Below are 72,089 nucleotides of genomic sequence, written 5' to 3'. Positions count from 1 at the left end.
GAAGTGCACTGGTGGACATTTTGCCCCAGGTGTTTTGTTGCAGCTACCTGGCACTGATAGCAGATCCATAAACTGTTCTCCTAGTTTGCTCACCATTCTTTATCTGAAGCAGCTACCTGGACCACTGGCAGATGTAACACTGACCTTGAATCAGCACTTTGAGGGACACAACCCGGTTTTTGGAAGCCTTTGGTCCATAAGCCGCTCGCAAGCCGTGGAGCTTCGCCAAGCCAATTTTCACAACTACGTCATTTGGTTGTTTAGTTAAAGCGGCCTGTGCACACTTAATGGTTGAGTGGTATTAACGAGTAGGAGGCCCATCCTGATGTATGGTCCATGCAGAGTCCCTGATGTTTCATGATGTCTTTGGCAATCAAATGGCATTGAGAAGACATTCAGAGGTGAACTGAGTCAAAAAGATGATGTGGCATCAAATGTCCCCCAGGTCCCTAAATTGAATGCCTTCTCATTTCTATGTATTACCCTACTTCCCAGCACCCCTGCCTCCCCTCCCCTTCATATAGCCTTACCTTGTCTCGCTTGGCCCCCCGCAGAGGGAAGAAGCAGGAGAAGAGGAACTTGCCCCAGCTGATGACGGCAGCCAGGCACCAGTTGAGGCGAGCCATGCCTGCGTCCGTCCCGTCTCGTCTGCCACCCTCTTATCTCCCCCCACCCCTCTCGGCTCCGGGATAGGATCCTGCACCTCCAAAAAGAATACCAGGAGAAAAGACAGATGACCTCTTGTCCTAGTCCGTTTTCATTTAAAGTGGAGAATAAAACATTCCTTCAAGCAAGATGACCACTGGGAATTTGTTGTCCGTTCCTTGTTTTTGGCAAATTTTGGCTACCTGTCTGGCTGTGTGTCTACGATTCCAATTTGTAAGGGGGGAGGGGGTTTAATTTGAAGCCACTGGCGTCCCACGTACAGACTAGACCCCAGGACCGTCTAGAGGGACCCAGAGCATTAAGAGTCTAGAACTGTCTTGCTGCCTTTCCCTCCATCTGTCTGTCTCTATTCTCTTCTGTCTCCACAGCCCAGTCTGGATGAGTCAGTCCTCAAAGTGTGATGAGCACCGTCGGCTGCATAATGCGAAGAGCCCGTCGCTGAACGACGACACTGTTACACATACACACACGCGCTGGCATGCCCGCACTCACACTCTCACACTTGCACACACACGTACGCCTGCCCGCAAAACGCTGTCTTCGCACATCCATCCACAGGCACATGCACAGCAGAAGAAGAGCCCTCCTCTTCACAAGGCTCCCCTCCGGCTCAGGATCCCCGGTGCTGAGGGCTCACACACTCCGCTTACACACACTCGTCTCTCTCCCTTTCTCTCTCTCCCTCTCTCTCTCTCTCTCTCCCTTTCTCTCTCGCTCTCTGTCTGTCTCTCTCTCTCTCTCTCCACTGCTCTCTCTCCTTACACATACACACATGCACTGATGCTGCAGCACTTACTCAGCCAGCGCGGGAGGAGGGGAATCGGAGAGAGAGTGGAGGGGAAGGAGGGGGTGTGCGACTGGGAATGTTTGGAAGAAAAAGAAAAAAAAAAGGAAAGCATGTATTGAGAGAGATAGATTGAGTGTATTCAGAGGTTGCAGTCGATGTATTTTGTGCAGAAAGTAGGAGAAATGGAGAGAGTGAGAGGACGAGTTAAACCCACCGAGGAGAAGACGGTGAGCAAAAAGTGCGCATCAAGTAGCGATCGGTGGGAAAAGAGAGGAGAAAGAGAATGAATGGACGAGTGTGAGGTAGAAGGATGAGCGATGAAAGGAAAGAGGAGAGAGAGAGAGAGCGAAAGAGAGTGGGAAAAAAAAGGGGATGGCAGTACTGAGTCGCAGGGACAGACCGAGACTGGAGGAGAGGCAGGGGGGAGAGTGTGTTTGGGAATACTGAGCAGAGGCTAATGGTGAATGCCACACACACAAAAACACACGAGCATACGCACAAACACACATGCACGCACGCGCAGCCGTCATGGTGCAAGGCTGATACAAGTCAGGCATGGGGCGAGATGACTATAGTGTGTGTGGAGAATTGGGTCGAGGGAGCGAGAGAGGGAGCAAGTGAAAGAAAGAGAGAGGAAGAGAGAGAGAGAGAGAGAGAGGGAAAGAGAGAGAGAGAGGGGACAGAGGATGAGAGCAGAGCAGAGGAGAGGGGTGTTGAATCATTGTGTCTTGGGTGATTATCTCCCTCTCTTTCCCTCTCTCTCTCTCTCTCACACACACACACACACACACATACAGACACACACACACACACACACACACACACGACTGCAGGTGGTGCACAGGCTCATTCGCTGTGCTGCAGTCTCTCTACGCTTCAGTGGGAGCACATTTCCACTGCAGAACGCTTTTCTCTGCTACACCCCCTCCCTCTCCCGCCAGCACACCACCGCCACACCAACGCAATCACAACACATCAAAGCAATGAGCGAGGGAGATAAAGTGCGAGAGGATACTGTGCTATCAACCAAAGCTAGCTTAGCCCGGGGGGGTGGGGTGGGGGGGCAAATCGAGGAGAAACACAATGCAAATTGTTTGGATACATGTAAACGCTTTTGCAATTTAAAAAAAATAAATAAAACATATATACATATAATGTTTATTTTCTCCTATGTACTGAAATCTATCATTTGGCGTACAGCATGTAGCACTGATGTCATAATTATTAAAGCAACCTTGCATTTCACAGCTTGTATAACATACCCTAAAATACTAAGCATATTTTAACCTGTATTCATGTCTGTTGCGTAATGCGTATATACAATGTAAGAGTAGGCCATATATAAAATTTCAGGGGGAAGAATGAATAAGAAATGTCCCTCTCCTTCCTCAGCGGCAAATTGGAAGCTGCCCTTGAGCAAGGCACCCGCAACTAATAGCAGCTAATAACTAACAGCAGTGAATAAAACAATAAATTACACAGTAATTATAAGCATAAATAATAATAAATGCATGTATTACAAGAAACCACAAAGTTATGGTAAAAATTCACGATCAATAATTTTGTGATGTTCAATACATTGTAGTCATTTCGTGATTGTGAGGTGTTGCAGTGCATCTTTTTGCTAAACCTGCCTTGTCAGCTTCTACTACAGTTTGTGATTTCTGATATTTCCAATAACAAAAAGGACCATAAATGCAAGGAATTTTCCTTTAAGCAACTCTATTGACAAATAACAGCATCCATTGTGATTTTTGCAAAGACATGAGTACATCCAGTTTTTTAAAGCATTTTTTATTTTATTTTTTTTTAAACACGTTGGTATTACAATTAAAACAAAACTTAAAATGTTGCCCAAAAGTGCACATCTTCAGCATAGCTTTCTTGTTTACAAAGTATTCAGTCACATCCATGTTCACTGTAAGAAAGTCAGTTGTGCAAGCTTTACAATGTTATCATTACCATTTCAAATTTTGTTGATAAAGCAAATCTAATTGTCAACACAACAAAAACACAGAATGATTTCAAATTTGAGTCAAAGAGTTCAGATTTGATTCACTGATGATGTGAAGCTATATTGTTGGATAGGTAGCTGCAAGCTGGCAATGGGCATGTATGCAGTCCCGCCTCCCTGGTGCAGATCTATGTGAGAAAATCTGTTTACATACAGTACTGAATGCTACAGTACTGTGTACATCGCAGTGGGTGACTGGGCACGTGTCCCACTCTCTTGGCAATGTACTAACCTTTCTCATTAGGCATAAGCAACTTGCATAATCACTGCTGACTTCTATTGACTGGCATGTCACACTGCCTATCCCTTTGAGTGGCAACCCAGAGAAAAAATGCAGGCTGCCAAAAAATAGAAAGGATTCTTCCTCGATCGATGACTTTCCTCTGTCATTTTCATCAAAATCACAATTGTACACTACAAGAACTAGAACTTTGCTATGTTCACTGCAAATTTATCCTCTATTTTACTAAGGGTTTTCCAAGAATACTATCTAGATGAATACTGATGTTGGCTGTTTTCCCTCTTTTCCTAATTCACTCCCTCCATCTCCTGCTTTGGATTTGTATGTGCATGCAGTAAATCCTATCATTAATGTTGTTTAATGGCTTCCGTGTTTAGCCGAGGACTTGTAATGAGCCCTCCACTGGGTTTCCAGCTCACCTGCAAACTGTCAAACTTGCACTTTCATTTACTCAGTGCTAGGTTATGTGAATTTTTCATTATGCACAAATACACTCCCAGCAAATCTAATTGGACATGGGGTATGCTTTGCACAACAAACATGGCACATTTTTGCATGTTTTACACATCCGGGATGTTCCTATTTTTGCTTTGTGAACCCCTTGTTGATCTTAGACGAGTAGAGCTACAGGGAGCAACAATCAAATTATCACTTGTACGTATGAAACTTGGTACAAATAGTCTCAGTGTGGATTGGGTGACTGATGCCACTGCAAATCCCTGGACTGACTGGGTGAGAACAGTGAATGACTAATGCAGCTGTGGGTGCACTACCAGCTGTGAATGTGTAAAGAGAGATGCTGCTGAAAAAGAGTGTGCGGTCTCAGCAAACCTCCCTTTGATAAATTGAGGTAAGTTTTTATTTCTGTTTACTCATTTAGCTGATGCCTTTATCCAGGACAAGCCAAATGTCCACTGCAAGCGTCATTGGAGCATGGCTGCATGATGACAGGTAATATGTACACCTGCTGCGACTACACAGCTTGTTTACCTTGCAGCGGTTGTGTTCTGTTGACTGACCCCAAGCTCGTTTCAAGCCTATATTGCCTTCTAGCGGGTAGGGCATGGATCAAATCAATCTGCACAGTGGAATTTGGCAGATTGGCCTGCAAAAACTACATTCTCTGATTTATATAGCAGCCTGTTGGCATTTCAACTGCTCTGCCCAGGACGCTGTCATTTGTCAAGGCGATTCCTGTCAGTGTTCATTTCAAGTAGGGCCATTTGTGGTCGCCTAATGAGATTTGTTTCAATATTTACAGCTCTAACCAAAAAAAAAAAAAAACAAAAACAAAAAAAAGCATCCAAACTGGGGACCACTCATTGAGTCACTGGTTTCAGCTAAATAAATAAAGTGCAATCAAGGATGGATTGGGACAAAATAGTAGCACTGACCCTGGAGTTTTGTCCATGCAGATCAGACAAATGGGGGCATTTGTTAGTTGGTGGGCATTTATTAATTGTTTTCAATAGGAAAAAAATCTATATTAGGAAAATCAGACATTGTCTGGTATAAGCCTGTTAAGTTCTACGTGAAGGACACTGGCAGGCCAGTCGTGGTGACAGACAGGCACAGAGGCCAGTAAAGCTGCACCAGAAGAGGCAGTGGAGGTGCAGCATCCAGTTTAGCATGTATCCCATTCAAATTCAGTGCACAAAGCGTGCACTGCACAGAGCAGACAGCAGATTAGGTCCCATCACACACCTCATCATTCACTACCACAGACTCGTCTGCTTTTCTCCTTCCACTGCTCTCTGACTCATCCTCACATAGGCTACCCTCTCTCTCACTTTCTCCTCTTTCCCCCATTTTCATTCTGCTCTATTTTATCTGTCCCCTTCCCTTTTTTCTGCCTCTACAGTACACTTACTCTTCCTGCCTCAGTATTGGCCTGCCTTAATAAAAAAGCCTGTCCACCTCCATTTTGCCATTACTTTGATTTTACCCTCTTTTACTGTTCTTTCTTCTTTCTCTAACTTCTTTGAAAGAAAAAATCTGCAGATGGGGTGATATAATTCCACTTGTTTCCTACGATTTCAGTTGTTTCCAATGCATTTTCAGGTGTTTCAGGAATTCTTGAGACAAGCTTTCTTGAGACATGAGCCAATAAGGTAAATCCTTACATGAATATCAACATAAAGCTGGTTAATTAAAGAAAAAAGTTATTTGTACTGGAAGTGCAATGTTTGCTACCACAATGGCTAATTTCTTACACCACCACTAAACACACACACGCACACACACTCTTAACACACAAAATCCAGAGCTGTCCACCCTGCTCTGCCACTGCAGGCATGCCGGTCCTGACACCTGCACCGCTGGAGAATACTGAAAGTTCCAGGGTGCCATACATAATACATAATAATACATAATAATGACACCACCTCATTGTTTCAGAAATGCCCCTCTTCATCACATCTAATCCAAAGGAAAGCACTGCAGAGAGAAAGGTGACCCCCACAGCCTGTGATCAATGATTCAGTCTATTAAGCTAAGTTGCTTTTAAGTGTCAGCTTTGATCAGGAATTCTCAGTGATGCTCCATGAACACTAGATCCCTTTTTGCCAGTGATCTCCTAACAATTCCAAATAAGTGTGATAATGAAATTAGTAATTAACAAGTTAGAAAGAGAGCCGATGATATGCAAAGAATGTAATTTTGTGGGTCTAAAGTAAAGCATTCTCGCAGTAGCAAGGACTCCATCTCCGTCCCTGCTTGGAAAAGCCTCCCAGTGACAGGTTCATCTTTAGCAGGAGCAAATTATGCGCTGGGACAGGACAGCACTTGGATACGCTTAGAGTGGAGGTCTATGAGCGGTGACACTTCTGCGGCCTGCTGCCAAGGGAAACTGAGTTATCCAACGACATCTAACCTCCCCACCCCCTCACCTCCTAACTTCCCACCCACCTCTAGGGAGATGGAAAGACAGAGGGATGGGGCGGTAATGAAGCCACTGAAGAAATGAATCTACAGCTTCTGAGGATGGCGGTAGCACTGTCCAATAATATTCACGCCCTGTGATAAACTCAATTTCACTAGATTAGAACTGTACTTGTGCAAACATTTTGGGGCAGCAGACACAGAAATGTTCTCAGTGGTTGAATTACACCTCAGTGGGTGGAGCCAAAGAGCTCTTCAGAGCATCACCATGCCATTCATCATATTGGAGAGCCAGGAGGCAAGCTAACCAGCAAGTGTGCACTTGGAAGGTCAGCTAAGCTACCTAGCAAACCTAGAAATGTTGGTATGACTATATTTCATTATTTTCCCTGTAAAGAGTAACAGTGCTAGGCTTAAAAGTAGCTTATATAAAAATTAGCTTATGTATGTCTTAGTAGTGTCTTAGTCTTTGTAAATAGTATAAGTAGTTCATATTTCATGTGATGTAAAGGTTACACATTTGATTCCATGTGTTATCTCTATTTCTATTCCAATCTACTCTGTTCTATTAATCATTTGTGTAGGGTATTTTATATTATTGACATTTGGCATCATCTGCATCCTTACAGATTGCATTTTCATACTTTGACAATGTTATTTTCAAGAATCCCATGTTTTCTATGGTCAGTTTTGCTCCAGCAGTTTGGATCAGAACTGCAGTACAGAAAACTGATCTGAGTTTGGCTGTAGAAGGCAATCAGTGATGTAAATGTCTCTGATAAGCTGCAATCAGGTATCAGCCAGACGACAGCAGCGTAATGCAACTCAACAGCGTTGTTATCGCCACAATCAGCCGCAGTCCGAGGCCAAATTAGAATCGACCCCTGACTCTGCTCCCTTCCTTTAAATCATCCCCACCTTGTGCGCTGTGCGGGTTCACCTTCACAGATCTTAGGCAAGAGGGAGAGGATGATTCTTGTTTGGCTGCCAGTGCTTTTTAGATCTGACAAAAGGTGAAATATAGAGGGCACATTAGGATGATAATTATTATAGAAGGGTACACAGGCTGTAGCTGTCTCTTCTCATATATACGAAATGAAGGATGCCACATGTCAGCTACTGAGATAAATAAAGGCCTGTTTTCTCTGTTTTCCATATTGAACTCAATGCTTTTTCTCTTTGTTTTTGTTAACTATAAAATTACCAGATTACAATGAAAACAAACATTGGTTTAGCTATCATAACCAGGCGCATTTATTTATAAACCACTTAAACCTGGGCCAGTACGGCTTCAAACCATGCTGCATGTGATGGAAATTACCCCTGCACTTACAATTGATTAGCAACAAAGCACACCCCTGTTGCCCATGGTTACCTCACTGCCCCCAAGCAAAGCAAGGAGAGAAGAATTAATTAAATGAGCATAAACATGCAATGAAATGAACAATAAAAAAAACTATTAATGCCATTTTCAATGGCGTTTTGGCACTAGAAGGGTTCTGATATTTAAAAATGCATATAATTAATAAAATCTACATATCATATTGTCCTCTTTCTGGTCATAACAGCATGTGTGCCTGAAACCAAGTGGCAGAGTGGTGGCTATTTTCATTAGATGTGTGCTTGGTAAAAGCCTGAAGGGAGCTATCTGCCCCCCTTATGTCCGAACATCCAGCTCGTAGCTCCCGATCCGCTGCTGACTTGGCTGTTTTCCAGTGAGGTTTGTGAAGTGCGTTTAGCCCCGCTAATGTATCTACCTATGTAGGTTAAAGACCCCCTCGTGGTCAACAAATACGCCAGTGCCAGAAGACACATCTCAAGGTGAATAGAGAGCTGGCGCTCAGACCATACACTTCCCATTCAGCGGTAGGAACAGCAATAAATGGGACTCGAATAACAATGTCAGAGAGCCACAATTCAACTGTGATTGATTTGCTCAGTGAGTACTGCAGACAGGGAAAGACGTGAAATACTAATTCAAACCTTGACCAACGTTTCTCAAGGGGAAATTTCTTATCGTTTCTCCTTCAAAGGACAAAGGGTCACTGTTGCATTTCATTAAACTGCATAACAATAAATAAATTACTGTGGTTGGTCAGGCTCCCTCTACTGACACATTATATACAACAAGGTATGATGGCTGTCATTTCTCCAGGTAAATTTCACTTTGTCATGAGGGTTCACAAACAACCAAGCATTAGGAGGCAAAGTAAGTTTTGCTCTTTGAATGATGGGACCTTCTCTATTTAATCCCCCGGGCCTGTCTGCTGTGCTTAGGCATTTGCGGACACCTTAATTCCCTAAATGGGCAGAGGAATCAATAAGAGGAGGATGGGACCTTACTCAGTCTGATTATACACATTTATCACCAATCACAGCCTTGGATTTGAATACTGCCTGCTGAGAGACTGTTGTGCTGAAAGGGAAAGTGAGAGTCCAGCTCAATTGTGTTCATCTGCAAAGCAAGACTCAGCAATGTGACATCATTGTAATAACTGGGGGCAATCTGCAGCGCTTGAGGATCGAGTGGGAAGCTGATAGAAAGTGGCAGATGAAAGAAATACAAAATAGACAAAAGCAGAAACAGAGACAAGCAAAACTAAGAGAGATTGTCTGTGTTGCGGATAATCAGAGTATACATTTCTGAACAGGGCAGAGCAAGGTGAAATACCGTAATCATAGCAATTACTGAACAGCATCCATAGAGGCGGGGGGATGAAGAGATCAGTCAGGACCAATCTGCAATAAAGTTACTGGGCTAAAAAAAATCAAAATCAGTGTTTTGACTTTACGTCATGGCAATGCAGTGCTGCCTGCAAACTGAACCCACCATGCACTGAATCCTAACAAGCGCAGACTTTGTGTAGCTCACTTCTGATTTACACTAATTCACGCTTGGGTAAGATAATACATGATGCAATCACTGATACAAATGATATACTCTAAAGGTCCTTTCAGACACCATGTGACAATGGCACCACTGCGCTCAGAAGTCCATTGCTTCCAGCGGCTTACATTGCACCACGACTGCTTTTTGCTGCGTTGAGAAAGGCACGGACGCACCGCGCAGCTGGGTGAGCTCACCAGGTTCAGCTAGGTTGAACTGTGCACTGCGACGAATGCCCACGTGGCCAATAGAAACAAGGCAACCAGCCAAGCACAAAGGCAAATATAGAGGAAAAGATAATATTATCTGTCTTCGCTGAATGATACAACACAGGGTTACACTTACATCAAGACCACAGGAGGAAAACCTTGTCTTGTGAGAAGTTTTGAAAAGTCCCGTTATAAGTTGAATGACTCACTTCTCCTTTCTACAGCAGACAAAAATGTAACTAATATCATGGTTCAATTTTGGGCCCAACAAGTATTTTCACATTTTTCCTTGTGAAATACTGAATTTTGATATGTCATCCCATCAACAATTCATCCTGAAAGCGCTGACCACACGATGTTTGCAACGATCTTGAGGTCATTATCACACCACAAACATCCCCCATCTCAACAAGTCATTAGTTTTTAAATCTTGTTTTTCTTCAAACAAGTGAAAAATCTGCCATCAGGAAGAGATAATCCCACTTGATGCAATGCAGTTGAGACAATTTGTCGAGACAAGGCAGAATAAGGCAGATCAGCCCACTAGGATCAAGAAAATGACACTTGATTCAAGAAGATTCTGGAAACAAGTTGATAAGCATTGGAAACAAAAAGGATTATGTCATCTCACTGGCAGGTTTTTTTTTTTTTTTTTTTTTTACCTTGTTTGAAGAAAAACAAGATTTTAATGCTTAATATGAGACTAAATGTCCTGTTAAGAGGGAGATTATATAGAGAAAATATATCATGGCCTTGAATCTCACCAGTCTTCATCTGCAAGAGCAAACGAGAGATGCAAAATATAGACATGAGAGAAAGGGGACACGCAGGACATCACCAGAACTTCATTGTCACAGCGACTGACATTCAGCCTGGACACTGACACCGAAGTCGGCCTGCTTCTTAAGTGAATAAGAACATTTGGAAATGGAAAGAAAAAAAAAACTGAGCTAAGAGAAAAACGCTTCCCACCCGTCGGGCATTGGAGCGCTCCCCCTTCCCTCTAAATCTCCTTATCTCAGTCGAGAGGCAGAGAAAAGAGAGAGTGGGACAAATGGGGAAGGACAGAGAAACAGAAACAGCAACACATGGAGAGGACAGAGCAGTGTGTGTATGTGTGTGTGTGTGTGCACTGGAATTAGAGAAAGAGATGAAAAAGGTGGATGAAGAGAAAGGTGATTGAGAAGAGGTTTTATTCCTCCTGCTTTGTGTTTTTGTTGATTGCTATGAAATAATTTTCATCTGCTATAATGACATCTGGGGAGGACAGTATGTTAATTTGTTTGTGCACCCATCGCATTATACTTCTGACACCTCTGCTTGTATTTTGGGTGAACAATGTGTCTTTCCCCTGTGTTGTGGCATTTCCAAGATTACCCTCCTTGGTCTAAGGAGGGTGCAACAATTACAGAACTAGGAGACGTTTTTGTCGCTGTTCGGTTGCGAGGGGTACTCCATTATTTGTTTTTACTGTAGCTTCTTTTTGCTTCTTGCTCCTTTTTGTCATTACCTTCAGAAAGGATTGAAATGACAGAAAATGAAAGCACTCATGCAACCATCCTTGCAACCTGAACCCTAAAGCTATTTGTGTGCACGTGTTAGTTCATGTGTTAGTGCATGTGTTAGTTCACAAACAAACACACACAATTTTTAAAAAAAAAAGATAGATCAAAAAAAAAAAAAAAGCTTCACTTTCTTTTCTCAATCTAAGGGCCACTTTGGTACATTATCGCCTGCAGCGAATTAACTAATCATCTCCCACTTCCTGTTTGATCCTACTGAACTACAGAGAGGCTATATATAGAGCTTTTTTGCATCAGCCATTTTCACACAGCCACATTCACTTAAGAGGCAGGCCGACTCCAGTGTCAGTGTTCAAAAATACAGGTGTTTCTAATGACATTAATTAAAGGTCTATTCCATTTAAGTCAGGGGCTCTCGACGTTTTCATGACTGAGGGCCAATTTAGGGGCCCAACATTGGTTTGAGGGCTGCCCAGGAAAAAAATGGAGCACAAAATAATTCCAAAACAAATCTTGTCTTGAATTAGTGTCAGGGTTGTGAATCATGTGAGAAATGTATGTTGTGTTTCCTAGAGGAGAAAAAAAAAAAAAAAAACATTTTTCCATAGACAGATGTTTTGAATACAAAGATGCATGTCTACAATTAATGAAGCTAATGCAGATTTGTGAAAACAGACTGTAAGGCAGTTCAGCCTCTTTGAATTTGTTCAGCCTTAGTTGAGTAAGGTGTAAGCCTGCATGAACAATAGCAGGAACCGGCTCTGTTCAACCTTAATGGAATGGTACCTTAATTTAAGTCATTAGTGTACACCTGTGTTTACACTGCAATGTTGTGTCCACATGGCTGCTGGGAAAAAGCCCTCTATTTAGTTTCTCTGTACTTCAGTAGTATCAAAAAGGAAATGGGAGATAATTAGTTAATTTACAGCAGTATTAAACGGGAAGATGACCTCTTACTGGTGAATTTTGCATTTTCACTATCTTCACTGAAGTATGCTGTCAGTTTTTTAATGTGTCATGATTATTTAGTGAATTAGTGCAAAAAAGGAAAAAACATGCCATGATAGGAGGCTCATTGCTAGCTAGGCTAAGCTGCAATCATACACAGCATGATTTAAAGGTGCTTTAAACAAACAAAACCTTAATAGAGAGAATTTGAAGCCTCTACGTGTCTCTACACTGCAGTTTACACTGCATGCCAACTCTGTGCCAGCTTACCTGAATTCAACCAGAGGGTGTATCCTGTCCTGAAATTAATAGACTTTTATTTGTAATTCACCATATTAGTTTATTTGCATGTGAGCTGGAACATTTCTCAGCAGCCAAGCGTACTGTATTCTTGCTGGAATCATGGTTACATACAGCAGCGATGTTTTCTAATCCTAAAAATTGTGCATATATTTGGCAAAGCTCTGTGCAAGCTGGCTGAGGCCAATAAGTGAAAATGCCAAATTCTCCTCTGTCCCCTTAAAAGCTCCAGTGTACTTGGCCTCTTTTATGGCTAGAAAATGTCGGCCAGATATTAAGAGAGACATTTCGAGGAAAACACACACACACACACACAAAGAGGGAGAGAGAGAGAGAGAAAGAGAGAGAGACCTCTACTCTCCTTCAGAGTCACAGCCATGAAAGACATTGAGCAATGTGGTCTCCCTTAAGGGATTTATGAGAAATGAACCCTTCTAAAGGGCTAGTATATCCAACGGGACCAAACCTCAGGCATCAGTGCCAAACTGTCACTGTACTGGCAGGCCACAAATATTCATATACACATACATTCATGCAGACACACACACACACTGTACAACTGCTAGAACAACATACAAGGAGTGCCTGGGTCGCAGATGCTTGCAACAGTTTTTGGCTCCAGCTGGAAACATGAAAGCAGCAATAAGTAAAAATTTACTGTCCCATAGCACAAAATAACCATAATATATCTGACTAAAATGACTCATGGATTATTTTGCCAGGTGCTGAAATTTCTGGCTCTCAAAACTCACTTTCCATTATTGGGATTTGGAAGAAAAGCTTCAGACCCACTGGAATTTCAAAACACATCATAGATTTTACATAGTGCCCCTTTAATTTACGAGCAATTTTCCTTTGTCACCTGAACAAACAACCAAAAATATCGCTGAAAATAAATCACCAGCACCTGCCTTATTAAAACTTACGACTGTCCACAAGCATGAGCATGTACAAAAAAAAAAAAAAAAAACACCACAAGTATGACTGCTAGGTTTCTGTACAGTATTTTAAGATTCTCGTTAAGCTTTTGAATCACTGCAGCCATGAGACAGCCATGAGTCATAACTGTGCACAAAAAAATATTAGGCTGATAGGCCTAATAGGAGTATTAGGCGAGATCAGCTGCAGACAGATACACTCACACATGGACAGAAAAAAGTGTGTTCCCTGACTTTTAGGCAGCACCCAAGTTGATTGAATGGGAAATATGGGGGAAAAAAGTTTTTAATATGCAGCCCTCAAGCTAAAAATCTACCTAATGAAAATGTTTTGCCATTTTTTCAGAGGAGAGAGAGAGAGAGAGAGAGAGAGAGAGAGAGAGAGAGAGTCGTGTGAGCTAGAGTGTGATAGGCCTAGTAATACACAAGATTAGCTGTGACAGACAGACAGACAGATGGACACACACACACACACACACACACAACCAAACACATGATCTCCTGCAGGTGGATACAGCTGATGGCAGTGTACGTACATTATATTTGTGCTCCTTGCTTGTCTGATCCAAACACGTCTGCTGGTCAGTGAACTTCTCATATACAGCACAACCCCTCGCTCTATTATAAGCATCGAAGGATTGCTGTAACATATTTATTGATATACAAATTAGCATATGACATCACCTGGAAATTTCCAGAGCCATCTGGAGCAGCCAGTAGTCATTTTCCTGCGATGAGAGTTTGCAAATTGCACACAGTGATGCTATCGTCAAGATGAACAGTACGAATGAAATGTGTTGTTTCCCCTTAGAGTTTCTTTAAATGAACATGTTATAACAGAATATAATTCCACATTGACATTTTGTGGGAGTGATATTTGCTTTGTAAAACCCCTTTGAGCAATTCCAAAAATGGTGGAAGTAAGTTTGACCTTTGACTGAAGTTCTTTCTTTAGTTTTATCTGTAACTTTATCCTTATTCTTTAAATAATCTTTCCTGTAAAAATCATCTTGGTCCTTAAATGTACTAGGTACTGCCACAAAAAAGCTGAAACTGCATCAGAAATTATCTCACTCCACTGGCTGAATTTTTTATGAAAACAAGATTTTAACACCCCATGGCACATTTAATGACTTGTTAAGACGGACATCTTTTGCATGCCGAGGCAGCACATGGCTGTGCACACCATATCCATCAAAGCCAGCTGACACTCAGCTGACCGGAGCGATGATGACGTTTTCCGGTGACGGCTCACAGCTGCTCTCCCTGCCGTTGCCTGGCGCCCGTTGCACTGTTGCCATGGGAGATGTTTATGTAAGCCATGCCTAATCCTGTTAACTGCGGGTGCTGTGCAGCAAAAGTGATCGGCATTACTGTACTGCAAAAAATGTCCGTCTTAACAAGTTGTTTAATTGACTGCTGAGTCTTAATTTTCTTAAAACGAGTGAGAAACACTGTGTGTGTCCGAGAGAGAGAGAGAGAGGATCAGAGATGGAGCAGAGAGAATGTGAGATCACATTTATAGCCTGAATGGTGCAAAAGCTACAGTAAAATATAATAAAAAACTAAAAATTTTAACAAGTCATTCAGCCAAAATGTGATTAAAATGTGATGCTTCTTCATACAATAAGTTACAGTAAGAAAGCAAGTTTTAACTTAAATTGCACCCAATTTCTAGTAAAGACAGCTATTTTGCTTTCTTACCACTGTTGCGTTTCATTGTCCTGCATGCCTGAATTGTCTCATTTGCCTCATGTAAATGATGAAAGATTTGCTTACATTTGCAGAAATGCTGACAACTACGAATTGAGTGTCAAATACAAATCGCATGCCATATCCATGTGATCCAGACCAGGTGTGAAAAAAAGGGACACTGAGCAGGCTATTGCTGTTCACACTGATTACAACACAGGAGAGGGGGAAAAATCTAAATTATGAGCAATTTTAGCTGCATTATGAATGGAGATAGTAGTATACCTGCATTACCGCAAAGTACTGTCATTGAAAAAAACAAAACAAAAAACAAAACTTAATTCAAGTGAAAATGCATCAGGAAAAAAGGGGAAATATCTCATCCCAACAGAAGATTTTGTTTGCTTTTGAGAAAAACAGAAGATTGAATACAAGATTAGCTGTTCTGATATTGAAGCGTGGCATGTTCACGCAGACTGCAGCCTATAAGGAGCCAAGACATTTCCAGGACTGCAAACTGACCTACAAACCATAAAGGATCATCACCGTGTCAAGGGCAAAAATAAAAACGCGAGGAGACAAGGCAGAGGCCATAAAAATGTGATGCGGCCTCATATCCCCATCATTTCCTTTGTGATCATTCAAATGGATTTTGGTCTGGACAATCTGAAGCATCATGGACCATAAACCCCACCTCACTGCCTTCTCTCTAACTCATCAAAAAATATGTATCTTGTGGGCGATTATCCCCAAATAATAGGAATGTTATTTTGCACACACACTTTATTCCACCATTTTCTATAGGAAAGGGATGGCGAGGGAGACGTCTAAGCCTAATTATCCTGATTAAAAAGCAGAGAGAGTATGAGAGTCATACAAAAGCGGATTATGTGGAGACATGGAAGGAGAGAGAGCGCGTAGGAGAGAGGAAAACAGCAACAAAGAGAGACAGAGAAACGGGAAAGCTTGTGCAAATGCAGATAGGGATGACAAGGCCTTCATATACATACAGCGCAGTGTATGAAAGAGGAACTGGACAGGGAACCTATGCCTCCTCCTCTACTCCCTCGAGTCTCTCAGCTCCCCTCCCTTTTTCTCCATTAGCGTTATTACTGTCTCCTGGCTGAGGAATCAGGCTATCTCACAGCCACTCAGCCATGAAGGTCAACAGTGGATCCACTGCAGCTTTGTCACTGATCTACAATCGGATTTAGGGTTTTCCTCAGCTATTCACTGCAAAGTATCCATCTTAGCAAGTCATTTACACCAGTATTGATTCTTGATTTTTTTTTTTTTCCCCACCAGTGGGCTAATCAAATCAACTCAATTTTTAATCAATTTTTGCCTGGAAATACCTGCTGAAAAAAAGTGAGTGACAAATTAGTAGAAATCCTATATGCATAATGGGTGTCACAATCTACCAATCCAACTAAAACACAGCCTTTTCTCTGAGGTTGCACACTGGATTTGTTATCAGAACAACACTGTGAACTTGAGTCTAATCCAGAGGATGGTGATTTATTGGTAATTTATCATACACAGTCTAAAGTTACACTGAGACACACTTGCAAAAGGTCCCGATTTTCTCGGGAGACTCAGATTATCTCCTGATTTTCATCCATATTTTAAAAATATTTCTCAATCTGTCCATTCGCTATATTACGCAACACAAAAAAGCTCCAGATTTTATTACGACTGTTGCTGCTAATACAATACACTACACCACAATGTCAGTCTCCATGGTTACCTTACTGACATCGTCACTGACAACACCTGTGATTTGGATGATTTAATTAATTATTTGATTTAAACAAATTAATTTTGAAGTCATGCTTACGGTCTTTGTAAGTTAAAGATATCATAATTTTAAAGGCAGGTCTTTAAATTATTGAAAAACATTATTTGTCAATTCTACTCTAATTTGGAATAGGCTTCATATGATAATTTGGTGATTTTCATCAGCTGTAGGCATGCGTGTGAGGAAGTCCTTCCTTTTTGTTGTTATAAAGGACCTACATAGTGAAATGATATGCTGTCTTCTGAATGTATGTGTATGTGTTTTGTTTTGATTTTTTCAAATACAATAAGTCTCTTCAGGAAAGAGGACTGTATTTTATATGCGTAACAAGACACAAGAAGGCAAGAAATAAGGTTGGTGTGAATGGGTGTGCGTACCTGCTTACACCTTACTGATCGAAGAGGATAATTACCCAGGACTGTAGCAACGTTCAGAAGCAGGACCGAAGTGCCAGGTAAGCAGTTTACACTGAGCTCAAGTCTCAGATGGTACTGGGATTTTAGCTCAATTTAAAAGGACATTAGTTGACAAAAAAAATTCAAAATCTCTCTCTCTCTCTCTCTCTCTTGCTTTTTCGCCTCCCTCCCTCCTCCCTCTCTCTCTCTCTCCCTCCCTGTCCTGTGCCAGTGCTGCACAGCAGCCGAGCCTCCAGCCCATTAAGCACAGTTTTGTTCTACTCAGCGCGTCATCATCACTCTGATGCATCTGCTGATCACAGCGTGCAGAGGAACATTAAAAAACAGGCACCGTGGGCCGCCGTGGGACCAAGGCCTCAGCCGAGTCCCTCCTCCCCTCCCATCACTCCTCCTTTCCACACCTCCTATCTGCTTGGACTCTATCTGATGCTGGACCACGGCTGCGGGCCAAAACTGTCCCTCCTTTCCTCTGTCTAATTCCAGATAGATTATGTCTTTGTGGCGACTGTGAATACCTCTGAGCCAATCCACAAAACTCTAACCACAAAAGAGTGAAAAAGAGGGTGGGGTGAAAATCTGCCATGATTTGTTTTTCATCAACAACTGAACAAAAAATAAAGGATGTGGGAAAAAACATGCAATCATGGCTGTACATGTGTGCTTTTCTACACTGCAAAAAATACCTTACCATATCATGTGGTCTCGTACTCAGCAGTGAAATTGTGTTTTTCCTCCAGCAAGGTAAAAAAAAAAAAATCTACCAGTGGGATGAGATAGTCTCATGTTTCCAATGCTAATCAACTTGTTTCCAGAATACTCTTGAATGAAGTGTCATTTTCTTGATCCTAGTGGGCTGATCTGCCTTATTCTGCCTTGTTTCAACATATTTATACTTCCCAGAAAAATTGCTGTAACAAATTAATTTGCACTTGAAACAAGTGGGAATTTATTCAGTTGTTTTACTGTAAGAAAAAATAAGATTTTAACACTGAATATGAGACTAAATGACTTGTTTAAATAGGGATTTTTTAGTGTATACACAGTGTAGGAGAAATAATTGGTAGCATTGCACCAAAGAAAAAAAAGACAGGAAAACAAATGAACAAAAATAGGCAGGCATTCCTGAACTGAGCACTAGAGCAAAAATTACCCTCCATTCTAGATTTGAGCTCAGCTTTCTCCTTCCCTCCCTTTGATCAGGCAGTTCTGTTAGTGATCAGCTTAAGCTTTGTTGCTGGTCATCTCAAAGCAGACCCCTCACTCAGCTTGTGGCCTGAAGGAGATGAGAGAAAATTACAGAGTCGACGCTTTCGCTCTTTCAGTCGTAAGATCACAGGTGAACAGGGCCATCTTCTGTGCCCTGTATGACCTAAAACTCAAAGCACGACTTTGTCTAAAGGCGAGGTGACACGAGACGATCTTACTGCTGATTTTAGCCAGGCCGCACTGTCCTGACCACCAGTGCAAACTGTCCTGCAGTGTGAACTCAATGCTGAGGATGTTGCACTTATGGCCTAATTTTTGTAGCTAGTTGAAGAATTGGGGATCATGCACTTCACAACAAGAGTGGTGGATCACACACTACCAGACTTACAAATAAACCGAACTGAACACACTAAACTCAGATGAAAACTAACAATGAAGTATGAGATGCCCTTAGCAAAATGGTTTTGAGTTTTGAGCTGCTGGAATTCATCTTTAACAGGCTCTTGTATTCCTGCCACAATTAAATTAGCCTTTCTTTCATTTCAGTTGTCCACTTCAACTGGAAACTGCTACCTTCTCTGTTCCTCTTCTCAGTTTTCATTCACTGTCGACAGGATCTGTTCACATTTGTGCAGCTGGATGAGTTTAAGCCATGCAATTACATCCAGATTCCACTCATAAAACGGAATCAAACTGAATTCAGTTTCTATGATGTCAGTGCAGAATTACAAGTTAAGTCAAAGAAGTCCCATATAACTTTTTGGTTAATATTATCCTTGTAAAGTCATTGATTATGCAACTCAAACTCTTCTGGATGAATGTTCTTCCATGGCAAAATTGGGTAGTGTGTGATTCCTCGCCCTTGTGTGTGATGCCCATCTTTGCCCCGCTGCCTGGTGTGGACAGCTGCCCAACATCATGGCAAGCAGCCAAATCATTTAGTCTGAACTGCCTTCAGGACATTTGAGCAGTCTTAAGAATGCAGTGCTTTGACTGATGGAATGAATGTAAATGACATTTGACCCATAAGCTTATATCTCAAGCTTATACTTCACATAAGCTTTCCACATCAACATAACATGCCTACACACACACACACAGCACTAGCTGGAGAACGTTGCATCTGTCTACAGATATTGTGCACTCTTCACAGCCCACCACCATAGAGAGCAAAACTCAGGGCATAACGCATCAAAACGCCTCCAGCTAGCAGAAATACATACACCCAGATTCAGTGCAGTCAGCATTTCTGCATTTGCTGTCCAAATGAAAACATGGATATGGATAAGCATTTTTTTGTGTTTTTGATGAGAACCATTGTGAAATAGGCTGTCGGCTTATCAGGACTCTTACCAGCCAAGGCAGGAGAGCAGCTCAGTCATGTATAACATTTCCAATCCCAGAAGTCCATGTAACATAAGCACTACACCTACTACGCCTAAATTCGTAAAATATCCTTCACCTTCTATTTTGCGGTTGAGTTGTGCAGTAAAGCATGGGGAGATAAACGAACACAACCTTTTCCTTCAGCCTGACGGGTGTGTGTTAAAGGTCCTGTCAGGGGTGACTTATCAGTCTGCAAAAAATATCCAAATATCCTCATTTGACCTCATATTCTTGTTTTAAAATCACGTTTTTCCTGACAAAAGTTTAAAAAAAAAAAAAAAAATCTATCCGTGGAATGAAATAATTCCTCTTGTTGCCAATCCATTTTAGTTGTTTCAAGAATTTTCCTGGGAACAAGAATAAATACGTTGAATACGGTAGATTGTTTTTTAATTGTTTGAAGGAAAACAAGATTTTAACACTGAAGATGAGACTCAAGAGAGTTTTTGCAGTGTAGTGTGTGTGTGTTCGAGGGAGACAGTGCGCATATGTACATGAAGGAGTGTGTGTGTGTGTGGCTACGCTGCATAAACCATTTCCCTCCCTCACTTTCCCTTTTACTCCAATGAAAGGTCAAAGCACATTTGGCTCCTTTTTGGACCAATTTGGACACTGCTCTCTGCCTGTTTCTGGTTGAACATTGACAGACCGGCCATACATCCCCACTGCCAGGAGCCTGGGGCGTGAGACCCGGTTTGAATCGCACACCAGCTCATTAAAGGGGAGAGAAGATAGTAGCAGTCAACCGCCATTTTTGTGCCAGCTCATCAGTAGCAACAGTGGGGCGGCAAAGTTGAGATGGACACCGTGCCATGAGGCAGTAGGCATTTGGATCCCATTCACAGACACACGCTTGGATACAGAGATATGCACAAACAAATATGTGAGTGGACATGCGCCCACTTGCACACACGATGTTTTCGGGACTGTTTGTCAAGATGATCACTGATGCAGTAGCATACTGTTAGGCTTGACTGAATTTTGAAGGCCAATACCAGTATGAAATAAGAGACTCCACACAGATCTTGGCATAATCTTCAGGCCTCCTTTGCATGGGAACAGAAGGGACAGTGTTCAAGCAGTATTTAAAATATCATTATTCAAAATGGCAAAAAATAAATTAAAAAAAGAGAAAGACACAGTTTTGACCATGAAGATTATGCCTCTGTCACGGCATTTTCTTTTTTATTTATAAAAATCAATAATTCAAAGTAAACGATCTTATCTTCTCTCCATTAATCACAATATCTTTAGATTGGAAGAAGCCAATAATCAGTAGCTAGTGTTTGGTGTTTACTCTGACTTTTTAAGCCCGCACGGCATGCACATGCAAAATCCAGGTTTGACCTGTGCAAGGCTGTTTGCTTACATGCACGTTGATCGACTCCCGTAGGTCCAGGCTGAGGTTAGTTTTTCCACACAGGGGAAAGAAAGTCACTGTTACACTGGAAAGTGGGATTTGTCAGAGCTGCGTCGCTTTGTTTTTAATATGACGCACTTCTGTAGTTTTTATCACGTTTGTTGAACATGATCTCTGTTATTTGTCATCTCTGTTTTTGTTCTCATTTGTTGTGAGGTGGCTAATCAAGTTCCCCTCATGGGGCTTGATTAAGCTGTCAATCAATCGATCAATCAATTCAAGATGGCAGGTGATTTTGCCTTTAGTGCCCCTACCTGCATCACATGATACTGCAATAGACCTTTGTGTCACGTTACATATTTTCAGCTGCACATGTGTTGCATTCATTGTGTTGACGATGCAACAGGCCTTGTTCTTGTCAGGGTGGAAAAGCCCCTGCAACAGCATTTAGACTATCAATTCAATTTCAGTTCTATCACCGCACACTAAAATTCTCACACATTCAATTCTTAAGATATTTCACCACAGGATTTAGTCTTACAGCCATGAACTATTGAGGAAAAACATCCTCACCTTCATCATATTGGCAGTGGACAACAATGACTGCTACATCACTGATAAACTGGTCTAACCCTAGTGTACTGGGATATTGTATAGTAACTGGATAATGCAAGTCTTATCCCCATGTGGGAGTCCTGATGTATTTATAGCAGTATGTTTTGGAATGTAATAAAGATATATGCTTTCCTAATGCATAATTGAGAGGAAATAAATATTTATGATATATTCATGGCAGAGGTTTGCCTTTTGCGACTTGAGGAAACCATGTAACTTTCTGACCCACATTCTCTTGGAAAAGCTGCATTGTCAGATGTGTACCTTCTCGCTCTCACCTTGTCTCTCTCTCCCTCCTCACACATGCATGCGCATACAAAAATACGCAAAAACACACGTGCAGGTACACATGCACAAGCAAACACAGGTCCTATCTAAGCATTTTCTCCAGCAGAGATAGCGGCCGCAGCGCCGTGCTTCCCAGCCTGCTGTGGGGTGTGACATTGTATTTGTCTAAGTGTGGCTGATGTGAGGAGTGACCTGAGTGTGTGGAGGGTAAACGGAGTGGCTCCCCAGGGGGGCAGCTTGTTCTCTCTGGCCCTGTTTTGGAGTTCAGACAAGTCCCATGACACAGGGAGATTAATGAAGCTGCGCTGACACAATGATCCCTACAGGACACACACGCTCACACTAACAAGCGTGCACACACACCCTTTCATGTACCTGCACAGGCATGCGCTTTATAAGATGCAGGGATTTAATGCGTCAAATGATACATTGGGCTCATACCAAAACTTTCTTACACACGTGCATGCAAGTGTATCCTTGATGGCAGATTTCCTACTCCATCTCCTAAAAAACTGTAGATTGTAATTTGGGTAAAATATGCTTGAAATATGTTTGATACCATTTTCAACTCTGTACATCCAATGGTTCAGTTCCTATGGGTGCAGATCTTGGCCTTTAAAAAAAAAAGAGAGAGAGAGAGAGAGAGAGTGGTTTTGGGAGAAGTTAATTTGTGCCGGCTCTCCCTATACCTTCAGCGGTGCATGGATTACTGCAATAGACAGAGGGATAAATGTGTTCAGCAGTTCTGCAGGTTCACCATCTAACAGCTCTTGTTTTTCTTTTTTTCTTTTTTTTTTCAAATTCCAAGACATTCCAAGATACACATGCTACACTGTGTAAATGAGACAGCTTCAGTGTTGCTGTAAGGTTTATTTTTTCACTTTAAACGAGCCAGGCTAACGACATCTATAGACTTCAAGTCTTTATGCTAAGCTAACACACAACCGAACCACTGGACGTACAGAGGTGAAAATGATATCCAATGTCTTATGTCAGTCTGCGTAAGTCTGAGGAAGAGTATACTTTGACAGGGCTGTCTCTTCAAAATGACTTTTTGCGTCGTGTATGATCCTTTCTACTTCTCTGAATCTTCAAATGGAATATATCTTTAACAAAAGGCCTTTCTGACATTGGCTGTCTCAGTTTAGCATCATGCCACATATAGCCTTCAGTGGATCCTTGTGGGAAAAGTTGTAATCGTCATCTGAACAGGACAGATGAAAGACATCTGTTGGAGTCTATCTGTATCCCTCTGTCAGGCAATATACAGGGAGGCTGCATCGGTGCTCAGGTGGATTTGGGTGTCGCATTAACACACGTGCTAATCTCACACCTGCAGTCAGGCCAGCTCTCTTTCATATAGCAGCGCTGCCACTCTGTGGTCAAACATGGGTATTGCTATTTCACTGCAACCTGCAAGCTCATGTCTGTCAAATCTGTGAAAGAGGGAGTCCTTTAAGGGTAAATGATCCTGTATGGAAGTATTTAAAGACAGGCATAAAGCCACAACTTAATCCTTTCACTCTGGGTACATCCTGCTAAATGCCTAACTTGTAATTGCTTGATCTTGTAACTGCCACCGTAATCTTACCACCCTGGATGTCAAATGGCACAGTGAGTATGAAGCTGAATTTTGGATTGTCCGCCTCCATTTGAGTTTACTAGACAGTCAAAAGAAAGTGCTCTTAAAGTCTGCTACCAAATGCAGACAGTCAAAACACTTGTCCTATTAGTGTTTACACTTTGCTGCAGGACTGGGACATGCATGCTAATTACTACCATGTGCACAACCACAGTGAGCATAGCTTTATCCAGTTCAGCGCTTGATTAATTAAGACCACTTATGTAGCCACAGTTTTAAAAATGGGCACAAAACTGCATGTACACTGTCTTCCAGGTGAAAGTGGCAGGTCATTAACATTGTGCAGGTGAGAAAGCATACACTGATATAGCTTCTATCTGTGTTCACTTTGGAGCATGCACCATCTGCTGTGGGCATGGCCAGCGGTAAACTGGGCTGTGGCTATAAACGACGATGGAGACAGCTAAGAAACTCAAAGAACATCAGCATTTTTTTTATGTTACAGATTCCTTAGGTTTGCCATCTGCTTCTTCAACACGTGTGGAGGCTTTTCAACTGCAGGTTACCTCAGCCTGAGGCGAGATGTCATTTCAAGGTAGACAGCTCATCAACATGAGTGACAAGTGCTGGGGCGGGAACTTATCCAACTGCTCAAAGGTGAAAAGTTGCATACTGCAGCTTTAGATGCTTACAAAACACGCAAAAATTAGGCACAAATGATGAAGCTTGCCTTTTTCCTGAGCATTATAGAATTATTAATCTCATAAAGTCAGTTTTTTTTTTTTTTTTTAATTCATAGCTAACTGATGCATTATGGGCTTGTATGATCTTCTCTTAATAAATATAATATAATTACAATAATGTAACTGGTTCCTCCAGTCAACAAGTCTCTCTCTGGCCTGGTGGTGCTCGTCGATCTTCATTTAAATAGTTGCTCCCCTGACAAACAGCATTAATCTGACACTAAACCTCCTTCCTGGGAGAGTTCATTTAAAGCTTCATTTAGCCCTGAGACAGCACTAATCCTTGTGCTGGAAATCAGACCAGTTAAATCTTGATTAGGATAAATCTAGTACCATTTCAACCACCCTGAAATGTGTAATCCAACTTGAAAGGGCATTTTAATCTGGGACTAGGTTTACCTACATTTTAGGCTTAGTCTACCTAAAAACAAATAAGAATTTTTACAGGTCTACAAGAGGAGTTGGTGGTGTTTCACAGCAGCTGAACAATGTTTTAACCCAGCACTACCATGGATTTTGTTTTTGTTCTTTTTCTTCTTTATCATCTTCTTATTAGCATCTTATATTGGGAGTGATTAAAAAAAGCTACTGAAAAGAGAAGAATGTCCTCACTTTGAATATTCAAAGCTCCCACAGCATTTATTGCATGACGAGCACTCTGGTCTTTGTCAGACAAACAATCCCCTGACTGGGTCCTGCACCTGCACCCACCTTCAAGATGATAGACTCCAGCCCTGAAGGACCCTGAGCAGAAATAAGTGATAAGATATCTTATCACTTATTTCACTTATAGATATCTTCATTTTATGATGGCCACAATGCCTAATGCCTAACCAGGAAACTACAAGAAAGAAAGAAACTACCAAGAAACTACAAGAAAGCTTTACTAACTACCACCCCTGCCTACCACAAGGGTCTGCACGGCAGCCTATTGTTTGGATGAAACTACTAAGCTTTGACATTCCAAAGTAAAATTACATCAAGAGAATCAATGCAGCTCAAACTGAAGTAGGTGTAGGGTAATTTCAGACATTTTACTGTGTAAAATCACTTGATGGCGATGCTAAAAACATATGATGTGACTAAATCTCTACGGCAGAGGATCCCTGGCCACTCTTTATCAATCTCTCTGGTGTAATAGACAATCAGTATTCATCAAGGTGTGTGTATCACTGTTTTTCTTCAGCGTAAACCTTCTGTGCAGCCTACTCTGCGAGAAAAAAACTGCTCACAATCGGCTCCGGTTCTGAAGTTGGGAGCCATATGTGATAGCAACCTGGCTTCGTGCCAGTGCATAGGGGAGATAAATGTGCAGTGCTCTAAGACTAGACACATCCCATTAAAACAGTGCAGCACCTTATTTCCATTCAGCATGCACGGGCCTGGTGCCTCATCACTTTCTGTCCATGCATTATTATTGGCTGTGGAAGAACAGATTGCCTCATCACCTCCTCTGCCAGTGTGTTATCAATGGCAATTTGGGAATGGATTGCCTCATCAAGGTAGTTTCAACATGGGCTTTTCTGCATGGTCTCAGGAAGAGGCCATACATTATGCATGTATAGTATACAATATATACAGATATTTACTGCACACATGATGGCATCGTGAAGATAGATAGATAGATAGATAGATAGATAGATAGATAGATGACCGATTAACCTGTAAAGCATCACCAAACTTGCATTAAGGATAGAGTAATGTGTAATAAATAAAATTAAGGAAACAAATGCAACAGTAAATAAGTTGATTATGTTGGACTGGATTTTTTGGGGGTATACAAATATTTGTCAGAGGCAAAGGAGCTCGGAGGTTTGAAATAATTGGTCAAGTTAAACAGCAGGATGGCATACTGCCTGCAGCCCATGGCTAGTCTGAACTTGGAAGATCTGCACATACATGCATGCCACTTACCTTGAGTCTAAGAGCGTAACATCACTGCAGAGCTGGTAGGATTTTGAGTAAAGCACCTACTCGGCCAATCCGATGCTGTTTCATGATTGCCGGATCAGGATCTACTTTTCCTCAAGCCGAGGTTGCATCCAGTTTCTGTGGCGAACATGAAAAACAAAAGCAGAGTCTATAAATACTGCTTTAAGAACATTGTCTACTCTGAGGTGGCCTTTTTCAGTAGCAAATGCTCTTTTTGCAGGAGTTACTTGCCTGGATGTTGCACTGTAAATGCTCAGTGAAAGAAGATGCTCCATTAGATGCTCAAATAACAAAAGGCAAACTTGGGAAAGCCTTAATTGCCCATGTGCAAACTTAGCCTTTGTTTTCTGCCAGCACCATGAAAGGACTTAATCTTTTTTTAGTTTTTATTAGTTTTAAGTGTGGATTTGGTAGTTTTGGCTCAATTTTTGCAGTTACAAAGTCATACAAATACATTATAAATGGGAAATGCAGCCTTCATTCCAGGAAACGGTACTGATTTTCTCCACAAGGGAGGCCAACATTATTTCATAAGTTCCTTGTAGTTGCTTTTTCACTTTACAATATTTTTTAATGTCTTGCTTCCGTGAGCTATGAGTTGTTCATAGTTACAGGAGGAAGAGCACAGCCGGGTAGCGGAGACGTTGAAGAAGGTATCATCTCTGGTTCAGCTTGCCTCTCACCCTCAATGAACCACACACATCTTTCCATCTCATGAGCACTTCTGCTCTCTCTCATCATTTCAGTCTCCGAATTAATTTTTGTCTGGCAACATTGCCAACACACAGAGAAGAGTGCTTTCTCGATCTGTGGGTTATGGATGAGGGCGACCGCTGTGTTGATGCTGGTAGGTATGATGATCATCAGTGGCATAACTATTGAGACAACTCTCTTGCAGGGACGTGATGATGCTTTTCTCTTCTCTGTCACTGTAAAGAAGATGCTCAAGAGGACAGGACGCAACTGCAATAGAAATACAAAGAGGTAGAAAGCTCACAGTGCAACTGGCCCCGTATTTGCTGCACCTAAAAGCCATGGTCACCCTGAGTGCTGCACGGTGCATGCACTCTTAACAGTGGCAGATGAATCACTATGATGGAAGGTGGACCAAACTTCTGCAGCTCCTCTTCTTGAGAAAACTCTTGCTTTACAGTAACTGTATTGTGTAAGAACCCAGCAGTTGGCTTGTTGAAGCCATGCTGTCTCCTGCTCAATAAAATCACTCCATGACAGCTTACTGTCACACTGACAAGCCATATGAGTCCAATGCCAAGGTGAACTCTGCCAGCATTGACCACTCTGACACAGTGGATGCCATGACAAATGAATATGCTCGGCTCCACTGTCAGTAAAGTCAGGGTCATCTCGTAGATGAGAAACAAAGAACACATTATTCCTAACTGTGCTATGCACCAGTATCCATACATCTGATTTTGCGTGCTGACCACAGATTTCATCGCAACAACAGCAGTTAAAAAACTTATCCCATTGCCGCAGGCTGATAAGTCCTTCAGCATTATGTTTTGTGGCTGCCATAACAGCTGCTTGTATCTCACTATAAGAAAAAAAGAGATCCACTCGCTACAGATGAAAGAAGGACAAGGCCAAGAAACAAAACAAGACAAACAGTCAGAGAAATTTTCTCTGGAGACAAAAAGTTCAGGGAAAGACAGTCAGATATTGGCACTACATACTGATTCCTGTTGTCTGTGGTTTTCATGTTAACTGTTAATTGTTTAGAGAGAGAGCTGACTGTACCATTCAGATTAGAGAAATTCATTCTTACTGGACCTACTGAGCCGATATACTTTGAACCACTATTCATTTCTGAAGAAAAGGGCCTTTGCCATTAGATAGCGCTAATGTCTCTATGGCAACAATTCAATTCAAACGCTCAAAAATTATGTCACCAGTCAGCAGGTAATGTGCATGTGTCAGATACACAATGACTGTAAAGTTTTAAATTATTTTCGCAAGTCTATGTTTTAGCAGTTTCACTATTTGCTGCCTGATTATTTGAACCTTCATGTGCACAATCTATAAGACCATCCATCATTTCTTGTGGCTCTGCATTAAAATGGTGCTGGAATGAAACACTTTAATGATGCCTGGCAAGCACTGAGGGACACCAAAAAAAAAACACGAAAATGAAAATGCAGGACAGAGGGATAACATAGTAGTTCTGAGGTGTACACTAGAAGCATGTGTCACTCCACCAGTATTAAGATGACACTTTATTCAAGAAAATATTCAATACTGGACTTCATGACTGAAAGGGGAATATTTTTCCCCAGGCATCCTATTTTTTTTTACCATTAGGGGGCAGTATTGATAATAAAATCAAAGACGTTTTGCAAACACAATGGACTTTTTTTTATCTTTTAGAATTTTTTTTTCTTTCAGAGCACAGGCTCAAAAGATTTTTGGCATTTTGTCTGTGTGTGTGTGTGTGTGTGTGTATGCGTGCATGTGTTAGTGTGTGTGTGTTTGAGCTAGTGAGCTACTGATAGACCAACAGACTTCAGCTTGTGGCCTTCATCAGACTCATCCTGAATAATTAATCATATGCCAATGCTGAATCAGTTTTATGCTATGAGGGGACAACAAAAGCACTGGTAATGAATATAAGGTTAGAAAAAACAACATTTACCTGGTTTAATGTGACTTCTGGTATAGGCCGCACTCACTTCCGTTCTTCTGTCCAAATACAGATACAGATAATTATGTTGAGATAATGATGTCTCTGCACTCCCCTACTGTATACTGCGGTGCATAGATGCAATGCCTTATATGTAAGAAACAGATGTTAAACTGGAACCCTAACCTTTACTGGAAACCAGTCTAAGTCTAAATTTCTGTGTAATGTGTATGTTTAGTGCTACGTTAAGGTTGTAGGTTCCAGTGCTGCAACTAACAATTATTTTCATTAGTGACTAATCTGTGTATGATTCTCTTGATTAATCAATTTGTTTTTTGGTGTATAATATTTCAGAAAATGGTGAAAAATGTTGATCGCAATTCTCAAACCTCATGTTTTGTAACAGTCCATAACCAAAAGATATTTGGTTCATTGTCACTGAGGACTAAAGAAATCAAAAATGATTCACATTTGAAATTTTCTTCTCAAAAATGAAACAAAACAATTAATTAGTTATCCAAACAGTTGCCAATTAATTTAACAGTTTATCAGCTAATCAATTATTCAACTACTTGTTGCCGCTTTAGTAGGTTCAGTCTTAGTCAAATGTCCCACTGCAGAGTTTTGAACTGGAGCAATCCAAGGCAAACTGATTCAGTCACATGGACAAGCTGTTATGCAACAGCCTGAACACAATATGTCACAAAGGCATGAATTATCCCTTCAGTGCAAATATACAAGATAAAAAAAGAAGTTACCTCTGCAATATTCCTCAGCTGGGGATTTTTTCTGACAATGACTCCTCAGTTTTTCATTACAACATCAAATGTGTGTGCTTTCCAAAGACATTGGTTGGCCAAATACACAAGCTATGACTTTCTTCTGCCTGCCATCTCTGCCTGCCTGGCCTCTTCTGTCACCCGGTCTGTTCCTCTGTGAGGAAAGCACATGGAGCAGAAATATGTCACCTCTGCAGACACCTCCTCCATGTCCAGGAGTGTGTTCAACAGTGATCCTCACATGGCACTATACTTCTTTGACCTCATTACCTGGTCGCCTGTGCCTCCTCTGCCTCCCTGGTCACCCTGCCTGCTACTGTCTCCTTCTCGGATCAGATGGAAAAGCAAAACATGACAGAAGCACACTCACTATAGATGGACAACATTCAGCTTCAGCATGGTGAGCCTCAAGACGCATCATCTCATGACCTATCAGTCTTTTCAAATGTTTGAAAGACAGATTTCATGTCAACATGTTACAACCATAAATGCAATGTAACTGCATATAGCACGCTTCCACATCAATACTTTAGTGCAGGCAGAAGACAAATGTGCATGGTGCAGAAGTTGAATATGCTGTGAGTCACCTGTGCAGTGTTAAAACAATTGTTCATGTGAACATACTGAATGTCTGTCTGTAACGTGCTGTTTGTCTGCCCCCTTGTGGTGCCTTTGGACTTCACATGGCACTTGGAGTGAGCATCATTCAGAAACACCTGCTTGTCTCCTGAGCGGGTACAGCTGCTGCTTATTCCTGTCACTTATTTAATAGTACATAAAGCTGCACAAGGTGAAGCAACAGGTTCAACTGAAACGGCTTAGTTTGTTAATATATGGAATTAAAGTGCAAGATTACACATCTGTCAAGATTAAATTTAAGCCATATTTGAGTTAAGTAGCTACTTTGCTGTTTTCAGTGAGGACACAGTTGGACTACCTCTGAATGTGTTTTGGACTTTGACTTTTTTTTTTTACTACACCACGCTCAGATTATAAAATTAGATGCTAATTAACTGTTTTTAAGTTGATTAAACTTCATCTTCGAGTGTCTATTATTGTTCCTGACCTTATAACAACAACAAAAAACAAGTTTAGATATATAAATAAATAAAAACACCCACGTTGATGCATTAAATGTTATGATACAACCGTTTGGGTGCCTAAAAGTTGATCTTTTTTTTTTTTTTTTTCATTGAGGCGATGTTCGTTTCCATCTAAAGGAAGGGCTTTTGTGTTTTTCAAAGCATGCTAACATTTCCACCACAAAACACTGACCACAACTTGCTCCAAGACATACCAAAAATCTAAGTAGAGTGGCTATAACTCACCAACTGTGACTTTCTTGGTCGTTTTGAATATTGCCTGTTGCCTACTTCTAAATTTGCATCACACTAAAGCTATAAACACTTGCAATTGTACCACAACCACTTGGCATTGAGTTTTACGCATAGCCTAAATCCCTGTTAGCTAGCTGTCATTTCGCCGAGTGTTTACTAAATAAATGTTTGCTTAATAAATACTAAATACACAAACTAGTCGTGAAGTTGAACTTGGTAATAACTTATTTAAATATACCCACCTTAAGCAGCAGGTGTCACCTAGTAGTTACTTTAAACACTGTAATAATGGACTTGCTGAATTATATAGCGTTAACTGGTAAATCTACATCAGTGCGAGTTTGTTAACTTTGGCTTTTTGTGAACTACCGAGTTTCCCCTCACTGTAAATTAAGTTAGTGTTGCACTGCATGAACATGACACTGAACATTAATGTCTATCCTCACAATACATAGTAATACATACCTCTCAAAAACATAACTTGTTTGCCACCAACAATATTAATTGCTTATTTTAGCCGTCGTGAAGTTGGCGATGTTGTAGTGACTTCCGTGTTTACCTTGTTTATGATTTCCAACAACAGATTTACACAATAAAAGGTCTGAGAAGTGCCACTCATTTAGTTATTAGTTATTTTAAAACCTTAATAGTACTAAGAACTTAATTACTATGGCCTCTACAAAGCTGTTCAAATATCTTAAGTTAATATAAATTCATATAAACTGCATCCTGATCACTCTATAATAAATATTCTATTTGTATTAGAGATCAGTGATCAGGACCTATGTATTGTAATACTTCCACGAGCAAATCAAGAACACTGGTATTGATTTGCTGGTGGCAGATAGAAGGTGAAACTGTAGTCAAAGCTGTGATAGACATTTTTTCAGTATGATTTATGAAGAGTAGGTGCAGCCCTTTCTTCCCTGGTTCCTTCACAGTCTTAGTGGTTCTTAACACAATCATAGGATCACAGCAACTTGTCAGTCATCAAGACTGCATAGCTTTCGCTAACAAAAAAAAAAAAAAAAAAATCCACCACCAAGACTCATTTTCTCATTTATTTAGCCTTTACTTTAAATACAGCGACTGAAATTTATTTGAATTAAATAAAATCTCATACATTTCACAGCTATAAGGGCCTACATAGTAAGCAAAAAGCAAACAGTCTGTTCTTTGTCCATGTGCAGAACTACACCACAGGGTAGTTCAAGATGCTCGGCCATTGTCTTGGTGAGGGAGGGGTACAGCTGGTGGGAAGAGGAGGAGTGATCATGGTGACGTCCCAAAAAGACAGGCTGATGTTTAAAATTAAAAAAAAAAAAAAAAAAATGAGGTCCTCAGTTTGTGTGGCTTCAGTGAGCACCTTCACATGCTGAATTGAAGCGTTTCATTCCAGAATTAGACATCCGACATTTCAAAAATCTGACCGCGACTCTTCAAATCACTGATGGCAAAACATTAAACCAAACTGCTGTTCTTTTTAAAGGATGGCAGGTAGCGGAAGTTGTCTGTTGATGTAATGGACACGCTCAGAGAGTGGATCAACTATATTTTAAGAGATGCTGAATGAGAAACTTCACGTAATGCCATTTTGCAAAGTGGACATTTAACTTTTGGGATAGAACTCTTCAATTACTGCCATGATCTATTCAGTGAAAACGTCTTTTGGGGAAAGCTTCCTGGCTGTGGCAGTCCCGCCAGGAGTTTGGCTCCAAGTCCATCTCTCCTCTCTCTCTTGCCAGATTTACGATGGCTGTCCCGGACTTAAGACAGCACAGCCTGGGAGTGCCTCACACCCACCAGGTTGTCCGCGCTCAGGGACCTCCTCATCGCCGATTTACTCAGGTCCTTGTACTTGTCCTCACACAGCCTGGAGATGGCCTAGAAACAACATCATAAACACAACACCGTTAGTGCCGCTGCTGCTGTTTGAGCCTTTGCAATTATAGGCATGAGAGCATTTAGCACCACATCAACACCGAGCATCACAACGCCTGGGCTGAACATGTCATTTATATCCACATGCTCTCAGGGTGTGATTGTATTTTCTTAATTGTAATGAAATGTGCAAACAGCAAAGCAAAAATGTGTGTGTCGAGGTCAAATGACTCATTTCATTCCCATCAGCAACTCCCATCATTGCAAAAATTAAGACAGCTCTCTGATAAATTACATAAAATCTACTCGTTGCCATGGGTAACAAGTCCAGATGTGAGCATTCAAATCCAAGTTGCATATGGGTTACATCAAACAGGATCCAATTTTACATTGCATATCCATATGGCCCCAGCTCCATCCAGCTTTTTTTTTTTTAGACCGATTACGAAACATGAGAGAAAAATAAAAACAGAAATGGGACATTTTCTTCCCGTCGGCTCACCTCCAGTTTCTGGGCCCGCTTGTTGCTGAGCGGCTCGAGGGGGAAGCTCAGGTTGTTGTCGTCGGCCAGCGAGCGCAGGTCAAAGTAGTACTTGGCATAGACGCTGGCCGGGACGTTGATGTTGAACTGGAGCAGCTCCAGGAAGTGACGCTCCATCTCATTCCTGTTCAAGTGTTAATAATAGGTCTTAACAGTCTATAAATTTAAACAAGATGACAGCAATAAGAGCATAGATCAATGTAAAGAATGAAGAGCTGCACCAAAAAAAATCAACATCAATATTACTTTTTGCTATACTGTTCTGATTCTTTAACCCTTTGTATTGATATGTATCATTCATGTGCTTCATTTTCATGTTACACATCTGCATTTAATAAAAAAAAAAGGGGGAATTTTGAATTGACATGTTTTGAGTCAGTGTGTCATCTGATTTAACATATGTTGTACATTTTATTAATCAAGTATTTTATTAAACGAGTAAGTATGCTTTGTGCCGTTTACTAAAATCCCATTATGTTACATGATTTCTGTGTAATTCATCTCACCTCCATTTGGGTCGGCCAATATGCAAGGCTGCCTGCTTCAGCTTTAAGCATTGGCCACGGTCCAAAACTCAATGTCTCAGGGTTCAGAAGTACACACATTACATGGAGGGCTATGGGACACTCACATGTCCTCCACGGTTATATCTTTGAGGATCTGGCAGTAGTCGACGTTCCACACGGCCTGGTCGTCCCAGACCTTGGAGGCCAGCAGAATGGCACCGAGAACGATGCGCTTCCAGTTACAGGGACAGATGTCCATTTCGGCGTAGGTCAGCAGCCTCTCCAGGTACACCTAACACAACGAACACAGGTTCATGGAATGAACTCAGTCCAAAACAAACTATCATTCAAGTCCAGTTTCATTCTAGGTTTTAACAGATACGTGGATTTCTATAAATTATTCTCAAACAATGTTTATTACATAATTTCATGTTTATCGCTATTTATAGTAAAATTTGTTGGTGGACATGCTGCTTCTCTAATGACACTGACTCCACCTTTAGCATGCCACAAGGAATCTGCCTGTGCTCACCAAAACCGAGATGACAAGCTATCAGCTCGGTTTTGTCATGCTACATCAAACTAACCCTTAAAGGAAAATGCCCACCTATTTTTAAATTTGTGCTAGTTTATTTAGGTTACATCTGCTGCTTACTAATTCTTAGAGTTATAGGCATACTGTCCTCTGTGGTTTTAGTTGTCTGATTGAGTTCTCCTGCCATTGATTTTCATCTGGTATGAAAATGTCTTGAAAAATGCCTGACTAACGTAATCTATTGCGGGAAACATACTGCCTTCATTGTTTTGATGTTTTTTTAAGACTGGCACAGTCCTTTAACGGGTCACAGATTTGATAATCTCACCAGGGTGACGATGGCGCATTCGGCGGTGAGCTGGGCCGAGCTGAAGAGCGTTCGGACGAAGCGGTAGATGAGTTTGTGTTCTGGGTCCACGACCGAGTAATCGTCTGGAACCTTCTCTCTCTGTTGGGGAAGGACGCGCCGCAGGTCAGTCAGGACAGTGAATGCATAATACAGCCAAGTCGAGACAACAGGTAACAGCTTCTTTTAGCTGAAGAACTCTTACCGACAATGGATGCATCTTCTCATCAAATATATCGAGAGAGCGGTTTGAATCTCTGGGGGAGAATAACACAAGTCAATATTAAAGGTGCATTAAGTATAAATTTTACTGGCCTATGACACAAGAAACCTGTTGATGTTGCTGCATTTCCTATGGCTCCCATTAGAGCTCAATAAAAGTGATAGATGCCATCATTAGTTTCCAAACACTATTAAATCAAGGATGTCCAAACAGAAACGCATTACATTACTGATCTCCATTTGCCATTTGTCCAAGGACCAATTTGGGAAGATTGTTTTAAAGATGTTTTTTAATTTATCAACACTTCAGTGCCCATGGTTCATCAACTCCTCCCCTGATGTGAGAACGAGAGCTTCACCAGGAGTGTGCTGCTCCAAAATGATTGGAGTCGACAGAGACCAGAAAACAACACAATTTAAGCAGTTGCAATAAGTTGAAAATTTGTTTTGAGGGATGCACAGCAACACACATTTGTTTTGGTTTCAATTTTGACACTCATTTCAATCTCCTGGTATGCAAAATAGTGGAACTATTTTTACAGCAGCTGAAAAAAAAATTTAAGGAGTTAATGAACCAAACTTGATGGATGTATTATACTTGCATAGGCCAACAAACACCGTATGTGTAAATCATTCAAAAATAAAAGAACACATTAATCATTTATCGAATTGAAAATGTTTTGTGCTACATTTTTCTGTGTTTTAACAACTGGGGACATTTTTGTTTTAACACAATTTGAGGTGATCAGCCAAAAAAATTTGGGGATCTCCTGCCCAAGAAATCTCAAACATTACCTACCTGTTCTTAATGTGATAGTATATGGCCAATGTGACACTGAGAGAGAGAGACAGACAGACAGAAAGACAGACAGACAGACAGTGAAACTCTTCTTGTGATAAAGTCATTCTTCTGTATGGAAGGACTACAATGTTACCCACCCTTTAGTTGTTAATGACTGTAATGTTACCCACTGATAGAAATGCCAAAAATGTTACATGTAAGGGTGAAGGGATCATGCCATTTTGAATTTCATTTGCAAGTGAGCAGAGAACCAGCCAGCAAGCAGTCCCAATAACTTTAAATTAAATTTCTAATATCGTCCAAAAGATATTTTAGCATATCGATCACTTTGTACCACTCAACATGACTGCTGAATTAAAACACACATTGAAATTCAAAATATCCAGCTATTGAGGTTACTTACCATTTGACTGTGCTCTTTAGGTTGGGCTGGCTGACTGTGCTATCATCGATGAATATTGTAGAGCAGGAACTGTACTTTTTTGTCAGCAGGCCCAGGGACATCTAGTGGAGAAGACATTATGGGTTAGAGGTTAAGGTTGAAAAAAATTAAAGTATTATTAAAACTGCAACATGGCCAAGTGCAAAATCCAAATTTTTTTGATAAATAAAATGTGGTGTTCTAAATGAAGTATTGTGGCGCTACAGAGATGATCTGGCCTCCAAATCATATTATCCAAACAGAAACAATCAAATCATCATGATTTCAATAGTTTTTTCCCAAAGAAAATGAAGATTATGATGCAAAAATTACCATCTCCACCAAAATCATAAGTCATTTCGCAATCACAGCGTCTGTCAAAGTGAGGTAGTAAGACATTGCTTCAACAACTTCTGTCAAGGTGCCCTTCAACAAGGCACCTAAAGGACCAATCCCCCTAATCCCCTTTTTAAAATTTTTCTAAGCCTATCAAAAAAAACCCATCTATTACTGGATGTTCCTTGCATTTCTGGGTCTACTTTCTTGCTGGTTGGTGTATTTTTTTTTTAAATTCCTGCAGGTGAACAGCCAAACGCAGACGATGTGACACTGCGTCAGGATGTTTCCGGCACAGCTACAATGCAGTTTGATGGCAGGGAAAAACTTTCATCTATCTAACGCATGAAGTAAGTGTGAGGTGTCGGTGTCAGAATGAAAGAGCAAGGGTTTCTTTCTTGCCTCACTGTTTTGCATTGATGCTCAACAATCACACAGGGACAAATCCATCATAGTAGAGGCAGAGAGACTAATTTCTGCACAGACAGTATAGCCTCAGTAAACCATGTGACTCACTTTCTCTTAACTGTAAAAACTGGCTTTTTTTGCTGTTACTATGCTACACTATGAGTATTGCTCCCTCCACCTACATGAATGAATGTGACATTTTCTGTCCATTTTCTGGCTGGCATTTACGGAGATGCAGGAAATCTCTAAATGAGGCAGGAGTGGATTAGGCTGATTCAAGGAAACTGGGTGCACTGACAATGTAAATTACAACACTTGGTCGTAAAATAAGTCCTCGAACTGCTTCGGTCAAGCTGCTCAGTGGCTTACAGTCGAAGGAAGGAACTAAATAAATCTGTAGCAGCAGAGTGCTGAAAAAGAGCAGTCAACTTACCTTGGATTAATTAAAAAAAAGCAGAATTATGTCACAAATCCCTATCAGTAGAATGTAGACTTGTTACTTACATGATTCAGGTAATTGCTTTTCCTTTTCTCACGGACTAAATTAGAGAAAAAAAGAGATTCACATTAAGATGGGCATAAAAATAAATAGGAAAAGAAAACATTGCAATGATGGGATCTTTACAGAGAAATACAGACCATCTGTCTGGGACTTGTTGAGGAACAGGGTGCTGGCTCTGGGATGGTCAGATGGGTTGGCTTCCTGGGCCAGTTCTGGAGGAGAAAAATAAGAAAGAAATGAGGGCAAGAAATGTTTTTTTTTTTTTTTTTTTTTTTTAAGCACTACAGAGAATTCTAAATGCCACTGTGCTGTGTTTGTTTCACCACCCACCATCGGGGAGCTCCCTGTCGCTGATGTGCTGCAGGTAGGTCCCAGTGTCCTCACTCACGTCCTCGGTGGTGGTGATGGGACATTCCTCCAGCTCCACCTCCCTCCTGTGGATCTTGGGACTCTCTCCGGGAGAGATGCAGCATGACACCGAGCCTCCCATTGCCTACGACCTACAACAGTCCTGCAGCCAGCTACACTGTTTCCCATACAACTGAGGGAGGGATTCACTCTCTGCTCTGACTGACACTCAAACTCTGCTGCAGGGAGTCTGCAGCTTTCACCAAGGCAAACGTAAAGGCTTTTGATTAGCAGTTAGTTTAGGGCAAAACTAAACCTGGAAGGCAAATCAAAGTAGATCTGTCTGATTGTAGTTGGTGTGAGCAGCCTGTTAGACAAAGAACATGATTTTTACACCTCTGATAGTGCATTAGAGACCTCAGCTCTATTAGAATTTAAATTAAATCAAGACCGGTTAAGGCTTTTAGGACCAGCAGTCCTCCTGCGAGTGAAAAATCTGACTTTGGGATGGGATTTGTCTAATGATAGCCAACCAGACTGGATATCTGCGGTACAGTCAGGACAGCTGACATATTGAGGGCGTGTGCGCAGCATAGTATTGGCGCACTTGATTTAGAAAGAAATGATTTTGACAGCCGAGTCTGGACTGAGAATAACGACGATCAGCTCATTTTACGGGGTGGTAACCAGCAACAGAAAGTCACAGGCTTCCCAGTCTTCTTCCATGGCTAGCCGGCTAACGCTAGCTTCCGCAGCCTCGGTCCTTTGGCTTTGGCTCCAGCGGCATGGATCAATCCATAGGCACTGCAGCTGAACTCCCCGCTCCGCTCAAAAGCCTTTCACAACCCGCGTACTGTCATGCAAGCCCCGCTGAATGAAAAACACCTAAAAAGAGTTAAATCAGCACGAATGTAGCGGCGATGTGGTTTTTGGAGAGGATAGCTTTCATCTCATCGCATTTTGCAGAAGACGCGTCCTGGACGTCAAGCAAGCAGGAGCGGTTCAGAGGTGACTTCCGGTTGCGTTGTTTAAAAATTAAATGTCCCATTTGAAATAAAGCTGTACACCTAAAGTAGACCAAAGTTCAACGCTGCAATGGGGTGCAATAAAGGTGAGATGCGCACAACACACCAATTATGAATAAAGCATTGCGGTGCCATAGGGATGCCAACAAATCATATATGTACTCCAGATGTAAGGCAACATGCTTGTTTGGTACAGACCCTAGCAAAAATGATATCATCATCATTTCAATATTTTTTTTTCAGTGATAACCAAGTTTAAAAAAAAAAAATACCATTGCCATTAAAATCGTGACTCATGTTGCAATCTGTCAAAATAATTTCAGTATGATTTTTTGCATATCGCCTTATTCCAGAATATTTTTTGACTGTTTACTCAAATATGTCAGACTTTAGAATCTTGGATTTATGTTTCTTGATAGGATAATGACTTACAAAAAAATGTGTGTGTGTCACAAGTGAGTTATTATTGCTATTATTCGTAGAAGTGCATTTCTGAACTTTTATTTTGAAGCCGAGATCCACACGCCTGAAAGGATATGGCTGTCGCTGCATGTCGACAACTTGACAAGTGGACATTACAACCTATAGCTCTCGTCTGCAGGTTTCGCCCGCCTCCGTTGTGAAGACACCCTTTTCAAGACCCGCCCAACCCAGACCGGACTTTCCCATTGGCCAGTCGTTGCCTATGGGGTTACGTGATTGGTCGAAATCGCTATTTGACACGTGTCATAACAGGGATGTGTATGTTTTATAGTATACGGTAGCCTGAATGAGCTTTAATGAATGAACTCTGCATAGGAAGTGAAAGTGTCGCTCCTCCGTGCTGTTGTGTTGTGGAAAACAAACGCACGCGTTGATTAGCTCCGAGGCGGCTATCTCGTTTGGTGCTACGCGTGACCACCGGGACACACCGTTTAAAATGTGAATGAAAGTTACGGTAGTTTTGTGTCTTTTTTTTAGTTTTTTCTTCTGTTTTACACCATGGCGCTTGTTCCGTATACCAACAACTCCTTACCTGTGCTTGCCAAATTCCACAATTCATCGGCGCAGTTTAATTTTGCCAACCACCAGCTCCGTCTCGCCCAGGACTGGAAAAAGCTCGGGGTAGCAGCAGTTGTGTGGGATGCAGTAAGTGAGCACCGGCTGCATTATAACACCAAACATATTCTTAAGTATTACTGTCCATCATATTTATGCCTGCCGTGTCACAGGCGGTTGTCATGTGCATGTACCTGGAGCTGGGCCAGGTGGAGCTGAAGGGGAAGGTGGCCATTGAACTGGGAGCTGGCACAGGGCTGGTGGGCATCGTGGCAGCCCTGCTAGGTGAGTGTGATAAACAAACCATTCATGTTTATGGGTTTATCCCTGTCATTTTTACCGGATTTGTTAAGACAAAAACCCAGGATTGTCTTGGGAGCACCTAAATATTTAAATTCACGTTTGCCTCAACTTCTTAAGCTCCCTGAAACCTACAATTAACATTTCACATTCCGATTCTATTTTAAATGATTTAAAAACTAAATAAGCAGGGATGGGATGATTAATTGACACTCAATACATTGCAATGCAACAATGTGACAATACTTAGTTGGTGGAAAAATTAAAATTGAAATTAAATAAAATATTTAATTAGCTGCAGTTTATTCTGTTGTTGTAATAACAAGTGAGACTGCACACCCATCACAAATTCAGTCTTTTCATAGCATGTATATTATGTTGTCTTTGTTCATATTACCAAATGAACAATGCTGTTGTTGATTTCCACTGTTCAAAGATTAAAATTATGGGGGAAAGACTGACTCAAATTTTTCAAAATGTAATCCCACGGAAAGCATCAGCTACCGGTGACTTCAGTCTGAAAATATCACTATCAGCACTGGCCTTCAAAAACCTAGGCCACTTTTCCCTGCAGCAGCCACTTGTGTCAAATTCCTAGCCCCGACTTCCCTTTCAGGTGCCACAGTCACCATCACTGACAGAGAGCCAACCCTGCAGCTCCTCTCTGCCAATGTGAAGGCCAACCTGCCTGCAGACCGCCAGGGATCAGTTTTGGTGTCTGAGCTGACCTGGGGTGAAGGTCTTGAACATTACCCGGCGGGGGGATTTGATCTCGTTTTGGGAGCGGACATTGTTTACCTGGAGGACACCTTTGTGCCACTGCTGCGTACTATGGAGCACCTGTGTTCGGACACTACTGTGGTGCTGCTGGCCTGCAAGATCCGCTACGATCGAGACAACAGTTTCTTGAGCATGCTGAAGCAGCGGTTCAGAGTTGAAGAAGTGCACTATGAGAGTCAGAGGGACATTCATATCTATAAAGCTGTCAAACTTCCATCGAGGAGGGACTTGTAAGCATGAGAACCGACTCAAACTTCCAGCCCTAAGTGGATTAAGACAACTTTCCTCTACTGCCTGTGTTTTTCCTGCTACAACAGCTTTTTGTGGTTGTCTGTAACAACAGATATGCATTAAAAAGCAAATACCTCTCGTCACACAGAGATTACCAGAAACACATTTATTAACAGCTGCCAAAAATGTAATATCTGAAGAGATAGCTCTAATATGATTTACTGTTTCATACAAGGTGATGCTGACATGTAGAAATACAATGAATACAAAATTAATGAAAATAGCAATGTCTTTAAAAAAAAAAAAAAAAAAAAAGCATACTATGACATGACTATAATATCTAAATAATACAATATGGCATTCCTGTATCAAATCAAGACTCTGAATTTCCATTTTTGTTCACTGTGCTGTCAGTCTGTCGATTTGAATTGGTAGCACTTTACACTCCTTTTTGGGGGGTATTTGCTAGGTGCAACAGAGCAGCATTGGCAAGATTTGATGCTTCTAGTCACTCCACGGCCATTGGTAACATCAATGTATCAAATGCATAGTGACATAAAGATCATTAGGCGACAAAACCACTTTGACATTTTGTAATTCATCATTACTGGTTTAAATTGTTCTCTTCAAGTAAAATCTTTGAGGCGTTAGACCTTAAGAGGAAAAGTGCAGCCAAGGACTTTTGCATGTTGCCAAGATTAGGTGAAATGAAGGATTTATATATGCAAGGAAAGTGCATGTGTCACTTTGCAATTCTGTAAGCAGATTTTGTAGACAGCCTCAGAAAAATAATGCCTTTACTCACAGCGGCAGAGTTGTTTTCTCTGTTTACCTTTCCCAACAAAAATGCAGGGAAATTAAGTTTTCAAAATCAGCATGAATAAAATGCCACACATGATTGGATATTTAGTCATGATGGTGTGTCTCCAAAATTTGTTTAGAGATCTGCAGCAAAATATAGTTTCTTTCATTGCATATCATGTCGTAAGAAAGTGGGGAAGAGAAGACACATCAGAGACCTCAACATTATTTGAAGAGTTCCTTTTCAAAATGCACTGTGAATGATTTTTAACACTTCCTAAAACAGAGGATTCAGTCTCTCATTCAAGGACATACTATATGTTCTCTACTCTTAGCAATGCCATACAATAGTTTGGTTCTTTTTTTTTTTTTTTTTTGCCATCTATTATCTTGGAGAGTGTGTGTCAGTTTTTGGTGGACACTTCATTTTGGAACAAAGTTCTTCCCTTAATGCCACATGGATCCAAAGCATACAACAGCCATTGAGCCTCCAGTCAAACAGTATAACATAAAAACACAGGCAAGGCAGAGACAGTTCAAAGATACTGAATCTCATGGTGAGCAAATCCCACCATTGTCTTTGTAGTCTCTAGAAACCCACGTTACTAATCGTTTTTAAAGCTACATTTAACATGAAAACCATTTTTACACCCCAACATAATGGTTAGCTTTTTTTTTTTTGTTCACGTCTCATCAAGGCTGGTAAATAAAAAAATAAAAATAAAAAAAGCTGAATGGCATTATCAAAGCAGAAAACCTAACATGATCAACCAAAACAGTTCATAGCATTAGTAACAGGCGTTAATGCAGTAGCGCAGTCACAATTACAAACGTTGCACACGAAGGTGACCCCTCCAAACGATCTACGAGTCTTGGGGAGGTTAAAACTTTAAAAAAGTTCCATACATTGGCGTTACTGGTAGTGGTGGTGACAGCAGTTCCCTGTGGCTGGTGATGTTGCCGAGTGTTTCCAGGCACCAGTGACTGGAAAACGTCACAGCGGTGGGAAAAAAAAATACAAGACAACCCTTGAACGTAGGTCCTGTCACTTCACCACAAGAACCCTGTGTAGCTGACGAACTCTCCTCCGAAAGGAAAATTACTCAGCCGCTCTAAACATCGCTGCACCCTGTCATGACAAACTGAGGGAGACAGAATTAGGCTTTCAAATTACTGAAAGGGGGGCGGGGGCGTTTCTTGTATTCCTGGTTAAGTCATTTTACAGACGTTTTAACGGTTTTTAAAAAGAAAACGATAGAAAAAAGGGGGAGTGGTGTCCAGATGCATGGCTCTGTGCTGAGTCTCTGTACATGGGGACAGGCGGGCTCCTCTCGGGACCCCTGGCAGGCGTTAGGTGACGTTTCTACTCTGATTTGTGGCAGTACAAGTCTTTGAGGGCTTTCAGTTCCTCGATGAGGGTTTTGTTCTGGTTTTCCAGCACGGCCACGCGGTTCTCCAGACACTTGACGTACTCCTTTTTCTTCCTGCGGCACTCTCTGGCTGCCTCCCTGTGTGGCAAACAGGCAAAGGGTGAATGTACTAAGATAAAAAGAAAGAAAGAAGGCATTCATCCACTGGCCACAGTCATTTAAAAAAGTGGAATCCTAAATTTAACACCCACTTTTACTCTCAGACAAGCTCAAATGCTTCTTAGAAAGGGCTTTGTTGGATACCTGACACATTAGCTCTTTGCATGTAACTGCTGCTTATTTCCCCACAGCATCATTACACTGAAAATTACCCTCTTTAGTTATTTAGTCTGTTTTACTCTGTGGGAGAACATAGTAGGAAAACAAATATGAAAAACAAGTAAATGGTTTGTTATATTGGGGTTGAGCATTTATTAAATGTCCCGGCTTTCTCTGTCTAGAATATACGTTTCAAAATCCCATGACGTTTCAGAAACTCCATGTCCTGCGGGAACCCAAGAGCTGTCCAAGTCAAGTGTGGTAACATAAGTAACTTTGCAAAGCATTTCAGTGGCTGTTGTTTTTCTGTGGCTTTACTTTGCAGTTGTATCCAATTGTTAACATGTTAAACTTTGCGTTGTTATCAAAAACAAACTTCAGTTTGGCTCAAAAAACATACCTGTTTTTCATGAGGCGCACCTCCCTTTTGCGTGTGACCTCCTCAGTGCCTCCTGTAGACAGGGCAGGGGAGGATGCCATCACCACCCCGGGAGCGATGGTGCTTGTGGGGGCCGTGCGGATCTGATAAGCCTGGACATCTCCAGAGGCAGCTGACGGATTAAGACACAGTATCTTTCACCAGACTGGCACTGAATTCATGAGAAACAGTGTAGGCTGCTCTCAAGTGCACAAAAAACTGCCATCTGGGCAACAGGCCTGTTTGTTTTTCTGATGCCCACAGGCTTTCCTAAGTGTAAACTTTCCAGTTTTTCACAACTCTATCATTTTTTCACTATGAAAATTTTAGTTCAGAGCTTAAATCCCTTTGGAGTTTAGGGAAGTAATATTTATGTGAGTGAACATCACATTTCACATCACATTTTTAATTCTTTCTCTCTGATTAAGTTTGTAGTGAATCACAATTTTTCTCAAATATTTATTCTGCTGTGGACCCTCAAGAGCAGCCTCAACAAGCCCTGGGGCTTCCTGGACCCAACTCTAAATTATTATTCTACCACAGCTAGATCACAATATGTGAAATGGAAGAGGGCCTACAGAAAATAATTTTACAGTATATGTCTTTTTTCTTATATCACAATGGAATAGTTTGCTCCACATGTGTTGAAAACATTTTGTGATTCCCACATCATTGGTATGATCAAATTCATTCCAGACTTTACAGATTTGGAAAGAATCCCTATGTTCCACACCTCATCATCATTTGCCATCTCTATTTTAGCAGATCATCAAAGTTCTGCTCCCACCTTGTACAACTACTTGGTTGCTGGGCACGAGGATCTGCTGCCCGTCACTGGTCTGGGCATACTGCAGGATGGTGGCACCGGGCTGGGCTGCAGCAGCGTTGGCCATTGTCAATGTCTGCAGACCCTGAACTCCGTCTGTACCGTTATTGGCCAGCTGGATGGCCCCGCCTTGAGTGATAGCAACTGCAGGGGGACAAGATTACAATAGTGTTAAAAAGCAAGGACTGTACTTGAATTCAAATCTCAAATTAAGTCTTGATTAAAAGTTCCCCTAAACAGTGTATCTCATTCAAATCACAGTTAGAAACAGCTTTACTGCCAGGTACAACTGGGATTTTGATTCCACAGATGAGTTTGCAATAAAACTCTGAGGCAGAATATATTCATGTGAACCATGAAAGAATCAATTTGACACTGGGGAATGGGACTGGGTGATTAGTGTGAGCTTGTGGTTTCAGAGTCTGACCTGTAACTATAATGTTACAGGTTTAATCCTTGCAGTTGTTAATGGGTGTTCATCAAATGCTGAAGACACTAAACACCAACCTGCTCTCTCACTGCAAGTCACTGCGCTTGAGAGCATCAGAATAAATCAGTGTTTCTCGCAGATTGCCAGTTTACATCTGTGCAGCCAGGAGGAGGGTTTACTGATGAATTGTCATTGACATTTCATTTAGTAAACCCAGTAACTTATTTTTCAGGCACTAAAGTCAATCTAGTATAAGCAAATGGCATTACAGCATAAGCTGACAATTATATATCTGGTTATAATCGAGGCTATGTTTCACACTGTCTCTTTATTCACTCTGTCAGTACAGACACAACATAGCTCGAAATAAGACGCACTGTGTTATAGCTGCAATACATTATGTTTATTGTTGCTTGCTAACATGCTTGGTGGCACTATATCTTGATCATTGAAAACTGCATCACTAAGAGCTGCTAGCTTCTTGCATCACAACACTAAAACAAAGCTTAATGAAGCTGGGTCACCCTGTATAGATTATTCCCAAATAGTGACACTGACGATCTATGGGAAACACTTAACATGTTAAGTACTTACTGTACTGGCCGCTGCTGGTCTGATAGATGGGTGTGGGCATGGTGACTGTGGTGATGGCGGGAGCTGAGTCATCCTCTGACTTTTCCTCCTCAATACGAGGGACCGCTGGGACATCTGATGATAGGTCGTTCAGGATCTTCCTGCATATGGGCACAACCACAAAAAAAATTAATTTAACTTTTGCTCATCTGGGAAAGGAATGTAGTGTGTGCATGCACCTGCTACACATTTCACTATTTGTAGACAAGAACAGTCAAGAGTTAAGTGTCACGCTCAAAGGCGCCTCAAAATTAGCAGCTGAGCGAGGGAAAAGTGCCACTCATGCTGTCCTTTCTCTAGCCTTAAGGCAACTGTCTTTGTTTCAGCTAATGCTTTTAGTTGCATTGAGTGAAATCTGGAGGTGAAATGAAATGGAGCTGTAGATCTATGAAAATTTCACAATATGCGCACAAGGAATTTCAGTTAGCTGGAGGGCCAGGGTTAAAAATATCACACATACCTGTAAGAAGGTCGTCTGGACAGGATCTCCCTCCTCTTCTGAGAATCTGTCACACTGTCTACAGACTCCTGAGAGTCCTCACTCTCAGCAACAGTTGAGATCTGGAATAGTAAACAAAGACCATTGCCATTCACTGTTTTATGCAATACAGCTAACTCACCAACAAAATATAGTAGAATTTATGTTCCCCAAATATGTAAATATCCTCCAGTAAAAAATAAATAAATAACACAACAAACACTGGCATGTCTGTCTACGATAATGTAACTAGCAGGACAATGGGGCTACATGGTTATAACTAAATTTATATCCATTAAAAAATGTCCTGATTTTGGGAACATTAGTATTGTATTGAGCATTACACATCTTTTATCTCTGACATTTTAAATGAAATCTTTCTGATGATTATTAATTCAGGAAGCTAAAGCTGTAATATACATTTGTATAATACAACAGTGAAAAGTCAGGAAAACATTAGATTTGCATGGATACTGCATGTCATAAAATCCTGGAAACTAAGCGTTGCCCAAGTGTTTCCCGCACCTGGACAGTTTGGACCTGCGGGGACTGGATGACAGAGGGCTGGGCGGCCTGGATCACTCCATGGACTTGGACTGTCTGACCGTTGGGTAACTGCACAAGGGTGACTGTGGGACCACTGGAGGACACCTGACCTGCAGCTATGGATGCCTGCAACCACCACAACACACATTTCTCAGTTTAAGCAACAACCATAACTCTTCTTTGCAACTTTTACTTAGCCAACATGTAAATCCAAGCACCATGGGTGTATACTTTGAGTATGATTATGCAGCTGATATTGTAAAGCATATGTTCAGTTGTAGTTTAGCACGTGTACCTGGGCCAGGGTGGCAATCTGCTGGGCCTCAGACTCGGAGACAGCTGTTTCACCACTTTGCTGTGTTTCTGCACCAGCTTCCATTGTCATTTAAATATCTGGAAAAAGTAAGAAACTGGTAATATGCTGTCCGTGGTTGGTGTTTGGCTATTTGTGTGAAATGGCAATATTTGACAGTGAGAATGATAAAAGGGGACATACACTGATGGTTTTCTGCATTTTCCCTCACTTCTGATTGATAGAGTAGGGGAGGGTGTGGCTTAGCACAGCAGGCTAGCATGTATCTGATTTATGAAACATCTGACTTTTATTATGGGAAATCTGTAATGTTGGTCAAAAGAAAAAAAAAAACGGAAGCTAACAATGTGTGGGGGTGATATCGTTTACATTTTCCTAATCTGCTTATTACAAAGTATGCTGCTACATTTTAGCAAAGGCTAGCAGTGGATATAAACGCAGAGGGCTAACTCTTACCCCTTGATTAGCTAAGGAGCTCTGGGTACAACGCGCTAGCAAGCTAAGCTGGCTAGCATGAGGTACATTCCCACTGCTAGCATGCTAGTCAGCTAAGAGGAATGCATTAGATATTAACCACTACAATTAAATTTTTTCCCCTCAAGCCTACGCTATTTTAACGTCTTGTTTTATAGCATCTCATAGCCTAGACTGGCGCTAGCTTGTGGTCTAACATGAGCCTTAATAGTAATGCACAGTGTGGTAGGCTGGTAGTGGTGAGCCTGTGTGGAGGGAAATGTCTGCATGCACTGCATGCCAGTTTTGTTTGCAACTAGGACATACACTTTCACTGGCTACTAGCTCTGTTTTTCCTAAACACCAACTTTACATGAATTAGCTGTGACTGCTAGTTGCTTCTGTACTGCAAGCTGGATCAAGGAAAAGAGGAAAATCCAAGCCCACTCCCATATTAAACCTAAGTCTCAGTAGAGTTGCAAGCCAGCCAGCCTTGCAGAGACTGACTCATTTTGTGAGCCTCTGCAACACCGCCGCCATGATCTCTTTGTTGGCTTTGTGCTAATATTAGCCTAAATAACTTCTCTGGGCAGCCATCTATCTCTTTAGCAAACATCGGATGCGTATCCTCTTACCAACACAGACTCGCTTCGTCACTCCCGGGTCTACGGAGCTCCACTTTTATTCAGACCGACACGTAAGAGACCGCGTCAGGCTACACCTCCGTCGCGTCACCGAGAACAACAACACGGAGAGGAGGACGAGGGAGACGACGACAGCGAAAATCAGCTATATCGACAGGACTCGATAGTTTACGGAAGGTGCCGGAAAAATACGAAGGCTGCCGAAGGAACGAGGGGCATTCCGGAAATGGCCGATGTGCCTGCGCACCAGTTGAACTGCGCATGCGTCGTGTGTAGTATGGGGCAGAGAAGTGTGGAGACTCCCGCTCCAGGGTTTCAAACGAAGAAGTGGTGGAGAAAGTTTCCAAATCCGTCACCGTAATGGAAAAAAAAAAAAAAACACTGTTATAGGTAAATATAAGTTTAAGTTTTAATAATAAGTTTTAGTTAAGTATAGTAATATTAGCGGTACAAATGTACTTTAATTATCCAAGGTAAAGGTACTCGGTGTGAGCATTGATTCCTTAAGTGTGAAATTATTGATGCATTGACCTGTAAGAAGTATTTTTGTCTCAACTCTGACAGTGCACCACATCTGATGTTTTGCATGCAAAGCCTTATTTTGTAATACTAATAGCGGCTAAATGTTGCAGAGTAAAAAGTAGGCCTACAAAATTTCTTCCTGAAATGCTGCATGGTATAAACGCTCACAAAATAGAAAAACACCAAAACTGTTAGTCACCCAAATTGTTTGCCTATCCAAAAAGGCCCACGGAACACAGGTAAATTTAAATGTACTGTACGTTCCACCTCTGCAAATGGTTAACAATAATTAGAAAGTAGCCCTCCCAAAACCCTATTACAAAAATATTCAGTGAAACATATATTTTAGTCACTTTCTTTTAATTAATAATATTAAAAGTAACATGAAATTCATTTTAAAACCAAATGCAATGTAAAATTACATTTGATACTTGTAAAGTAATTTTATAAAGTCCTAACAAATTGTGATAAGGAACATAACGCTGCTGAGATCGTATAAAAAAAATATTCACAGAGCAAAAAAAAAAAAAATGTTCATGTGTAGCACTTTTCCAGGCACATCACTTAGTAAAATTACAGTAAGGAATTACCCACAAAGGGACACAAGATCAGAGACTATAAAAAAGTATTACAAATAACATAAATCTGCCGAGATGTGCATGCTTACTGCCTGAGCCATTGTGTTTAAATATTAAACACAAATGCACTAAACATAAACAATTAAACACAATTATTTTCTCAGCAAAATAAAAAGCAACCAGACCTTCAATCAAGCAAACATAAAAACGATCGTTTTATGCCATTTGAACTTAGGTTAAGTAATGTATAATTAATAATACTCCTTCTCTGTCGCAGCTGATCTCTGGTAATTGGATCAACGTTTTTTTCCTTTTTGCTTTATGGCATAGCTGCTTTAACTGAACTCCACTTCAATTAAGTTTGAATACAAGGTGTGAGAAAGTTCAGTTTATTAGGCTATGTGAAAAAAGATGGAACTATTAAAAAAAAAAAAAAAAAAAAACATTTGGAGTGACGACAAACAGCCACAGTCAGATGATTTTCAGATTCAGTGGATTAAAAGTGGCTGCATTGCTGTTTCTGCACACAAGGTGGCAGCAGGACACCTTTTTCCAGTCACAACATCACAGCAGCACTGAAAAAGTCCTGTTTTGTCATGTTCACACAAATTCTGCTGGGCTTTTTTTTTGCTGGTTAAATAGTCTGAGCTGCGATATTGGCTTTGTAACACAAAAAGTCTCGTAATTTTATGAGAAACCAGCAGGATACTGTGCCGTGTTATTATGTACTATTTACAACCCTCGGGATACACATTCCATTTGCTTCTCCTTGGAATCACACATCAAGTCGAGCCATAAAACGTACTCATTAACTCAGTCACATGGTGCTCGTGTGTGAGGACTAGTGTTGTGCGGGTGAAATGGATTATAAGCTGTGGCAGCTGGTCAAAATCCTGCGGGGAAAATGAGACTTCAGACCAATTTATGACCATCATCTTTATGTGCGAGGTCATTTCTGAGGCCCCTCAATAACCTCGCACATACACACAACCACACACACACACACACAAAGTACTCATCTTCACCTATTGAGTGATTGACTGTCCCAATAGCACAAACATATCCACTGTTGTCTGATTCAGTCTTGTGGTCTTTACCATAGAAACAAAGGCTGAACAAAAGCTGATGAAACAAATAGCTGGAAGTTTCATATTTTGCTCTTTTACATTCACACTGGAGAAAAAACAACAAATCCCTCAGCACCCACACCTCACCAGGGCATGTACACAGCCATTGGTGTGTCACATTACATATTTATGTTCGCAAATCCATGTAACTGACTTGATTGGACATTGATTTCCCTTTATACCCATCACCAGCAAGCCATGATTAGCCTGCATGGGAAGAGATTGAGGATCACTGGAAGTACTTTTTCTTTTGCACAACCTTAGATTAGTTTCAGTGCATCTGTGCAAACTGTTCCGTGAATTGTAATCATGTGTATTATGAATATTTCTGCCAATGCTTTGCAGTTAGAGAAACCAAAGTGCTTGCTATGATAGGAATAAAAAAAAAAAAAATAGAAAACCAGATCACACATCTCCCTCCTACAGCAACTCAACATGGCATATTCCTATTAAACCTACTTTTTTCCATTAACCCTGCTGTTTCCATAATTGGCTATGTTAGCAATAACACATCTCAAAGCAACTATACATCAGAAGAAAATAGCATGACTATGCCATTTACGTGATCCTCCAAAGTAACATCTCCTGTAATAATCCTTTTAATATGTGATGCAGTCATGGTGGATATTCACATTGAAAACAAACAAACAAAAGATCTAACAGAACATGCACTATGACTATGTCACAAGCTAAACATGCACAACTTGATTGCACTAAACAATAATCCATGGAAATTTCTCATAAAGAAATTTCCATTTTGCTACCAACTGAAATGACAACAGTATTCAAACCACACCAAGATCACAAAGGCTTTTCCGTCTTCTGTTTGAAACACCCGGTGTTTGCAAGGTTTTCTTCCCAAGGAAAAATCCTCTGGTAAACAGGAAGTATGTTTTACTTTACCAGAAGCAGCAACAGTGGCTTGTTTGGAATAAATAGGAGAAGAATTGGATAGTTAGCATGAGCAACGACAGGCACCAAATCTGAACAGACAAAAGTGATCCCCCTAATAAACAAATTTCATCAACAGAAGATTCAAGGAAAAGGACTACTTTTATAAAATGCTATTAAAGTGTACAGATCTCTATTACTATGAACAAGCACATATATTACACAATTACATATGCTCCTGTAATTATTATTATTACAACTAGAATATGAATAAACTGTTTACATATATCCTGCCTTGTATTATTGGCTTTATTGCATTCAAGTCACATTTTTTGTGTGCATTTAAACCTATTCACTGTGCCTGGCAGTTAAACTGATTTTGATTCTGACTCTAGGCAGACAAGACAGGGTGATAATGCTGGTAAATGCTGGCATAAAATAGATGCTAAGGAGGTTTACCACAGCAGTCTGCAGCAGCCGCGCCACTGGAATGACATTTGCACTAAATCACTGCTGAACCAGCCACAAACAGTGGAATAAAACAATACTGCAGACGTCCAAATGGTGCACGAATAGGGTAAGAGTTTAATCTTCGGAATATGAAGCAGAGACAGGAGCATGACTCCAATCCAAAGCCCTTTCCCCTCTCTTCAAACCCGGGCTGTCAAAGCCCCTGGCTTAACACAAGCCTTGCAGAACCCAATCGACAGCAAACCCTATGACACATGCTCCCCATTTCCCAAATTCTCTGTTTTTCTCTGTCTCCATCTCTTCCTCTCTCTCTGTCTGTGTCTGTGTGCCTTTCTATCTCTCAGCGACTCACACATCCATACCCAAATCATGACCCTATCCCATCATGGCCCGAGGCAGTGTGTGTAACAAGCACACCTTGACGTCAGGCGCCTCTCGCCTGGCACCACAATACCGCATGTATTAATAACACGGCGATGTCTAATATATTCTGTCACTTTGCCGTCGAATTTTAAATGCGGTCTTCAGTCAAACAGAGTGGAAATATCATACCTGCCACTCAAACACACAGGAGATATCAGTTCATGTGGGCATACAAGGAGGCCGAGCAGCCCGGTCCGAAGAGGCTGCATATGAATAGGGGAGGGAGGAATCACGCGGTGCATTTGAATACCAGTGACCTTATATGCATGCTTTTCATTGTAGGCTGAATTACCTGAATCGCATATGAACCAGTGCACCTGGCTGCGGTTGCCATGGTTACCGGGCCCCACAGTCTCTCTATCACCCGCTCAGAGACAAGGTTCTCAAATCTGAAGATGCGAGTTGCAGAGATATCCAGTGAAATATTGCAGCACTGAGGTGCAGCGTGGAGCTGCAGCTGCAAGGCAGAGAAGTTATCTAACACGAGGGGGGGAGAGATTGTGCTGACCCAGACCTCTTGCTAATCTAGGCTGCACCGTGTATTGGGCGATCTCAATCAATCCGTCAAGGTGTCAACTCCTCCCTCGCTCTCTTTCTCTTCCCCCTGCTCAGTTTTTTACTCCCCATCCCCCTGTTTTGTACCATCTCACTCCTCTTTCTTTCATTCCTACTTTTTTTCCCCTAGGGATACAACAATTATCGGTGAGTGGGCCCATCCATACAGTTGTTGCAACAATAGACCTCCATGACCAGCTTTCTGCCTAGTAACACTGATTTATTAATTTTCTAACTTTTCATTTTTCAAGCAGGTCCTTCATAAGGTCCAAAAAGAGAAAGATATAACCGCCACGTGACACACTTGAGTTTTATTTGGAAAAGAAAGACCCTTTTTGTTTTAATGTGATAAATCTTTACATACTGAATCTTTGCAAAATTTGCAGAAACCTGTAACTGTAATCGAATAAACGTTACACTAAGAAAAATCGGTATTGGAATCCGGCAAGTCAGGCTTTCAAAATAAATAAATAAATAAATAAAAAATCATCAGAAATCGCCTTAAAATAAAAGAAAACAGGCCATCCCTCTTATTTCTTGCTTTCTTTTGACCACAGGCCTCCCCTCTACAGCCGAAGTTGTTTGCATGAAAGTTATATCCAGCTATAAACTGATTATCATCATTTTATTCTTTTACCCGTGCAACCGCTGTGTTTTCTTTCCAACAAATAACAGCTCTTTCATGAAACGCTCACTGAGAATGTAAACACAGGTGTGAGGGATGACATTTTCAAAAGTGTTATCTTGCAATTACTCTCAGTTCAGTTTATTTATTTATTTTGTGGGGTGGGGGGATGGGAGGGGGGCACAGTAACGTCTCTCAGACTATAATTTTAGCTTTGATTGCCAAGAGTTTGAAGTCAGGCTCTGGTGTTTCTTTATCAGCAATGTTTAGCTTGCACGCAGGTAGCGGAGCGCTTCCCGCAACCCAGCCATGTTTGTCAAAGCAATTTGAGTTTAAACTGAAGCCAGCTCTTCCTCTTAAGGCACCAGAAGCGCAGAACAGTGCCAGAATCTTTCCTTTAATTAAGATTCTGTGGAGAGAGATAACTGCTCATCCAGCTATTCGTGGCTAAGGAGCTGGGGGTAAAACACGCAGTCCAAACCCAGCAAGCATTTGATGTAGTGGGATGTACAGGAATTGGCCAAGTTTAGAGTCGACATAAACAAGTATAATGTTTTTTTTTTATTATTATTATTATCTGACATTATGGCACCGTACAAATGCATGTTAAAACCACTTTACAAACTGAGACGAATGAGATTTAACCCTGCTGGTCCCATCGATAGGTTCATCATTGTTATATGGCCAAACATTGTTCAAAGCCACTTAACTTTATTTTAGATTCTTGTGGAGATCACACGGTTTCCAAAGATACCAGACATGTGCTGCTGCATTACAGAGAAATGTGTATAAAATGATGCACAAGGCATGTAGATATTTTGTATTTGATGTAATGCTGCAGCCATAAAACAGTGGCATCTTGGGTTTAAATATTTCATGTAATATAAGTGTAATGTAGCTTCAAAGACGTGTTGCAACCAGTAGACACAAAATATACATGTGAGTGTCGCACAAAATGGAAAAAAAAAAAAAAGTTTTTTCAAACTTTGATGCACCTTAAGGGGAAATAATTTCACTCACTGATACAAGTAGCAGCCACAGGCATCGTCTCAAATTCATTTTGGCACTACATTTACACAGATTTTCAATCTTGGTGCATGAACATCCATTTAACATTCGTGCACCTAAAATAAATCTGAGTAGTTTTCATGTTTTAACTGCAAGATTTTGGTCTCGGAGTTTTTCATCACAGCTTAAACCTTTCTTTCTCAAAAACAACTGACTTTCAGCTTCCCCTGTTGTTTTTTTGTGATGATTTTTTTTTTTTTTGAAGTAGTGGGAAGGCAAAACAATAGTAAAGACAAAGACAGAGACATGATGGCATGGATTCGTGTGTGTGTGTGTGTGTGTGTGTGTGTGTGTGTGTGTGTGTGGGTGTGAGTGTGTGTGTGTGTGTGGGTGTGGGTGTGAGTGTGTGTGTGTGTGTGTGGACTTGCCGCAGTGCTTCTCCCGTCATAACATGTCATTCTGGACACTATTACTCCCGACAGAGGCAGACAGTGCAGCTCAGTGACACAGAGCGTAAGGTCATCTGTCAGACAGAGATGGCGTGTGTGTGTGTGTGTGTGTGTGTGTGTGTGTGTGTGTGTGTGCGTGTGTTTGTGTGCCTGTATATTATCCACACTATGCACTGTATGCAACATGCACTTGTGATTCTCAATGTGGTATATATCTATGAGCAATGTGTGTTTTTACATTTTTGCTTCTCTGCACATGTGAGTGAAAATGCGTGTGCACTGATGTATGAGTGCATATGTTTGTGTGTTTGTGTGTGTGTTTGTGTGTGTGTGTGTGTGTGTGTGTGTGAGACATAGAGACCCTGGGAAGCTGTCAGACACACAGGCAGAACACTGTTAGCTTGCAGTCCCTGCTCTCATCACTCACCTCGCCTCATTCTGGAGTTCAGAGGTTGCCATGGCTACCAGCATCCCCCTTGGGAACGCCATTCGTTCTCGCTCGGAGCCATCGGGGCAAGTTGGCTTAGGAGGTGGGGAGAGGCGTGGGGGCTATTGTGACCTTTGACCCACCAAGGTCTTACGTGTGGAGAAGGGGGAGGTAGGGGTGGCAGGGCAGGGACACAGCGGGTTGTAAATTCAACTGATCCCGACTGAGGGCGTTTTGGTTGTGGGCAGAGTGGCTTAGCCCCCTGAGCCCGGCGACTTCTGCCGGCTGCCTCCTGGATTTCTGAGGGCTCTGGGCGAGTGAGATAGCTGCTCTCTAATCCGGCAGGTCTCTCTCTCTCACCTTGGCTCCCCGTGTTTCTCAGATAGTGCATCTTTTGTGTCAGATCTTCGCAGCTGTCACCACTGTTTGCTTGTAAGGAGGATGCCGGCTTTGTGTGAGCGTATGTGTGAGAGTGTGTGTGTGCGTGTGTGTGTGTGTGTGAGGCAGAGACACAAACAGGCAAATACATATACAGAAACAGAGAAAAAATGAGATGTGAGAGGTGCCTTTTCCACCCCACCCTCCCACCCCCCAAAAGAAAAAAAAAAATTGAGAGCGAGGTCCCGATGGGGTGTGGAACGTCGCAAATATCATGTCAGTTTGAAAGATTTATTCTAGACAGGAAGACTCAGGGAATTTGAAAAGTCCTCTGGCGAAGTTACAGAACATTGGGGGTTATTTTACAAATATCTACCTGAATGTATTTTACATCCTGATCCACACACATTTGAATTCAGTGGTGACTTCCGGAAGGAATACAGTCACAATCGGAATTTCTTTAATGTTTCCATTTATACTCGATGGATAAGACTCAGTGACATCAGTGCTGACACATGTTGACAATTTCAGGCAGAGGTCCTGATAACTGCACAGCATAGTCAGTATGATTCATCAAGGCTGGAGTCACTGCAAAAATACCCATCTCAACATGCTACTGTAGTCTGGTATTGAAAGTTACAACCTTGTCTTCATTAAAACAATTGAACAAAAAAAAAAAAAAAAAAAAAAGTTAAGGGAAATACTTACCTTTATTTTCACCTGTTTGAGAATTTTCTTGCATCAAGTGAAAAGACTCAAAAATACACCTCAAAGAATCTGCATTAACAAGTCATTTAATTTCATATTGAGTGTTAGTATCTACAGGATTTTTTCTGGGAACAATTATGAATACTCTGAAACAAGGTAGGATAAGGCAGAATCAGCCCCATGTATCAAGAAAAAGAAAATGACACTTGAACAGGTTGATTAGCATTGGAAACAAGTGGGACTACCTCATCCCACTGGCACATTTTTTCAACTGTTTGAAGAAAAACACAATTTTAATACAGAATATGAGACTAAATAAATAATTATTAAGATGAACATACTTGGCAATGTACAGCATATTTTTACAATATTTTCCTTAAAGTGCAACAACACCAGTCAAGGGAGATCATTTCACTTGTTTACAGTGCAGTGTCACATAATTCAAGGAAACTGACTTGTGACTGGTTCAGGAAAAATCTAATTTTAAACTTACTATCTACTTGTAGACAAAATGACTTGATAACAAGATTAACTTTAATTTGATTTGACTCAATTTAATTTAAAGTTATGCCTTCCTGACAATGGCAAATTATCGTTTATAATCATCCTATAGTACATGCTTTTTTTTTTTTTTTTTTTAAAGAAAACCTTTGACACAGTACCTATATAGGTGTCTCTTACTATTCTTAAGGCGCAAAAATACTGAAATGCAGTCAAGTAAGAATGTGTGTGTGTGTGTGTGTGTGTGTGTGTGTGTGTGTGTACTGGCTGTGCATGAATGCATTCCTGTGTATGCATAAGGGAATAGAAGGGGACAGTCAGTAGAAGGGTTATTTACTGCACGGCCCAGGCGACCTGTCCGTCCTCACGTCCGGCCTCAGCAGATTAAGATGCGGCCGCTGGCTGCTGCCAGAACGGCCTGAGATTGATGGGGAACACGGGGGCCGCAGAGGCCCCGCGGAATTTTTAACAGAGCCTGTGGGTAGCAACCAGCCATGCTGCCAGAAGACAGCAGCGCCTCTCTCTCCCTCTTGTCACCCTTTTTTCCATCTTTTTCTGACTTTTCTTTATCGCTCTGTTGCTCTATCTGGTGTTTTTTCTCCCTCTCTCTGTCACTCTGTCGCTCTCTCCCTCCCTGTTTTTTCTGTCTCTGTCACTCTATCGCCCCACTGTGCCCCCCCACCCGTCTCACAGCCCCCCCGAAGACGCTGTCTCAGCAGCTTTAGCAGATTTGGATGTCATGAAACTGCAGGTGTGTCAGCATCGCATGTGTGTGTGTGTGTGTGTGTGTGTGTGTGTGTGTGTGTGTGTGTGCATGTGTGTGCATGTCTGTGTGTGTGCGTGTCTGTGTGTGTGTGTGTGTGTGTGTGTGTGTGTGTGTGTGTGTGTGTGTCTGTGCGTGTCTGTGCGTGTCTGTGTGTGTGTAAGAGAGAGGGCAGGAGCAAGGAGGAATATGTTCAGAGTGCTTGCTCTCGATAAATAATTTTCTGGTTAGGACCGGCTGCAGGAAAGTAACTGAGACGGTTGCCTGTGCATGCATGTGTGTGTGTTTCTGCATGTGCACATTTGTGTGTGTGTTTATGAGTTCTCATGCATATATCAATTGCAGCTGTCTACCAACTAGGCTAGGGCAATATTTGAATTGTACAACCAGCAATATTAATTTTCAAAAATTGGCAGTAAACAATATTATCATCTATGCCACAAGAAAACAGCAAAGAGCCTTAATGCAGAGTGCTGTATGCCTTCAAGCACCCAATATGTGGTCAGCAAGTGGTTTATGCACAGACAGAAGGCTACATAAGGACTCCGTTGTAGAAACACTCTTTTTATTCAGAACCAAAATACTGACAACAATGTGACTGTGGAGTGGTGGTGGGGAACCTGTGGCTCACCAGCCATTTCTGGCTCCTTGCCAGAAATGATATTGCTCTCAATAGAGTTTCATAAAGAGCACAAAGTAAAATAGCAAAATTACTACAAAGGTCTCTGTCATTCGGTACCTAAATGTGGTACCGAATGACAACCAAGTGGGACTTTATACCATGAAGGGACCAAATTACTATTTCCAGCCCTTCTAATAACATGTTTAAGATTGTGCATGTGCATGTGTGAGCATGCGTGCTTGTGTATCAAATGCAAATGCCAGTTACCTGGTGGCGGGAGGGGGATAATCAGCTTATCAATCAAACCGACCTATGCACAACAGTGATTGCCATAGTTGGAAAACTACATCCAAGGTGATGATTGTGCTGATAATATTGTATGATCACCTAAGCATACTACCAACGCTGCAAAAAAAATGTCCATCTTAACATGTCATTTAGTCTCTTTTATAGCGTTGAAGTCATTTTTCTTCAAACAAGATAGTAACAAAAATCTGCCAGTGGAATGAAAAAAAAAATTACTGAGGTGAACTGCACTGGAAACAACTGGGATTATCTCATCCCACAGGCAGGTTTTTTTCACTTGTTTTAAGAAAAACAAGATTTTTGATGCTGAATTTGAGACTTAATGACTTGTTAAGATGGAGATTTTTTGCAGTGAAGCCGCCTGCACAGCTGAGGAATATTAGCCAGAGAAAGCTAAAGAAAAAAAAAATACCAATTATCTCGGTGTGTCAACATCTGCATGTCTGTTTGTACTTGCTGGCTGCTCTCAAATGATTCTGGTGTTAAGATGATGGGAGGAGAGACAAATGAGAATGGAAGATGGATGTTTGTATATGCGCGTGTGTGTGTGTGCGTGTGTGTGTCTCTGTGTCTGTGTGTGTGTGTGTGTGTGTGTGTGTGTGTGTGTGTGTGTGCTGGCGCGTGTGTCAAACAAACTGCACCGGCAGGGTTTTTGTTGGAGTCCCCAGGGCAGAAGACACACATGAGTCAGCGGCTAGTAGGATTTATAGCCGATTGATTAAATTAGCATTTGTTCTGCTACAGGAGCAGCAGCCTGTCAGTATAAACATACACTGAAACACAGACACACACCCACAGACACACACACACACTTAGACACAGGCAAACAAACATGCACCTGCTCACCCATTCCAGTTGAAGAACGCAGAGAGAAAAAAATAAAGAGAAAGAGAGGGTGAGAAAAAAAGAATCCACCATAGAAACAGTAGACAATTAGCAATTATGTCAATAAGTCAACATGATTAAAGTCAGGATCACTGGAATGTAAATACCCGGAGAAATATACACTCCACCCCCCCAGTCCCTTTTCTAAGCAGCTTCTTCATGCGATGCAGCGACTGAGCAAGGGGGTCGTGCACACAGGGCTTGCTGACAAGCCTTTTTTATGACATTCATCAAAGCCATCTGCCATTTTCCGCTCAATTAATTTGTTATGGGAAGTGGGATCAATTAAGTGCGCACCGTAATGGCTTTATATCCTTGTTTCCCTTTTATAGCCCAATATTTTCTGTGCTCCACTCTGGCATGAAAAGCCGAAATCGATATCCCCAGCTATTTTCCCCTCCCGTGGACTAATTTGTTTTTGCCACTCTCTTCCTGGCATGATAAACTGGCTGTAATGAGGGGTTAGGGCGAGGGGATGGGGAAAGCATAAACCCACACTGCTGCCTATAAGAAGACCGAGCATTCTCTTTCCAACAAAATTCAACGACTATCTACTCCAACGTAACGACACCTCATTTGGATTTCTGCAGGAATGTTTTCTTCTAAGACTAAGCAGTATCAAGACGGATTGACCTTTGCCCTGTTGTCATCCAACGCATCGGTCACCCACAGCGACAGTGAGTGGCTTAGGCGAGGGCTGCGATGGCGACGATAAGGACAATGGGCGGCTCATTGAGGACAGTTAGTTTGACAGTGATGGGTAGAGTGGTGGCGGCTCGCGACCCATTAGTACGAGTGTCACGAGCCGCCGGTGTGCTCGCCTCGCTCACCTCGACCCCTACAACGTATTGATCCCTTCCCCATTAAGCCTGCTGATGGGCCTGATGATATGATGAAGAAGTGGGGGAGTGATGTGTTTAAGTGTGTGTGTGCGTGTCTTCGCGCTGTGTTTGAGGGAGCGCGGCTGGAGACCAAGCAGGTTGAGGGACCATCATTACCCTGGGAGCAGGCCTGATGACATTGCCATATTGATTTTGACATCATCTGGTTGGGATGTGCTTGACGGGCTGGGCCTTAAACCAAGGCAACCAAAGTGTCACCTTGTTTGTGTCAGCAGGCCTACGGGGCTATCTGGGTCCCATAGGTCAACACACTGATCATAGGTATGTTAAACCTGGGGTTGCTTCAACAGGATGTACTTAATATTGTTCTCGAGTCCAGTCTTCATCATCATCATCATGTTCAAGACAATATAAACCAGGCTGACAAACCACAGATGCTCCAGCTGCAGCGACAGATACATACATGCTGTATTTTCTGTGTCTAGAGCTACACACAAAATAATCTTCAGACAACCCGGGTGAAACACACAGTGCTAGTTACTGTGAACCTAGTTACATCACCCCATCTTATGTTCACATTTCAACCCTTCAGAAAATAATTAATTTGTGTTTGACATTTTCACTCTGCTAGATCACCTGATTTGACCATTATCACACCATTGAATGGACATTATCGGTTGTAATCACCCCCACAGAGTATGGATTAATAGGGCCCTACCACACTTTGCAGTTAGGCAGAGGGCTGTTATCATGTATTCTGACCCAGTCAAACAGGACCTTGGAGCCACACGTAACATGATGTACAATAACGTTAGGAGGTGGTTGGGGTGATGGATGAGTCGGTCACTCCAGACACCCAAGGTAGATTCCTGGGTCAAGCATTGTTTATTTTCAGCTAGCCAGTGTTAATGTGTGCAGTGTTAGCAAATGTCATGTTAAATTTCCTAACCCTTAACCATGACCCTTTCCTAACCTTCACCAAGTCGCTGACAAAAGCTAAGGTAATGACAGTGGCTAGAGCTAATGTTTTGAGTTGTTAAGAGCGATTGATGACAGGAATAGATGATAACAGCCTTTAGACCTTCTAATATTTGATTAGTTAAGAGCATCTGACAATAAGAATGGATGATCATAATACATTTCTGACCCTCTAGACATGAGATGCTCCTACATCTTTGCTGTAGTTTGACATTATCGACAAAATGCAGCTTTTATGTGTATGTGTATTTGTGTGTTTGATTTCTTCTTTTTCAATTTAAAGGTGCTACATGTAGTATTTAAAGTGAATTTCTAAATTGTAGTATAACTATGGTCAACAAATTAATCTATTACAGAGATGATTGATAGCCTCCACTTTTCACTGTGAGAAACACAAAAGGCTACATGTAGCCCTTTTAAGCACTTAATAGATCACATGAAAAATGAACACAACAAAGTGTGCAATTAACTGTGTATTTATTTGCAAGATGTTTTCATCTGTGTTTTCAAGTGTTTTCGTGTGGGTGCTCTAGCACATACCTATTGGCGTTCATGTGTGCATGAGGTCATGCTCAACTGTGTGTGTAGACGAGGACCATGCACCGGAGATGAAGGGTCGGCCAGCCAGACACGAGTTTCATTCACAAGCAGGCAGCCATCGCTTGTTGCAAACAGTGGGTGGGCGGGGGAGCAAGACTTGGCTGCCTGTCAAGACCAGCCGCAGATTAAAACTCCATCGATCCAACTGTAATTTATTTATCAATTCGACCAAAAATTAAACATTGACCTCGCTCTTTGAAAAGACACCTTTTAATCTTGCTGGATACACTGGATTGAATACCAAGCGAGTGGTCAAGCAGTGAGCGCAGGCTCCTCTGTCATATTCCTGTCTGAGAAGTTTAACAAGTTGATGAAAGTGAGGCGCTGAGGCAGGATCTGTCTTTCTTGTGCTCTCTTTTTACTGGCATGCGCTGGGAAAGCAAAACTATTAAAAGCGCTACACTTCAACCTCTGTTTCGGCTGTGTACTGTATCTCCCAAACCCTTAGGACTTCTTCTGCAGACAATAAACAACTCATACATTTCTTTCAACGGCTCCAAAACCTTCCGTTTCTCTCGCTTGCCATCCATATTCTCCTCACTCCTCTCCGCTCCTCTGATCTTTTCGTCTCTGTCTCTGGCTATCACCACATGCTGACTCGCTTTCTATTCCTCATCTCCCTCGCAAATGCCAAAACATGCCTACATAGTGTAACTTTGTTATCGCCGCATCAAAGCCTCCTCTTTTCCTCCTCTTTTCCTCCATCCCTGCCCTCCTATGTCCCCCCCGCAGTTACAGATGTGCCGAGTTTCTCTTAAAACCCAACTCCTGCAAAACTGCATAAAGCAAATACTCCAAGCATCATTACACACTGCACTGAAGCCTTATCTCTTCTCATGCCTGCATCTCCCCATCTTTGCTTCTTTCCCATCATCCTTCCCTTTCTCTTCTGCCCTTCTGCTCCAACATAATAATAAGGTTAACCCGGTAGCGCTCATGTCAACAGCCTCTCCTCCCTCTTCCCCTCACCTCATGCCCCGCTCCGTGTCGTCCTCCTCACCCCTTCCTGAACCCTCCCCATGACCGGCCCTGTAATCCAATTAAAAGCACATTAGGCCAAATGAATAGCGGTAGATTTAATTAGCTGCTGACGAAGGTTGGCTGGCTGGCAGCGCGGCGGGTGCACGGGGTGCAAAGGCTCATGGGGTGGGGAACGCATCTCCTTTAACCCGCTGATGTCGACGGGTCGCGTTGGCACACATCTCGCGTGCCCTGCGCTGTAAAAAATCTCTATCTTAGCAAGACGTTTTATTGCATATTCAGCACTATAATCTTGCTCTTCTTCAAATGAGTGAAAAAAATCTGCCACTGGAACAAGATAATCCCAGTTGTTTCCCGTGCTAATCAAGAATTTTCTTGATTTGTGTCATTTTCTTGATAGAGGGCTGATCTTTACTATTCTTCCTTGTTTAAACTTCTTTATACTTGTTCCCAAAAAAAATCCTGAAACAAGTGAAATTGCATTGGGAACAAGTGGGATTATCTCATCCCACAGATTTTTTCACTTGTTTGAAGACAGAAAAGATATTAAGAGTCATTATAAGGCCAAATGGCTTGTTAAGATGGATTTTTTTATGTCATGAGCTACTATGTATTTGCTTAGTGTTTCCCTCCCATAGCTGTTTGGCTGATTATGATAAAATTAAGGTCAAGGCAGTATTGCTGCTGAGAAAGTCAAATTGGCTCATTGGATGTTGGCGCAAAGTTTCAGTGTGTTAAGCATTCATTTCTACTCTGTCACTCCTGCTGCCACACAATACACAGCGCGTCTCTGTTGTGTTTGTTACCCTTCTCCCCGCTCTCATTTTCACCCTCCCCACACTCGAGAAACTGCATGCAACCTTTCCTGCTGCAGCCTCGCGATCTGCCCAGTCAGCAGAGTAGTCAGCGTAACCCACTGTGGCATTTGCATCCTGCCCCTGCGTGTGTATGTGTGTGTGTGTCTGTGTGTGTGTGAGACTCATAATGAAGAGACGGTCTCTGCCAGAGTCACCAAAAACCCACCACCAGGGGGCGCAGGCAGGTGGACAGAGTGGACCTATGGACTAGCTAGTGCATGTGTGTGCATGCTTGTATACATGTGTGTGTCCGCGTGTGCTCGTGCGTGTGCATGTGTGTGTGTGTCTGTGTGAAATGAGATCCAGGTCCTGGCCTCTCCATTTCTCTCTGCAGGTAATAAAAATATAGAGTGCCCTCAAGATCCCTTTATAGAGAGAGAGAGTTGAGACCGCAGCGAAATCTAGGACAGGCTCCATTGATTTGGAGGCTACAGTATTACTCGCCATCACAGCCAAGGCAATATGAGAGGCCTTTTTAAATCACACAGCCACCCCAAGCCCAGAGGGACAGAGAAAAGGCACACAGAGAGAGAGAGAAACAGAGAGAGAGAGAGAATGGGGGAAATAAATGTGAAAGCTATCCCTTTTTGTTTCCTCTCCCTGCCATTCGCCATGACTCCCACCTTGGGTTTGTGGAGTTTATCAGAGAGAGAAATAAAATATTTCATGTTCTCACTCCAGTTTCCCCGTGAACAATGTCTTCACCTCTTTTGACACCAGTGATCAAATTTCCTCACCTTTACGAAGATGTAGACTGCAGAAAAATCTCTATCCTAACACGGTAATCCAAAATTCAGTGTTAAAATCTTGTTTTTCTTAAACCAAGATAAAAAATCTGCTATTAGGATGAGATCATCCCACTTATTTCCAATACTAATCCAACTTGTTTCCAGAATTTTTTTTGAATCGATGCCATTTCCTTGATGCTTGTGGGCTGATCTGCTTTCTTCTAATTTGAAACAGGTGGATCTATCTCATCCCAGTGGCAGATTTCTGTCACTTGTTTGAAAAGAAACACAATTTTAACACTCAACACTCATGTCATGAGACTATATGTTTTGCTAAGATGATTTTTTTTCGCAGTGTAGTAGGAATATGCAACATGAGCATTGTGCTGCTGTAAGGTAAAACCCTCACTATTGCATTTTATTCCCCATATTTGAATTAAAATTTAGATTGTTGTTCATTGAGTTGAATGAGTGTGCTGTGTGCATTACATCACTCTTTGGCCCTTAAACCCTGCGAAAAGCCCATTGTGTAATTCCCCAAATATACGTCAGTCGCTGAGAAAAACAAGCATTCTTTCCTCAATTTGGTCTCCATCCAGCAGCAGCGATTGGTAGCATTTCAAGACCTGGGCTCTTTGCACATCAAAGGTGTGGACAAATGTCGACAAATTGTTTTTATGGTGTGTACTTCTCCTGGATTGGGCTCTTCCACATCTCAGGAGAGCGCTGGAGTGTTTTGGGTCGGGCCAGGAACCGACCCCTTCTGTCTGGCTAAATAAGATAAGACCCTGTCATTGTATCCCTCCACTCCGCAGCCCCGGCCGCATCAAATATTCATGGGCCACAGCAGACTCTTAAGTAAACTGGCCAATTTGTTGCGGAAGACGTGCATTAAGATTGGCTGGGCCGATATGCGACTGGCCCCCGGGGGCTGGCCAGACAGGGGCGGGCGGCTGCCATTTTGGCTCTCCAGTCTCTATTGTTGCTATCCGTCGGAGGGGTGAGGGACAGGGAGCAGCACGTGCCTGTCTGTCTGATGGTAATGGGCTGGGTGTGAATGGTAGGGGGAGAGAAGGCGGGGCAGGGATGCAGGAACGAATAGGAGATAAGCGGGGTCACAAAGACCCGGTTTGGAGGCCGTCTTTCATATGGAGGACGTTAAGGAGTGAGAGGAAAACAAAAGGGAATAAGGAATGGAAGAGGCGGAGTCATGTTTGAATGACAAAGAATATGAAGTGATGTGCTCAGGGTTTTTTGGGGGGGATTGGTCCAGCAGGTGACTGGAATGAGAAGAAAGGACTGAGTCATGTGGCCACTGATAGTCACCATATCATCAGATGGCTGCTGCTTGAGCCCGAAGGTGCACGGATGAATTGTGCAGTGTGCACACGAATGGCAACAAATTCATAGATCATATCACAGGGACAAAAAAGTATATGTAGAGAGCACACACACAAGCACACAAACACAAACCATTCGCCAAACACAAAAGATGACTCACGCAGCATGTCCAAACAATAGATTTCAAGGGGAGCCCATCTCCGCATTATATCTCCCCGAGGACAGAAGTTGACAAATCACTAAAGCACATTTTTATTTTGCTCTATGGGCGCGGAAGTTGAGCGGCGGCTAGGGATAGACACAACTTTACGCTCCGCGATTCCCTGTAGGGCATCTGATGGAAATGAGCTGAGAAAGCTGTCTGAGGGAAAAAAAAAAAAAGAAGAAAAAGAGAAGAAGAGGAAAAAGAAGTCGAGGAAGCTCATAAAACCCAAAAGTCGTAAAACTGTTGAGTGGATCTGAGCGGCGCGGATTCCTCTAGGAGGGGAGGGGAGGCTCTGGTCCTTGTCAGCGGCAGTGGCGGCGGCGAGTTCACGCTCTGTGGCCACCAGGCGGCCGGTGCAGCCCGAGATGGCAGGACACAGCGGCGGGGGCCTGGCACAGATATTAGGTCACTTCCGCAGAGGGCCGACGGGCGTTTAGAGAGCGACCGGGTTGCCGGGTGACCCCTGACAGCCTGCTCGTCATCTGGCATAGAGGAACTCTGGGGGATTTGCGAGAAGCTTGTTGTGAATATTAAATGTGACATTCTGCCTTTTCCCCTTGCAGAGAGAGAAGAAAAGAGACAGAAGGAATAATAATTTGAGGTGAAAATGACTACCATTTTCTCCTGTCACGATTATATCATCCTTTGTAGCATTTAATTTCTCCCCCTTGAATTATAGTTGAAAATTGCACCATAAAATTGCATTTAAATCCTTTGAAACCTGTATTTATAGCATGGAAACAGTTTATTTCTCATGCCCGCTGAGTGGTTTGATTGTAGCCTGAATAGGCGCGATTTTGAATGAAGCCATTTACATGCTAATAGCCATTTTCTTATCATGTATGTAAATGAGCACATGTTTGCTGGATCTGTGTTGGCCAAATATGAACAGTCAACAATATGCTGACTCCATGTTAATGTCTTACTTTGTTTATTCATTCGGTAATTAAACACTGCCGACACATGATTCCTTGTTGATAGGCTCGTTAGCATTAATTAGTTTTAATCTGGGAAACGCAAAAAAACGTTTCGCACCTGTGGTTCCCTCCATTTCTTGAGCATTTCGCAGATTTAACATAGTTAAAGATGTCAATCTGTGGCATCGTCTATGCATACTCCTCCACTCTCTGTGCATGGGCAAAAACACTCCCATACACGTATACATGCGTGGGAGTTTCAAGGCCTGCATATAGGGGAAGTTGTAAAAGTAGAAGTGGGGAATATAAAAGGAAAGAGAAAAAGGTGACAGTTGTTGAGTACAAACATGGAGAGAGGCATGAACCCTGTGTGTGTGTGTGTGTGCATGTGTGTGTGTGTGTGGGTGTGTTGGAGGATTATTCTGAGCTGCTCGATCAGAAAATGGGCGGACAGGTTTGTTTCCACAGTAATGAGACAGATCTAGGAAAATGACATAAATAAATAGTGAAAGTGAGCGGAACGTATGCTTTCCATCACAGAAAAAGATTAGATCTGCTTTGTTTGCTGATCAGTTTCTGCAGTGTTTTTTTTTTTTTTTTTGCATGTTGCCTGTTTGTCTCAACCTGTACATTCATGTTTACATGAATGTGTCTGCATATGTATGGTTGAATATAAATGTGTGCGTTAGTAGGAATGAAAATGTGTTTCTGTCTGTATGTCAAAGATAGTGCAGTAAAGACCACAAGCATGTGTACGATTGCCCATATGTACATGAATACATTCAAATACATGTAAATATGTGTGTATGTACACCTGAATTAGTGTGTGTGTGTGTGTTTACAAGAAATAAAATTCATGTTTGTGTGTATTAGAACATGTAGAAATAAGAAAGATTTCATGTGTTGGATCAATGAACATATGTGAACATGTACATGCACCAACTATGCATATATGTGTTTATATCTGAATATGTTTGTTTTGATTGTTATGGAAATCTATCAGTGAAAATGGGTTGTGTGAATAAGAAAAAGTGTGCGCACAAGTGTCAGCGTCAGCACTGAACGTACTTCTGTGTGCGTCCGTGTGTGTGTACATGTGACCGACTCAGAGGTCATTCCTATAAAGAGTAGTAGGGACGTTCTGGGCGAGGGAAGAAATCCAATTAGGACCCCAGTGCAGTCGTAGTGGCATTTAACAAATAACTCTCTTCCGTCTCTCTCAGCAGCAGCGGCGGCGGCGGCGGCTGCAGAGGCAAGTGAAGCGCTGCACACTAATAATAACCGCCTGCCTCTAAGTTATAGTCTTATACTGTATTATGTCTCCTATATGTCCAGAGAAGAATTACGTTTCCATTCACACTCATGATGAAGACATTAGTCAACATGCGCCATAATGACCAATCATTGCTGGATTTACCCATTGCTGTGTTTATGCATGCACACACACACACACACACACACACACACACACAGAGAGACTCAGACCCTGCCAGCCTTTTCCATCTCCCTGAAATACATGTATTATCCCAAGGTGGATAAAAAATCAATGAAAAGCAATATTCCTATTGGATTTAGTTTATGCCATCGACCTATTTCTCAGAGCCAGCGCGTAGATCATCTGTGAAGTGGCGAGTGTATGACCTGCTAACCTCCAGCCAGGGTCACCGCATCAACGCTTGCTGGTGCACTTGAGATAGCGGGTTTACTCGTCGTTTGCATTAGAGATTCTCGAGGAAAATTGATGTAGGCTTGAAGTGGCCATTCAGTCACAGTCCCTCATTTTGCAATAAAGGTAGAGTTTAGGGCTGTACCTGACTGACAGTTTCCTCAGTTGAATTTCCTTAGATTTGGCTGTTTAATAGTGATTCAGATACTTGATATTTTAATTTCTTGTAGTTATGTTTTCATTCATAGTCTTTGTGGTAATCAGATATTGCACTGGCACAAGCTTCAGTGCCGATAGGCAGCGTCAGTAATAATTAAAACAATCATGATCAAGTGCAACACAGTCATATAAACATATCTGAGCATTTAAATTGATAAAATTCATTCAGACAGACAGATTTTAATTGCCAGACAATTGAATTAATGCTTTGTCAGGATAATGAGATGGAATAATGGCACAGCACTCAGGTAAATCTGGTTAAATGAAGCTCTTATAACTCACTTCAGTAACACCATATTTGGACAGTTAATATTCAATTTTGCATCAATCTAATCCTAACCCTCGCCGTAGCTTCTTGTATTTAAACATAGATGATACAAAGTGGATACTTTGATATAACTTAACTTATAATTAACTGATAAAAAAAAGTAAAAAGTTAAATTATTATTTTTTCATTTCTGCTTTATTCGATAGCAACAGTAGAGAGAGGCAGGAAAGGCAGAGAAGAGAGAGGGAATGACATGCAGCAAAGAGCTCAGGCTGGAATCAAACCTGGGCCACTGCGATAAGGACTCAGCCTTTCATGATACCTGCTCTACCAGGTGAGCCACAGTGGCACCCAAACAGTTAAACCATTACGCAAATTAAAACATCTGGCAGCTTTTTTGTGTGTGTGCGTGTGTAGCAGCAGCGTGGCCTGTGTGTTTTCAGCAGCAACACTATTGAATGACTATAGTACAGGTGACAGTGTGTCTGTTTCTTGCTCTATCCACAACCATTTGTTACTTTGATCATAAAAGTGCATCGTGGCAGAAATAGGCTATAATTGTTTTGCAACGCACACTGATGTCTTAAAATGACAACATGACAAGAGCTCGACCAAAACTTCTCATTCAACTGTAGATATATTGTGCAGGTCATTATTTTTAGGAGGCAGACCTAGTGTAATTTGGAAAACAAACTGAACGGACAAAGTTACAGAGTATAACTTTGATTTTGGCCATTTTAACTCTGCAGCTGATGCATGCCTTCTCTCTAGCGCCACTGCTCTTCTCTGTGTCGTGTCAAACCCTCACTGCAGCTTAACCTTGGAATGTGAATTCACTGTTTTCAAGGGCCGTTGCTGCCTCTTTGCTTTTTCTTGCTATTCAAAACAAATGAAGCAATCGCAGGAAATGGCAGTGGAGAATGTGGTCTTATTTTTGACACCGCTTTTACACTGACCTAAAAAAACATCCCGCTACTGTCCAGAACTTGAGCTCGGTGTAAAGAAGTTACCAAGCACCTCAATCCTGTGTTCTTGACCCTTGAGCAGTCCCTGGTAATTACTGGCTCCTATTGGAAGAGATGTAAACAGTTCACCTCCTAATTTATGACCCACAATGAAAGAGGACATGCTCCACATTTTTGGTTGGCAATCATAACCTCAGTTGTAACTTTAATTTATGTCGTATGATAAATTAGCAATAAGCCACCATCTTTTGGATTGGACTCTGACTATTCATAGTGTAACTGTAACGAGAGACCATCAAGGTGGAGAGAACAACGCGATTCAGTTGAGTCGAAACATTGTGGGACCAGATAACCTGGAGGTGAAATATGCCTACAGGGCTTCTGCTGATGTAAACAGTTTTGCAAATGGTCACAGGTAAAAACAAAAACCCATGTAAAGCCTGTTTGCTTGGTGTAAAAGTGGTTTGAAAAAATATTACACCTGTAATTTCATTATTAACAAAATGTTGCCACCCATCCAGAGTCTCCTCTCTTATATCTTAAAGTACTTGAAGCAGTTTTTTTCCCCAAAATGGATACAAGTATGTGGTACATCAAAAATGAGCTCTGCCAAAGATACCAAAGTGTCATACAAATGAAACATCAAAGCTCCACGGGCACATGGTGTGATACCCCCAAGGCTGAAACTGGGCCCTCCATGCCAGTTTTCGCCATGTCTTTCTGTTTCCTCCCATCCGAGAGCCTCTACAACCTCTATATTCAAACCTGATGTCACAAAATGGCAGGGGACCGACCTGGCAACTTGTGGCACCACTCGTCTGGGAAGATAATGAGTTCCCATAGGCCAGAGATAGGGCACTGTGTGCATGTGTGAGTGAATGTGTGAGTGTGTGTGTGTGTGTCTTCCTTGTTATTAAAGTACAGAGAGATAGTAAGAGAAAGGGAATTTCTTTAAACTTTAAACTTCAAATCGCCCCAGTTTGGTCAACCCCCAGCAGGATTTGGCTGTAATGAGGACTGGTTGTGCTCTCTCTGTCTGTTTCCCTCTGTCAGTTTCTCTCTCTCGCTCTCTCTTTCTCTTTCTCTCTCTCTTTCTCTCTCTTTCTCTCCCCCTCTCTCCGTCCTCCACAGTTGATAGTACAGACAACAGATCAGTCCCGGGAGATCTACCCCAAAAACATTATCCATCATGTTGACAGCAGTGCAGCTCAAGAGTCTTAAAGTGAAGAAAATATCATCATGTACTACACATAGACTCCTCCTTAAAGCTTCCTACATCGCTTTTGTACCGTGTTTCCGATTGCGTCACCTCCTACTCACTTTCACTGAAGAATGGAGGAAGTCAGGAAGGATGTCTCCTAGTTTAAAGGTTGCTGGTTCAGTACGTCGGACTGACAGTTCTCAAATAGAGCTTGAGAAGGCGGCCTGAATCCGATGGGACTTGACTGTCCCTGTTGGGTTGGGCAGGTTTGGACAGAACATAAATTCCAAGTATAGCCAAGGCAGGGTTGGATTTTTAGTCTTGACTTTTAGATTTTAAATGTAGGAACAAGTATTGTATAAATACGTTGAAACAAGGCAGAATAAGGCAACTCAGCCCACTAGGATCAAGAAAATGACACTGGAACTGGGAATGAAAATTCTGGAAAAGAAGTTTATTAGCATT

The 72,089-nt window shown here is 41.7% G+C and overlaps 3 protein-coding genes across 3 annotated transcripts; 1 reads left to right on the top strand and 2 right to left on the bottom strand.

Annotated features, from left to right (window-relative positions):
- Positions 1–32,211: 32,211 nt before the first annotated feature.
- LOC115374978 (cyclin-Y-like protein 1) lies at positions 32,212–39,026 on the bottom strand. The gene is made up of 10 exons (XM_030074185.1): positions 37,996–39,026; positions 37,803–37,877; positions 37,668–37,702; positions 36,402–36,502; positions 35,996–36,031; positions 35,180–35,231; positions 34,957–35,076; positions 34,219–34,385; positions 33,549–33,711; positions 32,212–33,049 (listed from the first exon to the last, which is right to left on the bottom strand). Exons 1-10 carry the CDS (start codon positions 38,153–38,155, stop codon positions 32,933–32,935), a joined length of 1,026 nt encoding a protein of 341 aa, XP_029930045.1. The 5' UTR covers positions 38,156–39,026; the 3' UTR covers positions 32,212–32,932.
- A 785-nt stretch (positions 39,027–39,811) lies between these two features.
- On the top strand, positions 39,812–41,732 carry mettl21a (methyltransferase 21A, HSPA lysine). The gene is made up of 3 exons (XM_030071168.1): positions 39,812–40,166; positions 40,250–40,361; positions 40,993–41,732. Exons 1-3 carry the CDS (start codon positions 40,020–40,022, stop codon positions 41,388–41,390), a joined length of 657 nt encoding a protein of 218 aa, XP_029927028.1. The 5' UTR covers positions 39,812–40,019; the 3' UTR covers positions 41,391–41,732.
- Positions 41,733–42,507: 775 nt separating this feature from the next.
- Positions 42,508–48,771, bottom strand: LOC115372976 (cyclic AMP-responsive element-binding protein 1). The gene is made up of 8 exons (XM_030071155.1): positions 48,609–48,771; positions 47,503–47,600; positions 47,187–47,333; positions 46,644–46,744; positions 46,145–46,284; positions 45,082–45,264; positions 44,277–44,427; positions 42,508–43,696 (listed from the first exon to the last, which is right to left on the bottom strand). Exons 2-8 carry the CDS (start codon positions 47,590–47,592, stop codon positions 43,552–43,554), a joined length of 957 nt encoding a protein of 318 aa, XP_029927015.1. The 5' UTR covers positions 47,593–47,600; positions 48,609–48,771; the 3' UTR covers positions 42,508–43,551.
- Positions 48,772–72,089: the final 23,318 nt, after the last annotated feature.

This window comes from Myripristis murdjan, chromosome 2, assembly GCF_902150065.1.
Source record: "Myripristis murdjan chromosome 2, fMyrMur1.1, whole genome shotgun sequence".
In the NCBI taxonomy this organism is placed as follows: Eukaryota; Metazoa; Chordata; class Actinopteri; order Holocentriformes; family Holocentridae; genus Myripristis; species Myripristis murdjan.
This window is presented reverse-complemented; position numbering and strand designations above follow the sequence as displayed.

What these genes read in the sequence shown, in the direction of transcription:
- LOC115374978 (XM_030074185.1), bottom strand. Translation starts at nt 38,155, where the DNA reads ATGGGAGGCTCGGTGTCATGCTGCATCTCTCCCGGAGAGAGTCCCAAG. An exon ending in CGACAGGGAGCTCCCCGATG is followed by an intron (nt 37,878 to 37,995) that starts GTGGGTGGTGAA and finishes TTTCTCCTCCAG; the next exon opens with AACTGGCCCAGGAAGCCAAC. An exon ending in AGAAGATGCATCCATTGTCG is followed by an intron (nt 35,077 to 35,179) that starts GTAAGAGTTCTT and finishes CTTCCCCAACAG; the next exon opens with AGAGAGAAGGTTCCAGACGA.
- mettl21a (XM_030071168.1), top strand. Translation starts at nt 40,020, where the DNA reads ATGGCGCTTGTTCCGTATACCAACAACTCCTTACCTGTGCTTGCCAAA. An exon ending in CAGCAGTTGTGTGGGATGCA is followed by an intron (nt 40,167 to 40,249) that starts GTAAGTGAGCAC and finishes GCCGTGTCACAG; the next exon opens with GCGGTTGTCATGTGCATGTA. An exon ending in CATCGTGGCAGCCCTGCTAG is followed by an intron (nt 40,362 to 40,992) that starts GTGAGTGTGATA and finishes CTTCCCTTTCAG; the next exon opens with GTGCCACAGTCACCATCACT.
- LOC115372976 (XM_030071155.1), bottom strand. Translation starts at nt 47,592, where the DNA reads ATGACAATGGAAGCTGGTGCAGAAACACAGCAAAGTGGTGAAACAGCT. An exon ending in CGCAGGTCCAAACTGTCCAG is followed by an intron (nt 46,745 to 47,186) that starts GTGCGGGAAACA and finishes TTACTATTCCAG; the next exon opens with ATCTCAACTGTTGCTGAGAG. An exon ending in TCCAGACGACCTTCTTACAG is followed by an intron (nt 46,285 to 46,643) that starts GTATGTGTGATA and finishes GCCCATATGCAG; the next exon opens with GAAGATCCTGAACGACCTAT.